Source organism: Rhineura floridana, chromosome 7 (genome assembly GCF_030035675.1).
Source record: "Rhineura floridana isolate rRhiFlo1 chromosome 7, rRhiFlo1.hap2, whole genome shotgun sequence".
In the NCBI taxonomy this organism is placed as follows: Eukaryota; Metazoa; Chordata; class Lepidosauria; order Squamata; family Rhineuridae; genus Rhineura; species Rhineura floridana.
This window is the reverse complement of record NC_084486.1, coordinates 67156579-67228667: the sequence shown is the minus strand read 5'-3', so window position 1 is coordinate 67228667 and position 72089 is coordinate 67156579.

Sequence of the window (72089 nt, the reverse complement as noted above, 5' to 3'; positions counted from 1 at the left end):
CTCTTTCAGACCTGAATGAAGACACAAGAGTATAACGGAGTATATGGGCTACAGCTCTGGCCCCATCTGCACTACACATTTAAAGCACTATGATATATCTGTAAACAGCCATGGCTTCCGCAAAGAATCCTGGGAACTTCAGTTTGTTAAGGGTAATCAGGGTTGTTAGGAGACCCCCTCATAGGCCTAAAATATCCAGAATTCCCTGGGAAGACGGTTTGATTGTTAAACCACTCTGGAAAGGGTTGGTTTGTGTGTGTGTATTTGGAGGAATAGGGGTCTCTTAGCAACTCTCAGCACCCTTAACAAACTGTAACTCCCAGGATTCTTTGGGGGAAGCCATGACTGTGTAAACTGATATGATGATGCTTTAAATGTATGGTGCAGATGGGCTTTTTATCTGCGATCAGATCCTAATTCAGCTGAACATGTATAACTTTGGTGCAGGCACCATACAACTAGAGGTAACTGGCAAGAAAACCTCCTCAGCAGTCTTTCATATGGGCTCAAGGCCCCCCAGTTGCTGGTCCAAGCCTTTCAATTATCAACATAAAAGCAAGGAGGAAGGGGCCAAATTGCTCTCTCCTGAACACTGGGGAGCAGGCATTGTGGTGTGGTGGGTGGCATTGTGCTTTGATAAAAGAAACTTGGGTTCAGATTTGTGTCTGTTCAGTTATTCAGCTAATTGAAAACCTAACCTATTCCACTGGGGTCCTATGGAGAAAAGGATATATTGATCACATCCACGCCATACATTTAAAGCACACGTCTTTCCCCAAAGAATTCTGGGAAGTATTGTTTACCCCACTACAGAGCTATAGGTCCCAGCACCCTTTACAATCTACAGTTCTCAGGATTGTTTTGGGAAGCCATGTGCTTCTGATCTGTTTTAAATATATGGTATGGATGCAGCCATTTGCGATATGGATGTATTACGATGTAGGATGGGTCCTTGAAACAGAGCCAGAGAAAAGACAAAATTGAACTACGTATTTCTAAGTACAATGAGAGGCTTAGGGCTGCAATCAGAACCATGCTGAGAGCTGCATTGTATTGTCACATCCATACCATACATTTAAACCAGACCAGAAGCACAAGGCTTTCCCCAAAGTATCCTGGGAACTGTGGTATACCCCTCACAGAACTACAGTTCCCAGGATTCTTTGGGGGAAGTCATGTGCTTTATATGCTGTGAATGTGACTTATGTCATCTCATCCACCATACAAAGTGTATTATTGTGATATATTTTCAACACAACCTGTACGAGGCTTACAGGATTTTCTTCTAGCTATCACTGTAAAACAATTGTCTATAGACAGTTTAATCCTTAGACAATTTGCTGGAACAACACTGTCAAGCTTTTTGAGAGTTGTTCTGGTTATCATATGTAAAGTTTTATAGCCCAGGTCCAGTGCTCACAATGTTATTTGGTTCATTGTCCATCTATTTTATGAGCAATGACTTTACCCTTTAAGTTTCCCATATAATGCTTTGGAAGATTATGCATACCTTTTATTAGCCTGCACATACCTTTGATTAGCCTGCACTGTGGTGGCTAAAATCATGGAAAACCAATACACATCTATACAGAAAAGTGCCCCTATACATAGTTTGACACAAATGCAATTCGAAAGTGGTTTTTTTTTGTCTGTTAATGTCCAGTTAACATTTTCCTGTAGATAGTCAGGAGAGATTGGTAGAAAAAGTAATGCCATGTGCTGCATATAAGCCTTTGAAAGGATACAGTTCCTGAAAGACTGGGAAGCGAAGCAGTGTGGGCTACCTGCACGTGCAGCCATTGGCCTCCCCATCTTTGAATCAGAGTTGCAAGACTGAGTTGCCTGCACTGCTTTCCTGATTTCCCCCTCCCCCTAGAGCTGCTATTGGTGTTTGGGAGCAAAAACAAATATGGGAAGGAACAGAGGAAGCTGTCTTGTGTTGAATCAGATAATTGTAGAATATGCCTTCCATCCTATGGCGGCATTTGCCTTAAACAATTGTGGGAGATCCCATCACAGATTTCCCAGCCATGATTACATCTAGAGCCTTCTCTGTCATGGGCCCTAGACTACGGAAAGGCCTTCCCTGTGAGGTAAGATCAGCCCCCTCTCTTCCCATTTTTAGACGGCTGCTTAAGAACCCGTCTTTTTAGTCAAGCATTTGGTTAATTTTTTACCCCTTTGTACTAATGTTTTTAAGGTTTTCAATGGACCTGTTTATGTATGGTTCTCTGTATGTTTTGTATTTTTAAATTTCTATATGGTTTTATGTATGCTTTGTACTTTTAAATCTATGTAATCTGCCTCAGGACCTGCATTGCGGGTGAAAGGTGGACACCAAAAACAAATTTAGTAGTAGTAGTAGTAGTAGACTACAGTGGCAGAGATACTGTCTAGAAATACAACTGAATGACAGTAGTGCAGGATTTGGGGAAGTACAGTTCCATTTTCCAACGTTTAGAGGCACACAAAATGAAAAACAATTTTCCTCTGATTCTCATTGGTGTATACATTTATTTGTTTGTTTGAACTAGGCCCTTTAGGGTCACAAAGGAAAATCAACACTGAAGCAAAGGCAGCATGTCTGATCTATGAATAAAAGCAAATCACGCCATCCACCCTCCAGGCTCCTTCGCATTATGCTTTATGAGATCAGCAAGCTCCTGAATTCGTTAAGGTGATATGAAACATTATTATGTGGAGACATGTTGCAATTGTTTTCTTTCATTCAGTGCACTACTGTATTCATTATTTTACAAAAGTAAATGGCTTTTTTTTCCACTGCCAGAGAATGGCAGATGCAGGAGTTCATTGTTCGGCAAATAAGGATGAGAGGTTAAGAGTGGCAAACTGCATTTTGCTCTTCACTTTTTATCTTTCGGCTTTAATTAATAAGACCCTCTGCTGTTTGTGCCAGCTTTGAACAGATGATTGAGCTCAGCGGCACTTGAGAGCTGATATGCAGCCAGTTCTACTTCAATTCCTACTTGAAGAATAAAATTGTTCAGTGTACTATGGATATAATTGGTTCCAGTTGTAAGTCATATTATGTAATCTCTGGGTACAGGCAGAAAAGTCATCAGCAGATCAAAGAGAGAGAAAATGACTCCTATAACAATAAGAGTGTTGCTATTAGATCGTTGTAAACCATGACATGCAGCATCATGGCTACAATTTCATCCGAGCCATTTACTGTATCTTGTGGTTTTGAAGAAAAAAAAAGTTTGAAACAAGTCAACCTCTGATGACATTGGCCCATAAAATATTCTCATTATTGACCCACTAAGACCATAGATTATCTTACTAAATCAAAAACAACATGGAGTCTTGTAGTCCTTTAAAGACTAACAAATTATTATGGCATAAACTTTTATGGTCCCACTTGATCAGATGTACAAACTGTTATGCTGAGTTACAGCTTCTCTCGCTCCCTCCCTCGCTCCCTCCCTTTTACAATTCCCACCTCCAACCATGTGTGTATATATCTCTTCTCTATCTACCTACCTGTAACTCAGGATAATACTTTGTACACCTGATGAAGTGAGTGGTAGTCAATGAAAACCTATGCCATGATAAACATGTTAGCTTTTAAGATGCTACAAAACTCTATATTGTTTTTACTGCAACAGAATAACGTGCCTAACTCTGTAGAAACTGCTACTGAATTAGTGCTTCCACTAAGTGATTTAGGCTGCATTCCTACATACATTTATCTGGGAGTCTCACTGAGCTCAGTGGGACTGACTTCTGAATAGATGTGCATACGATTGTGCCAGTGGGGTGCATTTTCTCATTTAAATGTTCCTGCAGCCACATGAAATTTTGCATAAGCTTCATAAAGGGCTGAAACAGCTTATACTCCCTGTCTATCCAATCCTTCCCTAGAATTGTCCTTGTACAGTACAGCAAAGCTGTAAGCAAAGCCAGACAGATGGGGTGGTAGTGGTAGCAATGTTTAAGAACTGGTTTTGCTGTACTGGCACTAGTACTTGCTGCCTGTTTATGTCATGGCATGTCTCTGCTGTTCAAAAAACAGCTATGTAATAATGGAGATTAACAGGGACACATCTCTTTACAGCATCCTATGGCTCACTGGATCAACAGAAGCTATCCGCATAATCCTACGGTGCTCATGTTTCATAGTTAGGGTGAATATAATGGTGGTTTGGCAATTTATTTATTTATTATTTGATTTATATCCCACCCTTCCTTCCAGCAGGAGCTCAGGGCAGCAATTAACTGAAACTACACCATTACCACAGTGTTACAGAATTACCACAGGCCTAACCACAAGTGCCAAAGACACTTGAAGAGAGACACTGCTTACAAGTGCCTGTACGCTAATGCTAGGAGCCTCCGAACCAAGATGGGAGAACTGGAGTGCTTGGTCTTAGAGGAGAGCATTGATATAGTGAGCATAACGGAGACCTGGTGGAATGGAGAAAACCAGTGGGATACGGTTATCCCTGGATATAAACTATATCGGAAGGACAGGGAAGGACGTATTGGTGGCGGAGTCGCTCTATACGTGAAAGAAGGCATTGAATCCAGCAAGCTCAAAACCCCAAAAGAGGCGGACTCCTCCACAGAATCGTTGTGGGTGGTGATACCGTGCCCCAGGAGGGACTTAATACTGGGAACGATCTATCGTCCCCCTGATCAAAATGCTCAGGGAGACCTTGAGATGAGATATGAAATTGAGGAAGCATCCAAACTAGGAAATGTGGTAGTAATGGGTGACTTCAACTACCCGGACATAGACTGGCTGCATATGTGTTCCAGTCATGACAAAGAAGCAAAGTTTCTAGATATTCTAAATGACTATTTCCTAGACCAGTTGGTCATGGAACCGACCAGAGGGACAGCAACCCTGGACTTAATCCTCAGTGGGGACCGGGACCTGGTGCGAGATGTAAGTGTTGTTGAACCGATTGGAAGCAGTGACCACAGTGCTATTAAATTAAACATACATGTAAATGGCCAATTGCCAAGAAAATCCAACACGGTCACATTTGACTTCAAAAGAGGAAACTTCACAAAAATGAGGGGATTGGTAAAAAGAAAGCTGAAAAACAAAGTCCAGAGGGCCACATCACTCGAAAATGCTTGGAAGTTGTTTAAAAACACTATATTAGAAGCTCAACTGGAGTGCATACCGCAGATCAGAAAAGGTACCGCCAGGGCCAAGAAGATGCCAGCATGGTTAACGAGCAAAGTCAAGGAAGCTCTTAGAGGCAAAAAGTCTTCCTTCAGAAAATGGAAGTCTTGTCCGAATGAAGAAAATAAAAAAGAACACAAACTCTGGCAAAAGAAATGCAAGAAGACAATAAGGGATGCTAAAAAAGAATTTGAGGAGCACATTGCTAAGAACATAAAAACCAACAACAAAAAAATCTATAAATACATTCAAAGCAGGAGACCATCTAGGGAGACAATTGGACCCTTGGATGATAAGGGAGTCAAAGGTGTACTAAAGAACGATAAGGAGATTGCAGAGAAGCTAAATGAATTCTTTGCATCTGTCTTCACAGTGGAAGATATAGGGCAGATCCCTGAACCTGAACTAACATTTGCAGGAAGGGATTCTGAGGAACTGAGACAAATAGTGGTAACGAGAGAGGAAGTTCTAAGCTTAATGGACAACATAAAAACTGACAAATCACCGGGCCCGGATGGCATCCACCCGAGAGTTCTCAAAGAACTCAAAGGTGAAATTGCTGATCTGCTAACTAAAATATGTAACTTGTCCCTCGGGTCCTCCTCCGTGCCTGAGGACTGGAAAGTGGCAAATGTAACGCCAATCTTCAAAAAGGGATCCAGAGGGGATCCCGGAAATTACAGGCCAGTTAGCTTAACTTCTGTCCCTGGAAAACTGGTAGAAAGTATTATTAAAGCTAGATTAACTAAGCACATAGAAGAACAAGCCTTGCTGAAGCAGAGCCAGCACGGCTTCTGCAAGGGAAAGTCCTGTCTCAGTAACCTATTAGAATTCTTTGAGAGTGTCAACAAGCATATAGATAGAGGTGATCCAGTGGACATAGTGTACGTAGACTTTCAAAAAGCGTTTGACAAGGTACCTCACCAAAGACTTAGCAGTCATGGAATAAGAGGAGAGGTCCTCTTGTGGATAAGGAATTGGTTAAGAAGCAGAAAGCAGAGAGTAGGAATAAACGGACAGTTCTCCCAATGGAGGGCTGTAGAAAGTGGAGTCCCTCAAGGATCGGTATTGGGACCTGTACTTTTCAACTTGTTCATTAATGACCTAGAATTAGGAGTGAGCAGTGAAGTGGCCAAGTTTGCTGACGACACTAAATTGTTCAGGGTTGTTAAAACAAAAAGGGATTGCGAAGAGCTCCAAAAAGACCTCTCCAAACTGAGTGAATGGGCGGAAAAATGGCCAATGCAATTCAATATAAACAAGTGTAAAATTATGCATATTGGAGCAAAAAATCTGAATTTCACATATACGCTCATGGGGTCTGAACTGGCGGTGACCGACCAGGAGAGAGACCTCGGGGTTGTAGTGGACAGCACGATGAAAATGTCGACCCAGTGTGCGGCCTCCGTGAAAAAGGCAAATTCCATGCTAGCAATAATTAGGAAAGGTATTGAAAATAAAACAGCCGATATCATAATGCCGTTGTATAAATCTATGGTGCGGCCGCATTTGGAATACTGTGTACAGTTCTGGTCGCCTCATCTCAAAAAGGATATTATAGAGTTGGAAAAGGTTCAGAAGAGGGCAACCAGAATGATCAAAGGGATGGAGCGACTCCCTTACAAGGAAAGGTTGCAGCATTTGGGGCTTTTTAGTTTAGAGAAAAGGCGGGTCAGAGGAGACATGATAGAAGTGTATAAAATTATGCACGGCATTGAGAAAGTGGATAGAGAAAAGTTCTTTTCCCTCTCTCATAATACTAGAACTCGTGGACATTCAAAGAAGCTGAATGTTGGAAGATTCAGGACAGACAAAAGGAAGTACTTCTTTACTCAGCGCATAGTTAAACTATGGAATTTGCTCCCACAAGATGCAGTAATGGCCACCAGCTTGGATGGCTTTAAAAGAAGATTAGACAAATTCATGGAGGACAGGGCTATCAATGGCTACTAGCCATGATGGCTGTGCTCTGCCACCCTAGTCAGAGGCAGCATGCTTCTGAAAACCAGTTGCCGGAAGCCTCAGGAGGGGAGAGTGTTCTTGCACTCGGGTCCTGCTTGCGGGCTTCCCCCAGGCACCTGGTTGGCCACTGTGAGAACAGGATGCTGGACTGGATGGGCCACTGGCCTGATCCAGCAGGCTCTTCTTATGTTCTTATGTTCTTATTATACAAGGAAATATTATATTTAAAATAATTATTTACATCCTCCCCCCATTTCCAGATGCCAGCCAAATTTTGAGAGAACTTTGTCCCCCTATGGCTAGCTCTTGATGAAAAATGCAAACAGTCAGTATTCATTTGGGATGGGGGAGAATATCCGCTAAATCAGACTTAGTACCGGATTCCGACTGAATTCAACAGTATGCAATCTTTTCAGACCAGCAATGATTTCTTGTGGTGGACCACGGATTTAATTGGCATGGATTTTGTGACCACGGCTGCAATTGGCAATAATTTTTTTAAATTTCCCCCGTTTTATGTAATTATCTTCATAATCAAAGCTACTGCATTTGTAACTGTAGGTGTGATAACCATCACCATTTATCCATTATATATTACGGAACAAAAAGGTGTTATCGCCATACAATGCACAACATATTAGCTGCCTGGCCTGCTCTAAGCTATACATGTTCTCAATGTTAATTGTCAAATCATCCTGCAATTTCGTCTTTTTAAAACAAGACAGCTCAGAGCATTCTGAATCTCCATCTTCTTGTGCGGGAAATATTATTATGATGAGACTGACTTATGCTACCTGCCCCTTCCTGCGCCCCTCCCCACTTTTTCATTCTCCTGCCATTACACCATGACTGTAGACAGTACACCAGCCACACTGGGACAGGATTGCCTCACCCCCCCCCCGGCTTTTGAATCTGTACTGCTGATGTTCATGTGTGTGAACAAAAATAAAGGTGGTACTTGTGGTGGTGGTGATGCTGCTGCAGTGCTGCTGATGAACTAATTCAAGAATAGTGAATAGCGAAAGGGAGGGGAATCATTAAGCAGCACATCAGTTAGCCTGAAGCAAGATACAGACTCAAAGGCGATTATCTGCCTCATTTATATGTAAATATGAAAAAAAACGTGGAACACTGTGATCATTCACATAAGCATTTCTGCTAAAAAAATATGCATTTTCCCCAGCACCGAAGAAAACCACGTGGAACAGTTATCGTTTACATAAATTCACATTAACGACGGCACAAATTTTTCCGGTCAAAAAAAAAAAGCCCTGCTGATCAAATCACCAAAAACACACACACACAGCAGAATGAATCAGCAAGTGCCAGAGCAAACGGTCACAAAAAAAGGGTGGATCAGGATCGAACAACAGACTATTGGAATACAAGCAGATTGGAACTAGGCAGCCAACCCCATCCCTAGTATGCATCAGGATATTCTTTTGGAAATTTATACCCATTTCCCAGTCAAGAAATAGTTTCCTTGCACTGATTGGATCCACCCTTTCATCACCCTTCATTCACCCTTTCATTTTGCACTTGGCAAGCAAAGAAGAGCTAACTGCTGCTGTTTGCCAAACATGTGGAATATTCTTCAGCTTTTATGATATGTTACTGGCAGCTGAAGCCAGACCATAAGATCAGCCAGGGGCATTGCTAGACCCTTAAAAGATTCAGGCACAGGCTCAAGATGCATATTTGCAAATTAAGGTCAACTTTCAAAGGAAAGCTGCTGTATAAGTGAAGTTAAAAAAGAAAATTCATTTTTTTTAAAGAAGGTGGGAAAAGGCAGGAGATAGGGGGATGGTGCAAAAGACCCAGGGCTCAGGACCTCTGGGACACTTCCTAACAACACCCCTGAGGTCAGCTAACATAATTCAGCTGATCTGAATTGCATGAAAGAAAATGAAGAGTCTTCTCTGAGTCTGTGAACTTTACTCTCATGTAATAGAACTGGGGCTTGAAATTCATTTATCTGAATCACTATGTGCTTTTTAGAGTGGATGAACAGCCTGTATGTCCAAATTCCTTCCAGTGCAACTTGAATATACCTGTGTGTCTACACTAAGACATGAAGGTCATAGTCATCTACCTTCTAGAAGGTCTCATGTTATCATGTTGTCAAATTAATTCCTGTCCTTATCACAGCTTGCCTCAATAGCTAAAACTCTCCTCTGGCTGTTTACATTCCACATATAAACTGAACATTTTTCTTGTCTGTGTGATGGTTGTCTGGCTTTATGTTTCTAAATCAGCTGAGATTCAACACCTGAATAATTTGCTGAACAGTTGGCAGTCAAAAAAATAAAGAAACATATGAATGAAAGAAAAAAAATACCCAAAATTTTCTGTCTTTAAAAAGATCAAAGCTTATTCATAGCTTGTGTGTCACTGTTTGGGGATTAAGCCACTGTAGTCAAAATGCTTTCTGCTTAGCAAAATTTAATAAGTACATAGGCCAAAAAATATTTAATTTTTTAAAACATTTTTGTTAGGCCTTCTTCCCCCTCTTTCTTGAATATATTTGTGTGTATATAAGTATGTGTGTGTGTGTGTGTGTGTGTTATGAATTGCCTTCGTTTTCAGTGGCTTCCAGTGGCTGGCTGGCTTCCTTACTTATTTACTTGTGGTGAGGCAGAGGCACATTTTTTCACTGGTAGCACTGGTGTTATGGAATGCACTTCCTGCTGAAATTTGAGAGGCCTTGCCTGTATTGGTCTTCTGCTAGCTCTTGAAGACAAACCTGTTCATGCAGGCATTCCCTTGATCTCTTGACCCGAGTTGCTTGTTTTAATTGTTTGTTTTAATTGGGTTGTAATTATTGTTTATTGTAATTATGGTATATTTTAATAATGTTGTGTAATGAGATTTTATACTCTGTAAACTGCTTAGAAGCCTATCTGGCATTAAGCAGTATATTAATTAATAATTTTGTTTCTATCTTGATATCACAATTAGCCTCAAGATTGTTTACCAGGGCTGTGCACAGATGCCCATATCCACCGTGGCTTCAAATTGGCGGTGGGGGGGGGCATCAGAACGACCCACCCTGGGTCGACCTGGGGACCATCTACACCAGCTGAGAACCACTCCCAAATGAGTTCTGAAGGGCAGGACTCACATTTAATTAGAGTAAAAAAAAACCCCTAATTAAACTTAAGGCGGGGTGAGGGAAGAAGAGATTGTGTCATCTTCCCACTTCCTCCTGACTGAGAATGGGGGCAATTTATCCTTTGTGATGCTGTTTTACAAAAGCTTTCCTGCAAAACCTTTTGCAAAACAGCATCCCCCAGGATTGTTCCCCCAGCTCTTGCGGAGAGGGAATGATCCTTTTTCCTGCTGTTTTGCAAAGTAGGAAAGCCCTTTGCAAAATAACATTACAGGGGAGTGCGTCCCCCAAGATCTGACCCCCTGGCTCTTGTGCAGAGGGAGCAAGCTTTCACAATACTTTTGCAAAGTAGGAAAGGACTTTGCAAAACAGCATCCCACATGAAGGAGCAATCCTAGGAGATGCTGTTTTGCAAAGGGCTATCCTGCAGGAAAGCCTGTGCAAAACAACATGCCCCGGGTCATTCCCTCCCCTTTGCAAAACAGCATTGTGAAGGAGAGAGTGATCCTAGGGGATGCCATTTTGCAAACGGCTTTAAAGCCCCTTCCAAACAGCACCCACACCCCAGGGGATCACTGCCTCTGCTCATCAGGCAGGAAGGAGAACCACTGCTGCCTCTTCTTGCTGCCTGATGCTCCGCCCCCTGACAGCCCTGGCTCTGGATCATCAAATCCAACCTGTAGTAATCTGTGGCTGTTAGAATCTGACTCGGCCAAGGCCTGAAAACATCTGAATGGGCTCTATCATTTACAATAACAAGATTAAGACTATCACAGAAACAACAACAACAAAATAAACGCATCAGATAAAATAACAGCACTAACAAACGAATTAAAACACAAATAATCAGGAAAGGCACTTAAAAAAGATCTCAGATATTTTTAAAAGCCATGAAAGATAGGGAAGAACAGAACAGTCTTTGTCTGATAGCTGCAAAGCCATAGTAAGTAAGATACCTAGGCACACACATCTAGGGAAGGGGAGTTTCACAAGTTTGGGTCCCACCACCTGAAAGGCTTTTACTCTGATAGTCACTCTCTTATCCTCAGAAAATGGGTCCTACTGATCAGCTCCATTTAACATTATGTACCAGTTTTAGTTTGTAAATTCTCGTTTCATGATCGCCCTATGTATAATGCGGTAGAATAATCTAGCTGAGAATGTGGATAACTGAGGCAAGAACATTTCCCTCCAAGAAGGGTTACTACAACTTGTGCACCAACTGAAGCTGGTGAAAAGCACTATGTGTTATGGATGCCACTCAAAGCTGGATCTATGAGTACCTCCATGCTGCAAACATGATCTTTAAGAGGGAGTGGAAGCCCATCAGGAACAGGTTGAATACTTCTTTCCTGGATCAATAAACCACCAACATGAGCATTTCTGTCTTATTTGAATTGAACTTCAGATTATTTGGCCTCATTCAGCCCATTACTGATTTTAGACCAGTGGTAGCTAGCATGGTATCCTCCAGATGTTGTTGGACTCCAACTCCCATTAGCCCAAGCCAACATGGCCAATGGTCAGGGATGATGGAAGGTGGAGTCCAACCACATCTGAAGGGTACCATTTTGATGATTCCTCAGTTAAAGCAGTGCACACAGCAAGGAAAGGAAATAACACAACACCTCCTAATTTCATGTCATGTTCTAGTGCAATGAAGGAATGGACCTCGAGAGAAAGCATGGTTCCTGATCATGTGTGGAGAGACTTTATAAGTGTGTCATGTGTATTCCTGTAGGCTCTTTGTACGCAGTGATCTTGAATGGATGGATCGGGAACAGTGGACCTAACCTTCTCTACATGTAGACTGGTGCGGGAGTGGGAATCACACTGCTATCTCCACCTCCAAAGTTGTCATGCTCAACGTCTGCCCTCTGCGCATGCAGCTGAAGGTCTGAAAATGGGTGCCCAGTTCACCTATAGTTATAAATGTGTAGATGCTTTACACAGTTAGGAACCCCAATTATGCAGGGTTCCTGATCACATGGCGCTCCTATACATATGCAACTGTATGCACGTCAGCGACCCTTTTCAGACCTTCAACTCTGTGCGTCGGGGTTGGAAGCAAGGCCAGTGTCACAACCTTCCTCCACATATAGAGTGAACGTACAGGAAACAAGGTTTGAAAGGGACTGGTGTGAATTTTCAGCCCAGGATGTAGTGACTTCTAATGCCATATGGTTTTTTCAGGAAATGAATGTATAATTTCTTGTCCAGTATAGCCCTCTTCAGGCAATCTGCTAATGTGGGAATTCCACACGTGAGGATGGGTCCTGTGGGGATGAGTGTACTAGTTCCACCTCCTACCCTTGTCCCCACTGCCTTCTGTGGGTGAAGGGCACTTCTGAAGCAGGGAGCCTGCTTCTACTCGTGTAGGCTCTCTGCAGAATGTAGCTCCCAATTTCCCAAAGTTCTGCACTGCTCAGGGTACGTCCATGAATGCAGGAACCTCCCCACTTTAGACAGTTGCCTCTCAGCTCATGGAGGAAAATAGGGATGCAGATGGGGGAACTAGTGTGCTTGTCCCCATGGCTCTCTGATGTGTAGAATTCCCAAGTTAGAAGAATGCCTGAAGAGAGCTTGTGTCTCTTGAAGCTGAACGTGATGCCCAACCCTGGCAAATATCCATGTTGAAACTACTTCTGCACTCATGCATGTAATACCTCAATCGATTACTGTCCTTTGGCTGGTTAGAATAATATTCCTACTTTAATAAGCCTCTCATAAATGTTATATTACGATTTTCACAGAACAAAGGGAGACACAAGGTCAACTAGGAAAAAATAGTCTTTTCCCAGAATGCTGTTCTCTGATTGTAGCTGTCTGAGCTCTTTCAAGCAGACACATTTCATTGCTTACATTGGTATGGATCTGAGGGTTCTTTTATGGGTGTATAAAAGCAGTTTCTTCTTTTTGTTTTCTTAACCTGTGTGTAGAAAGCAAACCTGGGAGCTCTAGACTTTGAACGTCATTGAGCTCTGAACTTCAGATTTCTTAGGCATAATAAAGGAGTTTGCTATTTGAACTTTGAGCTTTTGCTGCAAGGTGCCTCACATCCTCTGAGCAGCTTTTACAATACATGCATTAGGTATGCCCTAACCACTCATCACTGCTCAGGTCTGTTAAAAGCTGACACCCTGAAGAGAAATGACAAATGCACAGCATTATAAGTTCTAATTTGGCAAGAATAAAGAATGGCGATGCAAGAATCTGACTTTGGGGGCAAAAACTGGCGAAAGAGTCTGAGATTCTCCTACCTCAGGGGAAACTAACTTGGTACTGGATATGGAAGACTGATGAGAAACCTGTTGCCCTCCAGATGTTGTTAGATGATGACTCCTATCCAGAGCTTGGAAAAGTTACTTTTTTGAACTACAACTCCCACCAGCCCAATCCAGTGGCCATGCTGGCTGGGGCGGATGGGAGTTGTAGTTTAAAAAGGTAACTTTTCCAAGCTCTGCTCCTGTCAGTCTAAAATATCTGGAGGGCACCAGATTGATGAACGCTGCCCTAGTTCATTTGGTGAGCTTGCACAGTGCCTTCAGTAGCAGAGTCCATTTAGTGAAGATATTTGTTTTGCTGATTCCTTTCATAGCTTTTTGGCTTTGTTTTAAATGAACAGTTCTGTGCAAAGCTTAGAAGTTTCCCTGGGAACCACAGGGATGAAAGCAATTGTTTGTACCTCTTTTAACAACTCCTGACTGGAAACAAATGACCATGTAGGGACATTTATTTATTTGCCTGTCACATTTGTAGCTTTGTTTCCTTTACTCCAAAGAGCTCAGTGCACATGAATCTGCTCTTGGTCTATCCACCCCGGTACTCTTGACTCCTCCTCTAGGATGCTCACCTTAATGCAATGAGGGGGTTTGAGATGTCGAAGAAGCTGAGAGCAATGCCGTCAGGAGTTTAGACCAAGAGATTAGACTCCTAGCAGGGGCACCCAAGGTGGAATGGTCAAAGCTGAGACACCAGACTAGAATGCATCCAGACTCTGAGGAAGGCAATGGTAAACCACCTCTGAATACCTCTTACCATGAAAACTCTACGAATAGACTATCCAAAATACAATATGAGATAGTGCTGGAAGATGAGTGCCAGGTCAGATGGCACTCATCGAGCTACTGGGGAAGAACAACGGACAAGTATGAGTAGCGCTGTGACTAATGATGCAACTTGGTAAAAACCAAAAGGAAGCCCGGAGGGTGATGTGCACAGATGCGAAAGGAGAGTCCGGAGTTGTACAACGTACACAATAGGAACATGGGATGTGAGAAGCATGAACCAGGGAAAGTTAGAAATTGTCAAGCACTGATATGGAACATATCAATATTACAATACTGGGTGTGAGTGAATTAAAATGGACAGGAATGGGACACTTTCAATCAGGCAACTACAAAATATTTTATGCAGGAAATGAGAAATTAAAAAGAAACAGGGTTACTCTAATAGTGAGAAACGATATAGCAAAAGCAATTAGAAGCTATAACGCAGGATTTGAGCAAGTGATATCAGTGAGATTTAACGGGAAACCTATCAACATAACCATCATACAATTGTATGCTTCAACAGCAAACACAGAAAAAGAGGAAATGGAGAAATTTTATGAAGAAGTACAGGAAAGAAATTGATCACACACCAAAACAGGATGCTCTGATAATCATGGGGGACTGGAATGTAAAAGTAGGGAACAGAGAAGAACTAGAAACTGTGGGAAAATGGGGTGTAGGAGATAGAAATGAAGCAGGAGAAAGACTTATTGAATTCTGTGAAGCCAATAATTTGTTTATTGCAAACACATTTTTTGAGCAAAGAAAAAGACATGCACATTACCAAATGGTCAATAAAGGAATCAAATCGACTATTTAATTGGAAGCAGAAGATGGAGGAGTTCCATACTTTCTGCAAAAATAAGACCGGCAGCAGACTGTGGTACAGATCATGAACTGGTAATATGGAAAATCAAAGTAAAGCTAAAGAAGAAGAACAAAGCAATCATAATGCCGAAATACAATCTAAATAACATCCCAGAAGAATATAAAGTTCAAATAAGGAATAGATTTGAGGCTTTAAACCTAGCTGATAGAGAACCAGAAGAACTATGAAGTCAGAGACATTATCAGAGAATGCAAAGAGACAATACCTTTAATTAAAAAGAGAGAAAGACCTCAATGGATGACTGACAAAACTCTTAATATGGTTAAAGACAGAAGGAAAGCAAAAGCTAAATGCAATAATACAGTGACAAGTACATATGGACAAAGAGAACTACTACAATAATTATTGTACAGAAATAGGATAATAAAAAGGCAGAACAAGAGCCCTATTCCAAAAGATTAGAGAAATCAAAGGGAATTTTTTTATTTATTCGACTTATTAGTCGCTTATCTGGCTGAATTGTCAGCCACTCTAAGCGACGTACAAAGCAGAACATGCAAACATCAAAACATTAAGAGACTAACAATAAAAACTAACAACGGAAAAGCTAAAAAAACAGGAACAGCAAACCAAAAACATTCATCTTCCTGGTAAAGGACAGTCCCCAAACAAATGTCGCTAAGAGCAGGGGTGGGGGGCAAGGCAGGTGGAAATGCTTGCCCCTTGAAGGTCCCAGCACAGTCTCATCCCTGCAGCAGCACGACTCAGCCTGCAGCTCCTCCTGATAAGGCCCAGGCAGAGGGGTGGGGCAAGGCAGGTGGAAATGCTTGCCCCTTGATGGTCCCAGCACAGTCTCATCCCTGCAGCAGCATGACTCAAATTCAAACCAAGAGTAGGAATGTTGAATTATCAACAGGGGAACACACTGACTGACCGAGATAAAATGAAAGGAAGATGGAAGCAATACATTGAAGAATTATATAAAAGAGATGCAAGCATGACATATTCATTCATGAAGGAACTGTATTGCGGAGGACCAGAAATTTTAGCATGTGAGGTGGAAGCTGCTCTTAAAATACTTGGAAGAAACAAATCACCAAGACCAATGGAGACTGAATGTGTCCAAATTTTGACAAAAAATTGGCAACAAATATGGAAAATAAAACAGTGGCCCACAGACTGGAATAACTCAATATACATCCCAAGTCCAAAGAAGGTGACCCCAGGGAATGCAGAAATTATCAAACTATTGCCTTAATATCCCATGCAAGTAAAGTAATGCTCAAGATTTTACAGCAAAGTCTCTTACCATATATGGAGCAAGAAATGCCAGATATGCAAGCTGGATTTAGAAAGGGAAGGGTACTAGATATCATATCGCAAACATACATTGGATAATGGAATGGACCAAGGAATTTCAGAAGAAAATCACCCTGTGCTTTATAGATTACAGCAGTGGTTCCCAACCTTTATGAGCATGGGACCCCCTTTATAAGCTGAATTTTTTTTGTGACCCCCTCCCCCCAGGGAGGCAGGCTGGCTGCTAGGAAGGAAGGGGGAAAGCAGCCTTTCTTTGCAGGCTTGCTTCTTTTTGCTTCACAAAACCCCCTCTCCTCTCATTCTAAGTAAGGGTGTTGCCAGTAGCGGCAGTGCAAGGAGACGGGAATCAGTGATAGCAATCCCCTTTCTTCCTGGTAGCCCCACCCTCAGCCTCCTTTGGCATCTACCATGTATTTTATAGGCAGATGCCTGCCCTTAGTATGCCTGAAAGACGCTCTGGCACTTCAGCAAAAGGCCTCCCCTCTCGTTTGGAGCAAGGGGGAGGTGTCATCTGTAGCACCAGTGGAAAGCAGACAGTGTCGACGGAGTGAAGACTTTTTTTAAAAAATTAATAAATAATTCATTCCTTTACTGTTCACGCCCCCCTCTGGATTACTTCGCGGCCCCCCTGGGGGTCCCGGCCTCCAGGTTGGGAACCACTGGATTACAGCAAAGCCTTTGACTGTGTAGATCATGAAAAACTATGGGATGCTTTAAAAGAAATGGGGTTGCCACAGCATCTGATTGTCCTGATGCACAACCTATACTCTGTAAGGACAGAATATGGAGAAACCGGTTGGTTCTCCATCAGAAAGGGTGTGAGACGGGTGTATTTTATCACCCTTTTTGTTTAATTTATATGCAGAACATATCATACGGAAAGCAGGTTTGGGTCAAGATGGAGGTGTGAAAATTGGTGGGAGAAATATCAATAATTTAAGATATGCAGATGATACCATACTACTAGCAGAAACTAGTAATGATCTGAAACGAATGCTGATGAAAGTTAAAGAGGAAAGCACAAAAACAGGACTACAGCTGAATATCAGGAAGACTAAAGTAATGACAACAGAAGATTTATGTAACTTCAAAGTTGACAATGAGGTCACTGAACTTGTCAAGGATTATCAATACCTTGCCACAGTCATTAACCAAAAGGGAAACAATAGTCAAGAAATCAGAAGGCGGCTAGGACTCGGGAGGGCAGCTATGAGAGAACTAGCAAAGATCCTCAAATGCAAAGATGTATCACTGAACACCAAAGTCAGGATCATTCAGACCGTGCTATTCCTGATCTGTATGTATGGATGTGAAAGTTGGACAGTGAAAAAAGTGGGTAAGAGAAAAATCAACTTGTTTGAAATGTGGTGTTGGAGGGGGCTTTGTGCATACCATGGATAGCAAAAAAGACAAATAATTGAGTGTTGGGGGAAAATGGAAATGGACTGCCTTCAAGTCGATTCCGACTTATGGTGACCCTATGATTAGAGTTTTCATGGTAAGCAGTATTCAGAGGGGGTTTACCATTGCCACCCTTTGAGGCTGAGAGGCAGTGACTGACCCAAGGTCACCCAGTGGGCTTCATGGCTATGCGGGGATTCGAACTCTGGTCTCCCAGGTTGTAGTCCAGCACCGTAACCACTACACTATCATTAGTCACTAAAATGATGAAACTGAGGTTCTCATACTTTGGACACATATTGAGAAGACATGATTCACTCGAAAAGACAGTAACGCTGGGAGAAACAGAAGGGAGTAGAAAAAGAGAAAGACCAAACAAGAGATGGATTGACTGGCAGTTCTCTTGTGCCTCAAGGCAGAGGGTTTCTTCCCTCTGCTACATGAGATCCTTTTACTAGAGATGCTGGCAACAAAACCCTGAACACCCCCTTTCCTGCATTCTTATTTATTTATTTCATTTATATCCCACAGTTTCTCCAAGGAGCTCAAGGTGGTGTGCATGGTTCTTCCCCCTCATTTAATTCCCACAACAACTCTGTGAGGTAGGTTAGGCTGAGAGGCAGTGACTGGCTCAAGGTCACCCAGTACGCTTCATGCCTGAGTGGAGATTCGGCCCCTGGTCTCCCAGGTCCTACTCCAAAACCCTAATCACTGCACCACACTGGCTCTCCATTGTAATTCCCACATGTGTGGGATGGGCCATAACTCAGTGGCAGAGGGCATATTTTGCCTTCAGAATGCCCCAGGCTCAGTCCTCAGCATCTCCAGACAAGGCTGGAGAAGTCTCCTGTCTGACACCCTGAACAACAGTGCAGACGGTACTGAAGTTGATGGTCGAAGGGTATAACACAGCTTCCTGTGTTCTTGCAATGGTGCTTGAAAACTACAGTGTAGAAATGGGCAGGCAGCAGTGTGTTACCATAGCAACTTCACAGCACTCTAGTTCATCATGAGTCACAATGACCTGGCCCCTGATTGACTGCTTGAACATAGAGGAGGAGGCATCAGCAACTCTGGCAGCACTGGAGGCGGCAATTTTACCTATCAGACAGCAGCTGCTTTTTCCAGTGCTGTGTGTGTCCTCATCTTCCCTTTATTCTTCCTCTCCATGTCAAAAAGAGGCCAGTAGGTGACAAAAATGGAAATTGTGGGGTGGGGGTGCAGTGAGCCTTGATGAGTCAAGGGTAGGGATCCTAAGCATTCAAAGCATGTATTTGAGCAACGTCCAGGCTTCTTGTTTTCCCATTTTATCCTCACAGCATAAAGGTTAGTTATGCTGAGAAATACAGTGAGTGGTCCATGGCCACCCAGCGAACTTAGTGGCTGAGCCGCAGATTTAAATTTACATCTGACTGATCCTAGTCAATACCCAGCAGCTCTACAATACTACACTGACTCGCACAGTATACAACATATAGGATACAGTGGTTGATGGTGAAGCATTTGTGGTTGAATGAACTAAGTAACTGAAAGACCAGGAACAGCTAAGCAGTGGAGTTATACTGTGCTCCATTCATTCATTTACACACTCCTTCACTTTTGGCATGTATTAGCCACCTTTCCAATTAAAAATCACCCAGGCTGATATTCAAAATATAAAGTTTACAACATAAATTAAACATAAAGCCATGCAGTAGAAGCAACGCAACAACAATTTTTTGGCTTTTAATCTTCCTATGTACAATATGCTCAAAGGCAACGTTGTAAAGAATTAACAGGCATGCCCAAAGGCCAAAATTGGAGATGGCCACAGCAGACTAAACTGGATCCATCTGTCCATGGGATACTCTGCTAGAGAAAGGGGTGGAGATGATTTTCATTGATCCCATTTGCCCTTACGGCCCCTTTTTGCATCTCTAAAAATTGCTGTGGAGGGTCCCAGGACCCTCTGGAACAACATGGAAGGTGGTGCTGGGGGGGAGCTGCTTGGAGAACTGGCAAAAATTGCCTCCATTCCCTTCCACCAGAGTCCAGCTAGATCGGTGAATGGAAGGGAACCTTCTGTTTATGAAAGGGCAAGTCTGGATCAAACCCAGAGTATATAATTAGAAATGGCAAATCCTGAGGATTACTGAAAAGCAGAAAGAATATTTATTTATTTATTTATTTCATTAAACTTATAGACCGCCCCATAGCTGAAGCTCTCTGGGCGGTTTACAAGAACAAGAACAGCATCAGAAATACAATATACATATGACAATATAAAACATTAAAATTTAAAAATGTTAAAATTAAAACAGTTCCAACATATTGTGGAAGCCATGAGCCTTGTCAGTGAGTAGGGATGGAAAGATCTGTCAATTTCGGTTCTCTCAGTTTCTCACTTTTCTAATGTTAAATTCAGTCCTCTACATTTCTGCACCAATCTGCGATTTGTTTTAAAAAAAAACTCATGAAAATTCTCTAACATTTTAGTGTGAATTTCTTCAAATAAACACATTTTTGTAGGCAGTTTTGACAAAGGTACACATTTTTGCAAGGCACTTCTCATCATTTCATGCTTTTTTGCATGTTATTTTCACTCATATATTATTTTTTATGCACACTTTCCCCTAATATATGCATTTTTGTAAATATTGTTTAGTTGGCAAACTGCATCTCAAAATTCTAATAAATGCAGATTTCGAAGGATGGCTGTGATCTGTTCTCATATTGTTTTGGAAAGTGCGAATTTGATAAATTCTGACTGAAATGCAAACTGAATTGAAATTCTCACCCATCCTTATCAGTGAGGATCTATAATTATAAAGCTGGGTTGCTCAGTTAGACTTAGGTTTCTCCTCTTTTTATGGACAGATTCTATGTGTCTGAATAGCAACTCTATAATAGGGCAGAAATGAAAAGACGTGCTTTCCTAATGCTGTTCTGTGCCTTTAAATCTTTAAAAGGCAAAATGCCTTTATTCATTTAAAAGGCACCAATTCTAACTAGGCCAGATCACTTGCGCCAGGTTTTTAGTAAATACAGAATAAAGCAACAACTTGTCTATTTTTTTAAAAAACTCCAAAGAGGTGAGACATTGACCTCTCATGAAACCTCCCGTTTTCTTTTCTTTCCTCTACTCCTCCCCACAATCTCTCCAAAATTTCTCTTCATATTTTACAATGACAGTCTTGATTGGTCAGTGGTCCACATATGGTTTACTTGAATGATGGTTAACGATAGGTCCTATGGTTTATGAGTTGAGAATGGGAAGTGGGTTTTAATTGACACAAGCAACAATGACTTTGGATGACCAATGAAAGGACTACTCTTTTATATATATATTTTACCATTTTTTTTACAAATCAAACTATTGCTTTCTGGCTAGGGGAACTTTGATTAATAAAACTATCAATAACTTTGAGGAAATGGTCCTCTTATTGGTCTTCCATATTCAGTGTTGCTTGTGTCAACTAAAACCCACCTCACGTTCTCAATTATTTACCAAAGCGCTCTAATCCAAAATCATTTCAGTTTTTAATTTTTATGAATTTGCCACATCATCAGTGTAGCATGCCAAGGAAGGAGATGGGGGAATGTGAATAAATAAATAAATGAAAAGCTAATAAATGTCTTATGTCACTGTTCTGCTGTTTTAATAATTCTGTCGTGTGGAATTGCATTTTATTTTATTGTAAGCAGCATACGATATTGTCACAAAAGCTGTTTCTCTTTATATTTCGTTATCTTTGAAGAGATGAATCTTTTCATTCTATCTTCCTGTAGGAGCCCCTGATTTATATTTTCAGTGATTATATGTTTTGTGCATGTGGAGCTGTAATTATTATTGTTAATCTGGTTAGAATTTTGGTTCTCTCTAGGCAATCTGCTTCTTTGTAAGACTTTTGAATGGTTGATTATTCCATAACAAAATGGAATTCCAAAAATATGAGCAGTAACTCAACAAGTTGTGGGGTAGAGAAGAAAAGTTTCCACAAATGTATGCTTACTTTTTTCCTCACTATGTGGGCAGATTGTTTTCCTCTCACTATATATAACAAATTAGGGTCTTAATACTAATGATATGAGACTCCTCTTCCCTCAGCTTGTATCTGGGCACAGACCACAGGGTTTCTTTGTGAATAACAATAATGATAATAATATAATACACCACCCCACAATTCTAAATTATCTTATAATGTTTTGGCAATGCTGTAGTGTACTGTAGAATTGGAAGGGAGGCAATGTGTTGCCTAAGAAACTGCATAATGCTTCTGTTCATTATGTGTCACAATGCCCTGGACCCTGATTGGCTTGTTGTTCATGTGTCACTATGCCCTGGACCCTGATTGGTTGCTTGAACATAAAGGAGGAGGAATCAGTAGCTCTAGTGGCACTGAAGGTGGCAGTCTCACTCTCAAGACAGAGGTGGCTGCTGTCTTTGAGCAGGTCCCTGTTCCCCTGCACATCATCTATTCCTCTCCAGTCCTCCTCTGCATGTGGAAGTAGAACCTGATGCTGGCAAGTGACAGCAGGGGAAGCCACTAGAAGTGGGAATTGTGGAGGTCTGTAGTGGGACTTGTTTGCTGATTCAAAGGTTGAGAAGCGCCCTCCATCATATAATTGGAATCCTGATAGCTTAATGACAATGATAATTTCTCACTGAGACCAAAGCCCTGTTCAGAACATGTAGAGTACACTACCCCACTCCCAGTGCCCCTATTCCCACCAGTTTCACTTAACATTCTTGCATTGAGTGGGAGGGTCTGAAGGTGGAATCCTCCTACACTAGGCTGAATGCACGTATAATTCTCTGCATGAAGAGGAACCTTGATTGTTCAGGGTTCCAAATTCCATGAGGATTCTGAGCACATTCAGCAGCATACGAAGATTCCTTCTTCAGGCCGTCTTGCTCAATGTGTGTGAAGGAGCATTGGGCCCCACACACTCCTCCACACATTAGAAGTGGATACCTGAACAGGAATTAATAAAAAGTTAAAACAACTAAGACATGAGCAGACACCAGATGCTACCCTTGTTCATGTGGTCTGATGAATTGTGACCACACAGGTGCAAAAGCAGAACATTAGCTTGAAGTATGTCTTGCTATTATTTATGCAGTAAGAGTTTCAGGGTGAGGGTAAAATTTGTAAAAAAAAAGTTATTACCAGAGATAGAAATTTATATTATCTGACTGCTTGCAATTTTCATGGGCACCACTATCTAATATTCCACAGGTTTGGCTTTGTCAAATAGTTCTCAGTTTCTCTCCCTGGGCAGTATCCATAGGCTTGTATTTAATTTCCAAGAAACCAAGAATGAATTGTATGTTCTTTGATTGAAGTCACCAGTACATATCATCCAGTGTTACCCTATTAACTGGGAGAGAACATTATATCTCCTATTAACTAGGCAGGCTCTATACTCTACTGAAGTAACTTAATTGCAGAACCCAGAGCAGCAAGGTCTCCCACAAAAGACTCTTCCTATTCTGTTTATCGGAGAAGAGGACAGGTATCAGTTAAAAGACAGGAAATAGAGGGTGGAAATAAGCAGGGATTGTCTCAGTGTCACCTTGTCCATGCCATCAGATTACATCAACTGAACCCCCCTCAACAAGCTTTAATAAGCCAAGAAGGGCAAGGGTCGAGAGGACATGTTGCTGGACGCATCATTGCAAGCACCTAGTCCACATCATCAGGTCGCATCAACTGAAACCATTCCCAAGATGTTGCAGAAGATGTTGCACTGGACACTTCAATGGAGACTACAGAAGATGCGGATGGGGCATTGTGACGCCCTTCCCTGGCTCTCCCTGTCAGGTTCCTACCTGCTTGTGGCTATTGCCTTTCACTAGGCACCACCAGGGACTCCACCAGTCCGGACTGTCCTTTTTTATGGTTTCTCTCTCCGCTCTAGCACAGATCTCACTAGATCCCCCTGCTAGGCAGCACCACCAGTCACGTTCTATAACCAATGTTCCCAGAGACCTTGCCTGAGTCTGTCTCTATCCGGTTACATTTGTGACTGCATGCTTATGCTGTTCCCAACCCCCTTGTATCAATGTAGATAACTCATATAACTCGGGGTTGCTCTGGATACTTGTAATGTTATTATTCTCCTCTTCACCGCTGCCACCATTTGTTACTGTTGCCCTTCAGCCTTGGTAATTACCTTACCCTCCCTTCTGGTCTGTGAAACCCCAGCCAAGGATCAGGCCTTTGGTAAACCAAAATAGTATTTATTAAATAACAGAAATAACAAGATTACTTTTCTAATGGTACTTAAGCATATGGTTTCATCTATTCCTGTGATACTTGACTTATCATTAACTAGAACTCCCACTCCCTCTTTCTCCACACTCTCCTGACATCCACCACCTAACACCCACCTCCAAACACCACCAAAACAACCCAAAAACACCTCTCAAACACCTCCCAGATTCAACTGTCATTCTTCCATTTATACTCTCAGCCATTCAAATGCTCAGCCAATCATCCAGCATTCTACTGCTCATCTACTCCCCCCTCCTCTTTCATTCCACTTACCATGTATCTTCTATACAAACAGCACTTACCATATTTACATTAATACAGGAACATCACATTCCCCCCCCTTAAAAATAACGGCAAAGTATTATTCCTGCTCTAGGATTCATACGTCGCGTTAACAATAAAACCAAGTCTTTATGGGGAAAATGTCTTTTTTGTTCCTACGTTTGCGTCACGTCACTGCAGTCCCGGCCACTTGCCTTGAAAGTCCATCGGCCAATACATTGTCCTTGCCTTTGATGAACTTGAAGTCCACTTGATAGTCTTGTAGAGCCCAGGACCACCTCTGCAGCATAGTGTTATGATTTTTCATAGTCTGTAACCATAACAAGGCCCGATGATCTGTCGTCACTGTAAATCTTCGTCCCCACACGTATGGGCGCAACTTGCTCAGTCCCCACACAACCGCTAGGCACTCCATTTGGACCAACGAATAATTCTTCTCCCTCGATGTTAGCTTGCGACTAAGATACACCACCGGATGTCTGGTGCCTCCTCTCTCCTGCATCAAGACGACTCCCAGCACGAGGTCCGACGCATCCGTAGCCATGATGAATGGTTGCTCATAGTCTGGTGCTATTAATATGGGTCCTTGGCACAAGGCTTGCTTCAGAAGATCAAAAGCCTTTTGACATTTATCCATCCATACCACACGCTCAGCACACTTTTTCTTTGTCAGCTCATGCAAGGGGGTTGTGATTTCCCCAAAATCTTTCACAAACTTTCAGTAAAATCCAGCCACTCCTAAAAATGCCCTAACTTGCTTCTTTGTTAAGGGGATAGGCCATGATTGTATTGCCTCAACTTTGCTCCATAAGGGGGTTATTTTCCCACTCCCCACCTTATGTCCTAAATAGATTCCTTCATTCTTTTCTTAATGCCTCTAATACTGCCGTCAGGTGTTGGACATGCTCAGGCACCGACTTGCTGAAAATGGCCACGTCATCTATATAGGCTGTGATGTTCCTGTATTAATGTATTAATGTATATATGGTAAGTACTGTTTGTATAGAAGATATGTGGTAAGTGGAGTGAAAGAGGAGGGGGGAGTAAATGAGCAGTAGAATGCTGGATGATTGGCTGAGTGTTTGAATGGCTGAGAGTATAAATGGAAGGATGACAGTTGAATCTAGGGGGTGGACATTAGTGGGGGTTTTGAGAGGAGATTGTGTGGAGAGTTGGTGGATGTGAGGAGAGTGTGGAGTTCGGATTAATACTAAGACAAGTATCACAGGAATAGATGAAACCATATGCTTATGTGCCTTTATAAAGTAATCTTGTTATTTCTAATATTTAATAAACACTATTTTGGTTTACCGGAGGCCTGATCCTTGGCTGGGGAATATACAGACCAGAGGGGAGGGCAAGGTACTTACCAAGGCTGAAGAGAAACTGTAACAATTGGTGGCAGCGGTGAAGGGAAGAATATAACACCACAAGTATCCAGAGCAACCCAGAATTATATACATTCATATAAAGATCAAAGGGATTGGGGACAGCTTAAGCACGCAGTCACAGAGGTAACCTGATTGAGAGAGACTCAGGCAGAGTCTCTGGGAATACTGGTTATAGGACGTGACTGGTGGTGCTGCCTAGCAGAGGGATCTGGTGAGCTCTGTGCTAGAGCGGAGAGAGAAACCATAAAAAAGGACAGTCCGGACTGGTGGAGTCCCTGGTGGTGCCTAGTGACAGGCAGTAGCCACGAGCAGGTAGGAACCTGACAGGGAGAGCCAGGGAAGGGCGTCACATAGGCCACTGCAAAATCTGACATGCCTCGCAACACAGTATTAATTAGCCTCTGAAACGAACTTGGTGAGTTCCTTAGTCCCATGGGTAAAGTCACAAACTCATATAACCCATCTGGTGTACTGAAGGCAGTTTTGGCTCTGGATTGCTCGTCTAGTTCCATCTGCCAAAATCCTTTACAGAGGTCTATCGTAGAGATAATGGTTGCTGCCCCCAACAACTCTAACATTGCATCCACCCTAGGCATAGGATACGCATCTGGGACAGTAATTTTATTGATTAAATGATAATCAATGCAAAATCTTGTGGTTCCATCTTTTTTCGGAACCAGCACAATACTTGAGGCCCAGGGACTGATGGATTCCCTGATCACTCCTAGTTCTAGCATATCTTCGACCTCCTTTTTAATTTCACTCAAAACTTTCCCATTCACACGGTACGGAACAGATCTGATTGGGGCATGATTTCCAGTATCAATGGAATGTCTGGCTATACTGGTTCGGCCAGGTTTATTGCTAAAGAGATCTCCATAGTTTTTCAAAACTCTCAGAATCTCTTCCTTTACTTCTTATTTCACCTCCTCCGACCATTCCAATTGATCTACCCCTCCTTTGTCTTTGCTTTCCTGTACCAAATCTGGAAGTTCAGGCCCACTTCCCTCAGGGAATAAGGTAACTTGCAACACCTTTGCATCCCTGGTATGATAAGGTTTCAACATATTTACATGAACCACTTTGTGTTTGTTTAATTGGTCTGTGGTAATTACATACGTCACTGTGTCAAGCTTTTCCCTTATGGTATATGGTCCCTCCCAGTTAGCCTGTAATTTATCGTGTTTCCTGGGTATGAATGCCATAACCATATCTCCCACATCATATACACATTCCCTGGCTGTTCTGTCATACCAGTAACTTTGCTTCTCCTGAGCTTGACTCAAATTCTTTTGCACAACTTCCATCACTGATGTTAATTTGCTGCGGAAGTCTAATACAAAATCAACTACAGATGTTTTGTACTCTCCCAGGGTTCCTTCCCATGAATTTTTTAACAGTTCCAAAGGTCCCCTCACTTTTCTAGTGAACATGAGTTCAAAGGGTGAGAAGCCTGTTGGCTCCTGAGGGACTTCTCTGTACGCGAATAAGAAACACCCCAAACGTTCATCCCAGTCTTGTGGGTGATCTTGAACATAACTTCTGATCATGCTCTTCAGAACCCCATTGAATCTCTCAGTCAATCCATTAGTGGCTGGATGGTAAGTGGTTGCCTTTAAATGTTTTAGACCACAACACTTCCACATACATTGCATCACTTCTCCCATGAATACACTGCCTTGATCCGTCAGCACTTCATGAGGGAAACCCAGCCTCATAAAGATTTTTAACAAAGCCTCTGCCACTACAGGGGCTTCTACGGATCTTAATGCTTCAGCGTCTGGGTACCTGGTGGCAAAATCCACCACCACCACTAGATATTTCTTGCCATGCCTTGTGGGTTTGGAAAAAGGGCCCACCAAATCTATTCCCACTCTATAAAAGGGTTGTCCAATTATAGGAAGGGGCTTTAAGGGTGCCTTAGTCTTTACTCCACTTTTCCCTACCTTTTGGCATATACTACAAGATAAACAATATTGTTTTACATCTTTAGAGATATTTGGCCAAAAATAGTGTGCAGCCAATCTCCTCTTGGTCTTTATTCCCAGATGTCCTGTACATGGGACATCGTGGGCTACCTCTAGCAATCTGGTTCTGTATTTGCTAGGTACTATCAATTGCTTCACTGGTTCGCATTCATTCTCTCTCTCAGCAGGCATCCACAGTCTATATAAAATCCCATTCTCACAGACAATTTGATTCCTCAGTTTGTCAGTAAAGGGAATCTTTTGTGTCAGGGCTTGGTCCTTTATTTGCTTCAAACTTGTATCTTTGTCCAGCTCTTCCCTGAACTGCTCTGCCTCTTCACTAGAGACCATTTGATACAGTTTGTCTCTTTCAGCAGGCCTGCCAAGGGTTGCTATGGTGACCTTAGGCTCGATAACAGGTTCCACCCTGTTTTCTTCAGCCCCTTTTAACATGGCTTCTGTTTCTCTGCCAAGTTGTCGCCTGGTTACCACATATATTTTTCCTTGTGCCCCCATTACATCTCTTCCCAGTATCACTGGTTCTTGTTGTTGGGCATTAATACCTACTCTATATTTTTCCTCTCTGCCTCTCCACTGTATGTTTACTAGGGCCATGGGCAAGCTTTCTGGTCCACCCCTCACTCCTTGGATAGTCACCGTTTCCTGAGGTAATATTTCCTCAGATTTTATTAAATCTGGCCTCAGTAACGTCTGAGCGGCACCAGTATCAAGCAATGCCCAATAATTTGCCCCTTGAACACCCACTTCCTCTCTTAGACTCGTATCAAAGTATTTTACTTCTGTCCAGTTTATCTGGCAGAACTGAACCTTTTTCGTTTCCAGTTCTTTTGATTCTGTTTTCACTGCCCTTCCCTGAGCAGGATTACCAATGGGGTTGGCAACCTCACATTGAAAACGTAGGTGCCCCGGTCTACCACATTTATAGCATAATTTCTGCTCCATTTTAGGGTACACAGATCCACTCTGGGGTGTCCTGTGCCCTTCAGATTTTACTGGAGGACTCACTTGCTGTGGTACCACATCCTTTCTGCCACCATTATATGGTCTGGGTTTAAACTCTCTTGATGTTTTCCCCACCCAGCCAGTTCTGTTGGAGGCAAAGTGATCTGCCATCTCTGCAGCCTCCTGCACTGATGTAGGAGAACGGTCTTTGACAAGGAGCCTTATTTCTGGTGGTAACTGATGGAATAATTGATCCAGTATCATGAGGCTTTTCACCTCTTCCACTGACTGAGCTTTGGCACTGCTCATCCACTTTCCAAATATATCCATCAACTTTGCTCCCAGTTCAACAAAAGACCTCCCTGCTTGGATCTGACAGTTTCGGAATAACTTTCTAAAATAGTCAGGTCCCAGTCTGAATCTTTTGTATACTGCCTCTTTATACTCGGCATATGTGACGGGCCTGTCTGAGGGGAAATATTGGTATACCTCTGCCAATTCCCCTTTGATCAGGTTTGATAAATATTGCATATATTTATCCTCCGGTAGCCCCCACATTTGAGCTGCCTTCTCAAAGGTGCTGAGGTAAATTTGTGGATCTTGTCCAGGCTCAAACATTGCAAAATCTTTTGGTGTCACCTTTATTTTGGTTTCATTTCTGTCCTTCCTTGTTTCATCAGAATGAAACTTCTCTCTTTCAAACTTTAACTTTTCCACCTGTATTTCAGCATCCACTCTCATTCTCTCAAATTCCAACTCCCTCTGCTTTTCTTTCACATCCGCCTCCCTCCTCAATCTCTCAATTGTATGTTTATTGTTACAGTCAAGGACCCGAAGTGAACACATAAAAAGATTTTACAGAAACAGCAAAATAAAATTCAGAATTACATTCATTAAAAAGAAGCACGAATTGATTGGGCTGCATAAATAAATTTAGCGGTTTGAATGGTGAAGTCTTTATCCGAACCGGACAACAGTATGACTATCATTTCGTTAGGAGAAAGATTTTTAAATTTCTGGTTCATCAGGATGGGTTTGTGGAATTTAGATCGAATATGAGTATATAGCACACAGTCCAACAAGGAGTGACAGAGAGTTTCAGCCACTTCTGAACCACAGGGGCAAATACGCTGTTCATAAGGAATGTGATGAAATCTTCCTTCCATAATTGCTGAGTTTAGAACATTAAATCTGGCTTTTGAAAAAGCCAGACGTAATTTAAGAAAAGTGATCATATAAAAGTAGGAAGCAGGTTTACCAGATGGAAAAGTTAAATTTAAATAAATGGGGGAGCAGATTTTTGTGGCACAGGCAGTTGAGTTTTGTAAATCAGCATCATTGAGCCGAGAGCGAATTAAGGAGGTTACTGCATTTGGGGCCTGTGTAGCCAAGTAATCTGTGGATAAACCTATTTTCGTTAGTTTTGCTTCAATTTTATTAAGCCAGGAAGATGGATATGGATCATCCCAAAAATGAGCTATAAGGCCTTGAGGGGGAGTTAAAGATATTTTCGCCCAGTACCTGGTAGTCATAGTCCACGCCCAACAGTCCAAGGAGGACAGACCACATTCTAGTCCTAAAGCCGCAGAGGGAACGCAACGGGGCAGGGCTAAAAGGCTGCGAAGAAAACTGGAAAGCGTGGATTCAACCGAAGGACCGAAATAGTGGATCTAGATGGGGACACCATAAAGGAGTTGGGGAACAATCTTGTATAAAAATAACTTAATAAGTGCTGGAACAAATCGACCCCCTTTAAAATAAAAGTAACGGAGTAAGCTCTTTGTGGAATATCTTGCCTTCATTACTGCTGCTCTTACGTGTGTGGTCCAACTTAAGGAGGAATGAAAAGTTATGCCCAAATACCTGTAACTGGCGACTTGTGCTATTTGGTGACCATTTATTGACCAAACAGGTAGGGATTTTTTATTAGAAAAAACTAAGATTTTTGTTTTTTCAAAGTTTATGACTAATTGGTTGTTATTGCAGTAAGACATAAACGCCTTAAACATATGAGTTAGGCCAATTTTTGAAAAGGACAAGAGCACGGCGTCGTCCGCATAAAGCAGTAAAGGGCATCGTTCGGAGGCAATTTTGGGGATGTGAAAGTCCTGGGATAAACAGTGCTCTTTCAGATCATTTAAGTATATGTTAAAGAGAAGGGGAGCCAGGACACAGCCTTTCCTCACCCCTATGAACGTAAGAATAGGGTTTGACAGCCCACCATCTTTGCCACAGCAGACCCGGAGGGAGGTATTTTGATGTAGTTTGTAGATCAGAAAAAGGAGTCTCTTATCGATAGAGGATTGTGAAAGTTTAAACCAAAGTTTGTCCCATGGGATGGAGTCAAATGCAGCCCTTAGGTCAATAAAGGCAGCATGTAGACCTGTGCTGTTGTATTTATTATATTTCTCAGCAAGATGCTGTAAAATTAAGCAGTGGTCCAGTGTGGAGCAATCCTTACGAAACCCTGCTTGTTCTGATCCCAAAATATTTTGCTCATCGAGCCAGGACTGAAGTTTTATTTTCAAGTAGAGTGCATACAATTTACCAATGGTAGATAGGAGGCTGATGGGACGGTAGTTAGCAGGGTCATGTTTATCTCCTTTTTTGAAAATAGGTATAATAATAGCCTCTTGCCAGGAGGGAGGGAAGTGGCCCGATTGGTTAAAGCTGGAAAACAGATTAGCTAATAAAGGGGCCCACCAGTTTAAGTTATTTTGTAAAAGTTCAGCGGGGATGTTATCTGGGCCTGGGGCTTTTCCTTTCTTAAGGCCTATAATCAATTCCCTAATATGGGCTTGGTCGACAGGCGGCCAGTCCAGAAGGAGGAGAGGGTCAAGAGTCGGGGAATTTATTGAAGTGGTGGGATATTTGTTTTGGTATAGCGATATGAAATAATTTTCCCAGACATGGGGGGAGATAGAATACAAGGCTAGGGGTTGGGTTTTAAAGGCCTTAGTGATAATGCCCCAAAATTTCTCAGAATTGTTTTGTCTGGATGCGTCAATAAGGTTATTCCATTCCTCTTTAGTTGCTTGGTTTTTTTTAGAGACAAGGGTCATCTTATAAAGTCTCTTGATGGAAAAGTATTCAGGGGGGAGATGGGCCAGGTGTTGTTGCCGGTAATTGTAGTAAATGCACCTTAAGCGTAGTTTTAGGGCTAAACAGTCTTGGTCAAACCATTTAGGGCAATTTAGGTTAGTGGGTTTGTAGTTAAGTGAACAGGGAGATAGTAAAGAACATAGCATAGAAGATAGGGAATTGTATTTGAGAAGAATCTCATCGGGAGAGTTCGAGTTCATCATCAGGGAGCGCAGGGCTTCGGTACTTGGAGAGAGCAAAAACTTTTCTAGACATGTGGCTAGGGAAAGTGACCAAACAGGTCGTTTGTGGTGGGAAGAAAATTTATCTGAGAAGTTGTATTTATGGGCTAGACTGATTCCTCCTGGTATAGTACATGACAGATTTAAGGGAAGGTGATCACTATTTAATTTCGTTCCAATAGAGCATTCATCAATCATGTATATGAAGTTTTGGGAAATTAAAGCATAATCGATTGTGCTAGAGCCATGATTGGAAATATAGGTGTACTCTGCCCAATCGTCAATACTCTTAAGACCATTTAGAATGATCATATGATGTGTAGCTACAAAACGGGCTAGATTAATTCCCCCGTAATTAATCATTGTATCTTTCGAATTCCTTTCATATGGAAAGGCCAGAGGATCACATTCTTCACCTCGCCAAAGTTTTGATGAAAGTAAATCGTTATTATTAGAGCCAATTCTTGCATTGAGATCTCCCATAATAATCATTTTCGCATAGGGGTAGGAGATCTCAAAATTCACAATATACTGGTCAATTAGATCCCAACTGTGGTCTATGGAGGCCAAATCTTTGACTGGAGGAATGTATACATTAATAAGTATGATAGAGTAAGCATCTGTTTCCAGGAGTAAAGAGAGCGCAAAAGGGGCAAGAGATTGTAAAGGTTGGATTTTGATGTTAAGAGAGGATGAGATAAGGGTCAGTAAGCCCCCTTTCGCTCTGCCGCTAGAAGAGGGTATAGCAGGAAGATTAAAGGAGGAATAACCGTTTATATCAGGTGCATATGTAACCCAAGTCTCCTGCAACATGACAATATCAAAGTTAGAAAGATATAAAAACCATTCTGGGTCTGCTACTTTTGATTTCCAGCCCTCAATATTCCAAGAGATTAATTGTAGACGGTTGGTTGGGTTATGGGACCGCACAAGGTCGGCTGGGGGAGCATCGTTAGGAGGAGAAGGATGTTGTCAATTGAGATCAGCGATTAAGTCTAACGAACCATTGCCATCATTATAAATAGCTCCATTTTTTAATGGCATTTGTGTTTTGAGATAGACTCTGTTTGAGGGGGAGGAGAGTTCCTTAGGTTAGTAGCAGCATAGAGATGTTCCGCAGGCAGTTTGGAGTTCGTGTAACTCGGTCCTTCAAAGTGGCAAGAAGTATTAGCTGGGTAATCCATAATGTTCTTATCGATGGTGTGCTGAGATGGTTGCTCATTAAGCGCAAGATTATCTGAAGGGGAGTTGGATATAGAAGACATCTGTAAACGAGAAATCAGTCGTCGGAATCTGTCTATGAGGGATAGTCTGTCCATTTCAGACATAGTTAGGTATAGGTCAACCAATTGACTCTCCTCAAAGTCCAGTTCCTGGAAAGACGTCATTTGGAGTTGGGCAGGGGCCGTTTGCTCCTGGGAGTTGGATGGCCGTGCCAAGGTGTCATCTGTGGGCATAGATGCAGAGGAAGTGCTTGTGGTAGCTTCTGATACAGAAGTGCTGCTAAAACTAGTTTGCGAAGACAGATCGATTAGAGGAGCTGGCGGCGAAGTGTTGATGTAGTATCTCTGAACTGTAATGCCAAACTTAGTCAGATAATTCCTTATTCGGAGGATTTGGTTCGTCCTATTCCGCGAGTGGCATGTTATAATCAGTCTCGATTCATAAGAGGATTGGGCTAAGATTTTCATAGATCTAATGAAGTTCATTCGTCTAGGAGCCACCATTGATTTACTAAAACAAGTGTCCAAAAAAGAGATACTAGGAAGCGGTGGTCTGGTGGCATTGCGATTGCCTTTGTAAGAGATCACCAGTTTGTCCGATTGTAATAGTAAAGTCCAAGAAGATACAGGGGATCTAGAGTAACCCTCCAACAAAGAAGAGCAGTTGCACAAGGCTTGAGGGTTATTTGTTTGAGCCGTGGCTTGTATATTTTCTAAGCTGCAATAAGCTGAGACTGAGTGAGGAGTATCAGAAATAGAGACATTGTCCTTTCTGCGTTTTCCTTTATTGCGACGGTTGGAAGCTGGCTTTGTTTTTTTTGGCTCAAGCAGTTTAAACAAGGGTTTGTAGTTTAGTTTGTTGGAAAAGTTAGTCTTTTGGTTTTTTATATTTTTAGATTTTTTGGAGGGTTTAGTTGGTTTAGTTGGTTTTGGTGGTTGCTTAATTTCCCTCGGGATCTTATTCATGTCATCTTGAAGCCCTGGTGAGGATTGTTGAGTGGAAGATAAAAGAGACCGAACAGACCGAGCAACTGTATTAAGTAACTGGTTAGTTGCTAAAATATAGTCTTTAATAAGTTTTATTTCATCAAGCAGTGAAGAATCCAACTTCCATTCTGTAGAGGTTTTGCTTTTGTCTTTATGAACAGCAGGTGGCGATGTCGAGTCATTGAAGGGTTGGTATGAATCAATTATAAGAAGAGATGAGGGAAACGTTTCTTTAGCCAGCGATGGGTTTAATGAGTTGTTAAAACCTGCGTCTTGAAGCTCTTCTGCAAGATTCTTAGATGCAGAGAGATCCAAGGAGAAGTTGGTGAAGAGTTGACGGTCGAGAGACCACTCATGTAGCACAGCTCTCGGAGTGGGTGAGAATACATTTGATGTAGATATGTTTGGTGCAAGACTCGGTTTAGTTGTGGGAGCAAAAAAGCTTGAGATTTTAGTTTGAATGAGACATTTTGGAGAAGCAGCAAAAATGCTTTGGCTAGTACCTCTCGATGGCATTGTCGAGGAGAATGTATGCAGGGGATAAAGCAACGAAAGTCTAGTGTCTATTCTAATTTGACTGTAAAGTTTAAGAACACTGTTTCTTGTGTCAGTAAAACAGTAAAAACAGTATAACAATAAAGGAACGGTCAGCAATAAAACAGAGAGGGCTGTCAGGAATGGCGTCTGAGACACGAAAGAGCAATCTGAGCTGGAGGTGTCGTAATTGAGAAGTCTAAAAATAAAATAGTTTGTCTGATCTTTCCGCAACAGTTAGACAGCCTGCAACCTATACGGGTCTCTCGTGGGTTGTAAAAGTTAAGTAAAAGATAGAATCAAAACCAGATAAGCAACAATTCAGGGACGAGAAAATAATGCGTCCTACCGGAACCAGAACCGGAAGCCAATCCAATCTCTCAATTTCCAACTCCCGCTGCTTTTCTTTCTCATCCGCCTCCCTCCTCAATCTCTCAATTTCCAACTCCCGTTGCTTTTCTTTCTCATCCGCTTCAAAGACCCTCTGCTTGTCTTTTTCCTCAGCCTCCCTCCTCAATCTCTCAGTTTCCAACTCCTGCTGTTTTTCCTTCTCTGCACCTTCCATCCTCAATCTCTCAGTTTCCAACTCACGTTCCCATCTTAACTTCTCTCTCAAATACTCTATATAAGCGGGATTGCTTGAATACCCTTCTGGGGTCTCTTCCCTGACAGGTTGTTTTTGCTGGACAGTTGTAAAAGCTAATAGTGCTACCCGCAATTCATCTACCCCTTTACCCTCGTGAGGTAAATTGTATGTTATGCACTTCTCCACCAGCTCCTCTCTTTTCATCTTTATATATTCAGCCATGGTGTTGGAGTTCACTCACTCTTTGCCACACACTCTTTGCCAGTCACTCTCACAAGTAATCTTTATTTGTTATTTCTGTTTGCCACACCACTGTTAGGGACTCTCTTTTGTCCATATCCCACCGCTACAGCCACCACCTGTGATGCCCTTCCCTGGCTCTCCCTGTCAGGTTCCTACCTGCTTGTGGCTACTGCCTTTCACTAGGCACCACCAGGGACTCCACCAGTCCGGACTGTCCTTTTTTATGGTTTCTCTCTCCGCTCTAGCACAGATCTCACTAGATCCCCCTGCTAGGCAGCACCACCAGTCACGTTCTATAACCAATGTTCCCAGAGACCTTGCCTGAGTCTGTCTCTATCCGGTTACATTTGTGACTGCATGCTTATGCTGTTCCCAACCCCCTTGTATCAATGTAGATAACTCATATAACTCGGGGTTGTTCTGGATACTTGTAATGTTATTATTCTCCTCTTCACCGCTGCCACCATTTGTTACTGTTGCCCTTCAGCCTTGGTAATTACCTTACCCTCCCTTCTGGTCTGTGAAACCCCAGCCAAGGATCAGGCCTTTGGTAAACCAAAATAGTATTTATTAAATAACAGAAATAACAAGATTACTTTTCTAATGGTACTTAAGCATATGGTTTCATCTATTCCTGTGATACTTGACTTATCATTAACTAGAACTCCCACTCCCTCTTTCTCCACACTCTCCTGACATCCACCACCTAACACCCACCTCCAAACACCACCAAAACAACCCAAAAACACCTCTCAAACACCTCCCAGATTCAACTGTCATTCTTCCATTTATACTCTCAGCCATTCAAACGCTCAGCCAATCATCCAGCATTCTACTGCTCATCTACTCCCCCCTCCTCTTTCATTCCACTTACCATGTATCTTCTATACAAACAGCACTTACCATATTTACATTAATACAGGAATATCACAGGCATCAAGATTGCGACAGAGGTGAGCAACTTTACCCTCAAAGTGCCTTGCAAACAATTCACAGTGGGCCTCCGAAGGGTCTAAAACTCCATTTCCTGGAGTTGATGTCAACAGACCCCTGTCAATATGAAAAAGCTCCACTGGATGGATACTTGAAGATGCGATAGAGGCAGAGAAGTGCATCTTCACTGCCATACATTAGGCACAATTATGTTTTACTGATGGCCAATCAACCTCACAGCACATCTTTTACTACCTGTGCTCCAGCCGTCATACAGCATGTTTCATTGCCCTTAGTTCACTGGTGTACCAAGGTGCAAACCCAGCTCCACAATGCCAATACTCAGGGGCAACTGTGTTAAAAGCCTTACACATCTCCTTGTTCAACAGCGTGACAAGGGCTTCAACAGGGTCACCTGCTCTATCTATTAGAAATTCCCCCAGGGTGTTCAGGAATACAATGGATTCCATTAGTCTCCGGGGATGGACCATCTTAATCTGTCCACCACCCATGCAGGGGAGGATTGGAGCCCTAAGTCTAAACTTCACCAGCAAGTGGTCTGACATCCACCCCCCTCCATCTCCAGACCATCTCTTCCTCCATCTGGAGCAAAAATCAATTTGAGGGTGTACCCTACCCTATGTGTCAGACCTGTGACAACTTGAGATAACGCCATGGTCATCATGGAGGTCATGAAGTCCCGAGCTGGAACACAAGAGGCAGTCTCAGCATGGACATTGAAATCACCCAGGACTATCATTCTGGGCTTCTTCCACAGCCGAGACAGCCTTCGCCAGCATGGTCAGAGAAGGTGCTGGGCAACAGGATGGGTGGTAAACCAGCAGCAACCCTAGTTTTCTGTCTCCTTGGCCCGCACCAGGTGCAGAACCTCACAGCTAGTTCCAAGACAGAGTAGTTTCCTGTTAACAGAGATAGAAGTTCTGTAGACCACAGCAACTCCTCCCCCCTATCTTTGCAGCCTGTGGCGGAGTTGCACCGAGTATCCAGGTGGGCAAAGCTGGGTCAGATAACTACCCCCAGTTCACCCACCCAGGCCTCAGTAATACATGCCATATTGGTACCATCATCCATCATCAAATCATGGATGAGTGTGGTCTTATTCTGTACCGATCTGGCATTAAACAGGCCCATGGGCACAGCAGACGAGCCACGAAGAACCAGTCTATGAGAGGAGTGGGAGTGAGGAACAAGGTGGAGATAGCCTTGCCCTTGACTTCTATGGTAGCTCATCACCTCTCCATGGCTATACCTCCCTTCTACCCATGATCAGTGCAATTGGGGTGACATCACCCATGTCCCTCCTTTCCAAGACTCCTCCTGAACGCATGATATAGACACAAGAGACCAACAACAAAACCTACCAGAACCAATTACCCCAGTATACCTCTGAGAGAATTGGGAACAACCAGACCCACCCAACAACTTTCACACAGGGAACATCTACTCCCCCCCACGTCACACACTGAGGGAGGGCCAGCCTTCTGCCAGTTGCAGACTCTCACTCTGAAGTCATCTGGCGACTTTCTCCTGTCACACAGTTGACTGCACAGGCTCTCACCCTGCACAGGAACTACGCATGCATCATACACCCTCCCCAGTACCATCCTCTTGTAGATTGGTTTTAAAATAAAATAAAATGAGAAAATAAAAATAGAAGGGGGTAGCATCCTTGGGACTCAAAGGGCTCCCGAAGGGAAGGCTGCCAAAGGGTTGCCAGCCTTTTATTTATTTATTTATTTATTTATTGTTTGATTTATATTCCGCCCTTCCTCCCAGTAGGAGCCTAGGGCAGCAAACAAAAGCACCAAAACCACTTTAAAACATCATAAAAACAGACTTTAAAATATATTAAAACAAACATCTTTAAAAACATTTTTTTAAAAGCTTTAAAAACATCTTTAAAAAAGAGGTCTATCTTTTTTAAAAAAAGGTTTAAAAACATCATAAAAAGCAATTCCAACACATATGCAGACTAGTATAAGGTCTCAACTTAAAAGGCTTGTTGAAAGAGCAAGGTCTTCAGTAGGCACTGAAAAGATAACCGAGATGGCACCTGTCTAATATTTAAAGGAACAGAATTCCGAAGGGTAGGTGCCGCCACACTAAAGGTCTGTTTCCTATGTTGTGCAGAACATAATAATAATAATAATAAAATTTTATTTCTAAGCCGCCTATCTGGCCGAATTAACGGCCGCTCTAGGCGGCGTACATAATAGGATATTATGAACAGACCTCCTGATAAAATGGTATCTACAGGAGGCCCTCACCTGCAGAGCGTAGTATTTAAGGAGTAAGATTATCTTTCAGGTATCCTGGTCCCAAGCTATACAGGGCTTTGTACGCCAAAACTAGACCCTTGAACTTGGCCTGGTAGCAAATAGGTAGCCAGTGCAATTCTTTCAGCAGCGGGGTGACATGTTGGCGATACCCTGTCCCAGTGAGCAGTCTTGCTGCTGCATTTTGCACCAGCTGCAACTTCCGGACCAGCCTCAATGGTAGCCCCACATAGAACACATAACAATAAATAAATAAATAAATCCAGCCTGGAGGTTACCAGTGCATGGACGACAGTGGTCAGGCTATCCCAGTCAAGAAACGGCCACAGCTGTCTTACCAGTTGAAGCTGGTAAAAGGCACTCCTAGCCACTGAGGTCACCTGGACCTCTAGCAACAAAGATGGATCCAAGAGCACTCCCAGACTATGCACCTCCTCCTTCAGAGGGAGTTTGACCCCATCCAAAGTAGGCAACTGACTAATTATCTGAACACGGGTACCCGCAACCCACAGCGTCTCCATCTTGCTAGGATTCAGTCTCAGTTAATTGGCCCTCATCCAACCCACCACCGAGTCCAGACAGCGGTCCAAGGTTGCATGGCCTCTCCTGATTCAGATGTTACACAGAAATAGAGCTGGGTATCATCAGCGTACTGCTGACACCTTGCCCCAAATCTCCTGATGACCACTCCCAAGGGCTTCATATAGATGTTAAACAATATGGGGTACAAGATGGTACCCTGTGGCACCCCACAGCACAACTGCCAGGGGGCCGAAAGACAATCACCCAATGCTATTCTCTGAAAACGACCTTGGAGATTATCAGAAACACTGTAAAACAGTGCCTCCAATACCCATCTCACCAAGTTGGCCCAGAAGGATACCATGATCAGTGGTATCAAAAGCCGCTGAGAGATCAAGTAAGAATAACAGGATCACACTCCCCTTGTCCTTCTCCCAATAAAGGTCATCCATCAGGGCGACCAAGGCCAATTCAGTCCCATAACCAGGCCTGAACCCAGACTGGAATGGGTCAAGACAATCTGTTTCATCCAAGAGTACTTGCAATTGTTGCGTCACAACCCTCTCAGTCACCTTCCCTAAGAAGTAGGGAAGTAGAAGTACTTGTCACAAACCAATGAGTCCAGGGTGGGCTTTTTCAGGAGGTGTCACATGACCACCTCTTTCAGGGTGGCTGAAACCACTCCCTCCCACAATGATGCATTGACTACACCTCATATCCACTTGGTCAACCCCCTATGGCAAGCTTTAATAAGCCAAGAAGGGCAAGGGTCGAGAGGACATATTACTGGCTGCATCATCGCAAGCACCTAGTCCACATCATCAGGCTGCATCAACTGAAACCATTCCCAAGAGGTGCAGCAGACCTTGCACTGGACACTTCACTGGGGACTACAATAGATGTGGATGGGGCATCAAGATTGCTATGGAGGCGAGCACCTTTGCCCTCAAAGTGCCTTGCAAACAATTCACAGTGGGCCTCCACAGAGTCTAAAACTCTATTTCCTGGAGTTGATATCAACAGATACCTGACAATATGGAAAAGCTCCACTGGATGCCCACTTGAGGATGAGATGGTGGCAGAGAAGTGGGGCTTCTTCGCCGCCCTCACTGCCGCACAGTAGGCAATGTTATGATGTTTTACTCATGCCCAATCAACCTCACAGCACGGCTTTTGCCACTTGCGCTGTAGCTGACATCCAGCCTGTTTCATTGCCCTTAGCTCACTGGTGTACCAAGGTACAAACTGGGCTCCACAATGCAGGAGAGAGCACTTGGGGCAACCATGTCAAGAGCTTGACACATGTCGCTGTTCCATAGCATGACAAGGGCTTCAACAGGGTCACCTGCTCTATCTACTGGGAACTCCCCCAAGGCATTCAGGAATCCTGTGGATTCCATTAGTCTCCGGGGGTGGACCATCTTAATCGGTCCACCACCCCTGCAGGGGAGGATTGGAGCCATAGTCTAAACTTCACCTGGAAGTGGTCTGACCATGACAATGGGGTGACATCCACCCCCCCCCAATCTCCAGACCACCTCTTCCGTCATCTGGAGCAAAAACTAAGTTGAGGGTATGCCCTGCCTTATGAGTCGGGCTAGTGAGAACTTGAGACAGCCTCATGGTCATCATGGAGCCTCAGCATGGACATTGAAATCACCCAGGACTATCATTTTGAACTCCTCCAATACCATAGCTGAGATGGCCTCCACCATCTCAGTCAGAGAAGCTGCTGGGCAGCATGGTGGACGATACACCATCAGCAACCTTAGTTTACTGTCTGCTTGGCCCAACACCGGGTGCAGAACCTCACAGCCAGCTCCAAGACAGAGTGGTTTCCTGGTGACAGAGATGGAAGTTCTGTAGACCACAGCAACTCCTCCCCCCTTTCCCTACAGCCTGTGTTGGAGTTGCACTGAGTATCCAGGTGGGCAGAGCTGGGTCAGATCAACTCCTCCCACCTCACCCACCCAGGTCCTAGTAATGCACACCAAATCTTCACCTTCATCCACAACCAAATCATGGATGAGTGTGGTCTTATTGGCTACCGATCTGGCATTAAACAACAACACACACAGGCCAGTGGGCACAGCAGATGAATATTAGGCAGGCACCATCTTTTCTATCTTTTTGGTGCCTTTTGAAGACTTTCCTCTTTCAACAAGCCTTTTAGGTTGAGACCTATCCCAGTCTGCATCTGTGTTAGAATTGCTCAATATGTTTTTTAATAATGTTTTTAACCCTTTTTTAAAGTTGATTTTTTAAAAATGTTTTTAATGCTGTTTTGTTTTAATGTATTTTGAGATCTGTTTTTATGATGTTTTAAAGTGTTTTTAGCGCTTTGTTTGCCGCCCTGGGCTCCTGCTGGGAGGAAGGGCGGGATACAAATTAAATAATAAATAAATAAATAAACAAACAAGGAACCCATCCATGGGAGGAGTGGAAGTGAGGAACAAGGCGTAGATAGCCTTGCCCTCGTCTTCTATGGTAGTTCACCACCTCTCCACGGCTATACTTGCCTCTACCCGTGATCATTGCAATTGAGGGGGGGGCATCACCCATGTTCCTCATTACTAAAACTCCTTCTAAACACCTGCTATGGACCCAACAAGAGCCCACCAATAAAACCTACCTGAACCAGTTATCCCAGTAGGTCTGTGAGAGAACTGGGAACAGCCAGACCCTCTCAATATCTTTCACACAGGGCACATCTACTCCCCCCTGGCTCACACCCAGGGAGGGCCAGCCATCTGCCAGTTGCAGACTCTCAATCTGAAGGCATCTGATGACTTTCTCCTGTCATTCAGTTCACTGCACAGGCTCTTGCCCTGCCTGGGAACTACATATGTGCCATATGCCCTCCCCACTACCAGTCTAGAATGGTTAAAAAAAATAGAAAAAAATAGAACAGGTAGGGCCCTTGCCCTCAGGACTCCCCAAGGGGCGACCCCCTTTGATGTCATCTCTTCGATGGCGACCTTGCCAGCAGCTGACTTGCCGCACAAGGGCAGCTGGGCTTTATGCCCTCTGTCCCAGCCAGGAGCTAATGCAAGAGGCTGCAAGGTTAAGTGCAGCCTCTCTCTGGAGTCTGGGTCAGGCAGGGGGTCCCAGTCCTTGCAGCACTTACTGGGGACATCAGCTGTCTCAAGAGCAGCAACTCAGACGAGGGAGCAAGCAAGCACCCAGATGCTCAGATACGCACTCCCAGGGCAGGTCTTCTCCAATCACCAAGTGCTGATGCAAGAGGCTGCAAGACTGACTGCAGCCTCTCCCTGGATTCAGGTTCAGGGGGTTCTCAGTCCTTACAGCACTCACCAGTCTTCTCCAGTCCCCCAGTGCTGTAGCTGTTACATGGAATCAAGAGTAACGAGGCAGTGAAGTTTCTAATAGTATCAATTTTTTCAGGATGGTAAAATCCCAAACTGGTTGTAAGGAGTTCTTTTCAACTAGGTGATGGGGCAAGAGAATGTCAGATAAGATTCAGTGTAAGTCTATGCAAAAGGATATTGCATACTGAAACAAAAAATGAAATCCCAGTTAAAAGGGTGTAACCTCCTAGTAGCACTGGGAACTTTCACTTAGTGTGCTACCACCACGGAAACGGACCAATTCAGTGTTAGGTGAAATATTAGAAAAAGAGATTAAGAATAAGGCAGTACATAGAAATGCCATTATGTAAATCTATAGCATCTTTTTATTTGGGATACTGTATACCACACTGTTTTGGTTTTGGTTTTAGCTTAAAAAGATAACCAAGGAAGGATATGATAAAGGCTTATAAAATTATGAAGAAAGTGAAGAGAATGAATATTTATTCTCTGCCTCAACATATTTAGAATTTGAGATTATTCACTAAAACTGACTGGGAGAAGGTTTAGGAGAAATAAAATGAAGTACTTCTTCCGACAGCACATAACTGACTAATAGAATTCAGTGCTGCAAGATGCTATGACCCATAACTCAGATAGCTTTAAAAAAAGGGTAAGAGAAATGCATGGAGGGCATCAATGGTATTTTCCAGAAAGTAAAATAATTGAGCATTAATATTCAGAAGCAGTGTACTTCCAGGTACAATATATTTTGGGGTGGGGGGAAGTGATAGGGGATGTTTGTTTCCATCATGCTCTGCTTATGATCTTTTCAGGAGAATCTGGTTGGTCACTGTTGAATATGGTGTATTTGTTTATCTGAACCTTTGATCTGAGTGACCTCTTACAGTTCTTATCCCATGACTCACCATGTGAAATATTACATATGCCCATATATCTTCTGGGTCTCAGAAGATACAAGGGATATGTAATATTGTTTTATATGCAGAGAGGGCATATAAAAACTTGATGTTGCCAAAAAAAAGTGAGAATGACAAACCTAAATGTTATCTATCTCTCTGTCTGGGTTTTCACCCATATCAACTATGTTAATACTAACAGGGGAAAATGAATAATTTTCTTTTTATTGCAAATAAAAATGTAAATTAATGTTAATTACTCTGCATGTATATGATTCAGTCTGCCAACACTGAAAATGCAAGGGCAATAATGTACCCTTGCTTGGCCATTAATGAAACAATTATAGCATGCTTAAGTATCTTTAGGAAATATGAAAAATAGCAATGAGCAAATGTTTCTTTGCTTCTGGAAAAACAGATACTCAAATAGTTCACAGCACATTACAGAAGATAAGAGAGCTGTTGGTCTGATAGCAGCAGGAAAAACTCATTGCACAAAATGTAGCAAGTTTGGACTACCACATCAGCCAGCTCTGCCCAAATTATATAATGCAATCGTCTTCTAGAGGCTGATGGAGCTGGAGATATTCAGGTGATGTTCCAGAATGCAATGCGAAGGCTACTTGTGCTCCAGAATTCACTGGCAATTCCATAAATCTGTTACTAGTATCAGATATTGTGTAGGTTTTAAACAAAGACAATATTTTTCAAACACTGATACCGGTGTGTGTAAGTGATGGCTGGTGCTCATTGAGGCTGGTAGGGTGGAAGGCAGAGGAACCAACAGTAAGTAGAGCCAATGACAGGCAGAGCCAACTAATTCAAGATTTGCCTCCATCCTCCTCCCTGCTGAGCTCTGCAAAATGGCAATGCTGAGACTAAGGAGGAGAAAGCTGTCAGACAGTGCCACCCCCTGGACAAGAAGTAAGAAAGAAGGCAGGCAGGTGGGTGCTTGTTGGGGGCAGGCTGTGGCTAGTGGGACAGTGCCCCATTTCCCTTAATGGATCAGCCTCCACTGTGTGTGTGTGTGTGTGTGAGAGAGAGAGAGAGAGAGAGAGAGAGAATCCTCTGGGTTATATTCAACATAGTGTTAAGTTGCTTGTCCCCCTTAAATCTGTTCTTGAGTTTTCCCTAACCCTCCACAGCAGATTTGTGGAAGATTTGGGACGCCCTCAGGAGAAGGGAGGGGGGAATCCTGTTATGCTAGTGGCAATCCTTGCATGCACACAACTATTTAGTTGAATACCGCACTCTGGTTTTAATTTTTGTCATTTTTAGCTGCCCAATGTGCACTTTGTAAGAGCAACATACAAAATCTGTAGAAGTCAGCCTTGTGAGTATTCATAGTAGGAAAAAGAAATACACACTTAAAACACAAGCATGAATAGGGCTATGTGTAGATAGTCTGACCACTGTGAAAATTCATAGGTATGAATTTAGTGAACTTAACTTTGATATTGGCATACAACAATGCTAGCAGAGACTTGTACAGATGAGAGAAACATCTGTGTTTACACAAGACAATAAAAATATCCAAGGCCATGAACACTCTGGGAAGCATTAGCTACTAGCAGAGGTTTTCATTTCATTTCATTTTAAATATGTATGCTGCCTTTCTGCACTGCTGTACTCAAGGTAGTTTACAACCAATAGAAATGACAGAATATGCAACTTGATGTTGCCAAAACATGTTGTTGGTAGTTTCCTGACTCCTAACTGAGCAGAGCAGAGGGAGCTGTGTCATTGGTCCACAGTAGCCTTTCCCAACCTTTGGTTCCCCAGATACTGCTGAACTACAACTCCCATCAGCCCCAGCCAACATGGCCAATGGTCAGGAATGATGGTAGTTGTAGACCAGCAACATCTGGGGACCCAAAGGTTGGGAATTGCTGGTCCAGAGGATATACAAATGAGCCAGCTGTCAGAGAGCAAGTGAACACAGTGAGCATATAGGGATTGCTAACAGGAGTTTGGCAGAGGAGGTGTAGGGAGGAAAAGACAGACAAATACAAAGAGGGCTCTGAAGCTATGTGTTCTGACAGTGTTATGAAGGGCTTCTTAGCAGCTTGATTGGAAGGGGCATGGCCTGATAACTGCTGAGTGCAACTAGGCGTAGCTGTGTGTGCTGAGAGTTTTCATTCTGTTTCCTGACTCCTAACTGAGCAGAGGGAGCTGTGTCAGCTGGTCCAGAGGATATACAAGCAAGCCAGCTCTCAGACAGTGAGTGAACAGGGAGAGCTGACAGAAGTTTGGCAGAGGACTTTGGTGTGGGAGGTCCCTAAAAATCTGTTTCCCTTCTATGGCGCACCACATACCAGTGGGATTTTCCTATTTACCCTGAAGGAGGACAGGACAAAGCAAAGGTCATTCCAATACAAGGAGAAAGAAACAAAACGCAGTAGAGACTATGGACAGAAAGGACACTCTAGTAGTGGTGACCTGCAGGTTGTATGCAATGTTTGTTTTCTTGCTTAAAAACAATATGGTGTACAATGCAACAAGTGACAGCTGGTGGTGCTGTTGAAAGAAAAAGTGAGGGGCCTGGAACAGCAGGTGGCCACACTGAAGAGTATAAGAGAAAATGAAGAGTTTTTAGAAACAAAAACAGCAAAGAGAAATACAGGAGGTGGAAGAACAGCAGTATGTTGAAGCAGAAGAGGAGACTGTTGTGGAGAGCAACAACAAAGTGGAGGAAACTCCCTGGAAAAGGGTGACAGAAGACCTAGAAGACACCCTTCATCAGTAGAACTATGGAACCACTTCCAGGCACTTGAGGATGAGACTGGAGGACAGCCTGCAGGGGGGGAATGACAGGAGACCCCATGCAACAGTGAGCGAGGGGCTGAAGCTCAGTCAAGTAGAGGCAATGAAACCATGCCCCATGACAAGAAGAAAAGAGTAGTAGTAACTGGAGACTCCATACTGTGTGGGATTGAAACCCAAGTGTGCCAAGAAGACTCACCAGGTGCTCTGTCTCCCTAGAGCAGCCTTTCCCAACTAGTGTGCCTCCAGTTGTTGTTGGACCACAACTCCCATTAGCCTCAGCCAGCATTGCCAATGGTCAAGAAAGATGGGAGTTGTGGTCCAACAACATCTGGAGGCACACTGGTTGGGAAAGGCTGCCCTAGAGGATGGATTAGAGGTGTGATGGAAAGGTTGCCATTGCTCACAAATCCCGCTGACAGATAACACTTTCTTCTCACCCATGTGGGAACAAATAATACTGCCAAGCAGAGCCACAAAGAAATCATATCAGACTTTGAAGCTCTGGGAAGGAAACTCAAGGACTTTGGGGCTGTGATGTCCCTGTATATATATGACTGTAAATATGGTAAGTGTGGGTTTATTAAAGTGTATATGGTAAGTGGACTGAGTGAGGGGGGAGTACATGGGCTAGAATGCTGGATAATGTTGTATTATGATTGGCTGAGAGTTTGAGTGTCTGAAGGTATAAATGAGAGAATGACAGTTGAGCGTGAGTTCTGTTGGTGGGAGTTCTGAGGGAGGCTGTTGGTTGGTTTTGTGGGTTGGATTGGATTAGGCTGGTAGTGAGGCAGGTTATTGATGGCTAGAAACATAAAGAGTAACACATCTGATGAAACCATACGCTTGTTAAACTATACCTTTAAGTAATCTTGTTATTCCTGTGTATATAAATAAATATTTATTGGTTTACCTAACGCCTGATCCTTGGCTGGGTTTACACAGACCAGAAGGATGGGCAGGGCATATACCAGGGTTGGGAAACAGTATCAATGGTGGCAGCGGTGAAGAGATAGTGTAACATCATCAGGTATCCAGAGCAACCCAGGGCTGTATTCTTTATAGGCACAAAGATACAGGGGGGTTGTGGCCTGCAAGTGCACCCAGACACAAAGTAGCAATAAGCCAGGAGGAGACTAAGGCACAGTCTCAAGGCAATATTGTTTTACAGGGAGTGTCTGGAGGTGCTGCCTAGCAGTGGGATCTTGAGAGATCTTTGCTAGAGCCGGTGAGAACCATTTAAAGACCAGGACCCTGAGGTGGGACCGTGACAAGGCAGTGACCACAGGCTGGATCCTAGCAGGTGGCACCTGAGGTGGGATCCTGACAGGGAGGGTCCTGACAAGTGGTGGCTGTAGCGGTGGGATATGGACAAGAGAGAGTCCCAAAAAAGAAAGTGGTGGTGTGACTGTGAAGGGAATAAGTAATAAAGATAACTTGTGAGTGTTTGGTAAAGTGTGTGAGCTCTGAGAAACATGGCTGAGTTCTTGAAAATGAAGAGAGGAGCTGGTGGAAAAATGTATGGCTTTTCATTTACCTCATGAGGGTAAAGGGTAGATGAATTGTGGGTAGCACTAATCAGCGGTGTCACTAGGGGTGTGTGTGTGTGGGGGTGCGGACCACACCGGGGTGACACCATCAAAGGGGGTGACACCCAGAGCCGCCCCTAGGCACTGGGAAGAGAAACTGGGCTGCGGTGGGTTTTTTCCTCTATCTTCAGCTCTGCAACAGCCATCTCGCCAGCCACTTCCCTCTTGGGGAATCTCCCACTCTTCGGCTGCAGAGCAGTTCCCCCCCCATCCTGCCTGGCCTGCTCGCTCATCAGCTGTGAATTTTAGGCGGGAGGTTTGAATCCCCTGCCTGCTCTTGGGCTGCATGCCTGAGTGGCTTCCCAGGCAGTATGGGGGGAAAACTGCTCTGCAGCAGCCAAAGAGCAGGAGATTCAAACCTCCAGCCCTCCAGCCCAGGCAAGCGCTGCCTCTGTAAACCCGCTGCATGTGCCAGTGGCGTACCAAGGGGGGGTTGGGGTGCAGTCAATCAGGGGGTGCAAGATGGAGTAGGGTTACCCGGTATCCAATTTGCAGCTGGAGTTTCTGGTTTTGGGGGGTCCCCTCCGGGTCTCCAGCTAATTTACCTTAATCTCCGGTCTCTCAGCTTCAATTTAACCCCCCCCCAAGTTTCTAGGTTGTCTGGTTCCCGAGATATACACCAAAACGTCAGCCCCCCCCGCAACTGTTTAATCTGTTTTTTAACCAATCTGTATAGCAGCTTTTAGCCAGAGCTTGGAAAAGTTTCTTTTTTAAACTACAGCTCCCATCAGCCCCAGCCAGCATGACCACTGGATTGGGCTGATGGGAGTTATAGTTCAAAAAAATAACTTTTCCAAGCTCTGGCCTCTAATCCTGCCCTTTCATGATTATAGCCAATAAGGGGAGCCAGGCTTGTGATTTGTTGACCCAGGCAGTGCTTAGGCTTCATTACAACGTCAAAATGGTGGTTTTGAGGTCTTCAGTTTGAGTAAATAAGAATATGGGTTAAAGTGTTTTTTCTGTTGTGTGTAGCATGCAGTCAGACCCTGGGCTGTTGGAGAGGGCAGTGCTTTGAAAACCTTTCCAATATGAAAGCTTTAATCCAATACTTGCTTTTCTAGGAGTAAAGGAATGCTGATCCCATGTACCTGGAGTAAACCCCATTGAATTCATTAGGACTTACTTTTGAGTAGACATGGTTAGGATTGTGCTGTAAATTAATGGGACTTCTGAGTAAACATGACAAAGAATTGTGTTTGTGTTGTAAATCTTTCCCTCCTCCTCCAATCCTATTTTTAAAACAATTAGGCAGTTCTGCAATGACCAACTGGTTTGACAATAAACTATTATGTGGGGTGTATTTTTACAAGTGTGTGTGTGTGTGTGTGTATGTGTGTATGGAGTCTTTCCAACAACCCTTTTTATTGTGCAGGGATATTCTATCATGCCACATGGAGTGCATAAAAATTAATCCCATGTATGCTGTCTTGAGTGGGATGCCACTCTGCTTGATAAATACAGGGTCCTCAGTATAAGGGACTATGAAACGTTGAGCTGCTTTCCAGCTATTCTTTGGGTAGGCTTCAAAGCACATCTGTTAGGTTTCAAAATATGGAATGTTCCAGACTGTTCCCTTTTATTTATTTATTTAATTGGAATGTTTCTATTCTGCTATATAGCCAAAAGGCTTACAAAGAGACTTACAAAAGAGTTTCAGAATAAATATATTCAAATCCGGTACTGGGAACAGAAACAACATGGTGCCCCTATGGTGGAAGGATTGTTTGAGTGCATTTTCTGCCCTCATCCTCATCTACTTAGGCAGCAGAGCCCACAGATTACCTCTGAACATGGGGCTAAACAGCTGGAACCTGCTCAACCCATGATAGATGGAAGCCTTCACAAAGTGATTTCTTGTAGTGTGTAGGGACATGTTTTTCAGCTTTTCTTTTAATCCTGATTTTCAACCCATGTTATATGTAGAAACTGATTTGGCTGTTGTGACCAAAAAATATTTATTTATTTATTTATTTATTTATTTATTAAATTTATATACCGCCCGACTAGCAATAGCTCTCTGGGCGGTGAACATAAAATAGTATAAAAATACAATGAATAACAAAATAATATTAAAATACAATCAACAATACAATAAACATTTTTAAAATTAGATCAATGTAACTTAAAATGCTTCAGAGAATAGGAAGGTTTTGACCTGGCGCCGGAAGGAAAGCAGAGTCGGCGCCAGGCGTACTTCCTCAGGGAGACTGTTCCATAGTTCGGGGGCCACCACTGAGAAGGCCCTAGATCTTGTCATCACCCTCCGGGCCTCCCTGTGAGTTGGAACCCGGAGGAGGGCCTTCGTAGCAGAACGTAGTGCACGGGCCGGTTCATATCGGAAGAGGCGTTCCGCAAGGTATCGTGGTCCCGCACCGTATAAGGCTTTATAGGTTAATACCAACACTTTGAATCTAGCCCGGAAACATATTGGCAACCAGTGCAAGCTGGCCAGAACAGGTGTTATATGCTCGGACCGCTTGGTCCTTGTCAGCAATCTGGCCGCCGCATTTTGCACTAGTTGTAGCTTCCGAACTGTCTTCAAAGGTAGCCCTACGTAAAGCGCATTACAGTAATCCAAACGTGAGGTTACCAGAGCATGTACCACTGATGTAAGGTCCTCTTTACTCAAATAGGGACGTAGCTGGGCTACCAACCGAAGTTGGTAAAACGCATTCCTAACCACCGAGGCTACTTGAGCCTCAAGTGAGAGGGAAGAGTCTAAAAAGACTCCCAGACTACGAACCCGGTCCTTTAGGGGGAGTGTAACCCCGTCCAGGACAGGGTATATATCCACCATCCGATCAGAGAACCCGTCCACCAACAGCATCTCAGTCTTGTCTGGATTGAGCTTCAGTTTGTTAACTCTCATCCAGTCCATTGTCGAGGCCAGGCAACGGTTCAGCAAATCGACAGCCTCACCTGAAGAAGATGAAAAGGAGAAGTAGAGCTGCGTGTCATCAGCATACTGATGACAACGCACTCCAAAACTCCTGATGACCTCTCCCAACGGCTTCATGTAGATATTAAAAAGCAGGGGGGACAAAACTGACCCCTGCGGGACCCCATATTGGAGAGCCCGCGGTGTCGAGCAATGTTCCCCAAGCACTACCTTCTGGAGACGACCCGCCAAGTAGGAGCGGAACCACTGCCAAGCAGTACCTCCAACTCCCAACTCCGCGAGCCTCTCCAGAAGGATACCATGGTCGATGGTATCAAAAGCCGCTGAGAGATCAAGGAGAATCAACAGAGTTACACTCCCTCTGTCTCTTTCCCGACATAGGTCATCGTACAGGGCGACCAAGGCTGTCTCAGTGCCAAAACCGGGCCTAAAACCCGATTGAAATGGATCTAGATAATCAGTTTCATCCAATAGCGCCTGGAGCTGGCCAGCAACCACCCGTTCCAAGACCTTGCCCAGGAATGGAACATTCGCCACTGGCCTGTAGCTGTTAAAATTGTCTGGGTCCAAGGAAGGCTTTTTCAGGAGTGGTCTCACCACTGCCTCTTTCAGACAGCCCGGGACCACTCCCTCTCGTAAAGAGGCATTTATCACTTCCTTGGCCCAGCTACCTGTTCCATTCCTGCTAGTTTTTATCAGCCAGGAGGGGCAAGGATCCAGTACCGAAGTGGTTGCACGTACCTGTCCAAGCACCTTGTCCACGTCCTCGAGTTGAACCAACTGAAGCTCATCCAACAAAACAGGACAAGACTGTGCTCCGGACACCTCACTAGGATCTACTGCTATAACTTGAGAGTCTAGGTCCCGGCGGATACATGAGATCTTATTCTGGAAGTGATCGGCAAACTGATTACAGCGGGCCTCCGATGATTCCACCCTGTCCGGAGGGTTTGAATGGAGAAGCCCCCGGACAACTCGAAAGAGCTCCGCTGGGCGGCAAAGAGATGATTTAATAGTGGCAGCAAAATGATGTTTTTTAGCTGCCTTCACTGCTCCTACATAGAGCTTAGTCGAAGCACTAACCAGCGCATAATTGTATCCGTCGGGAGTTCGTCTCCATTTCCGCTCAAGCCTCCTCCTATCTTGCTTCATCGCTCTCAGCTCCGGAGTATACCATGGAGCTGTATGAGCTCTACACAGGAGAGGGCGTGCAGGAGCGATCATGTTTACAGCCCGGGTCATCTCCGTATTCCACAGAGCGACCAGGGCTTCAGCAGGAGCGCCAGTCCTATCAGCCGGAAAATCCCCCAGAGCCCTTTGAAAACCTTCAGGATCCATTAGTCTCCGGGGGCGGACCATTTTAATAAGTCCCCCACCCTTGCAGAGGGAAGAGGTTACTGAAAGTCTAAACTTCAGCAAGCAGTGGTCTGTCCATGACAAAGGGAGTGTTGTAAAACTCCCCACATCCAGATCACTTTCCCCATGCTCAGTAGCAAAAACAAGGTCTAGAGTGTGCCCCGATACATGTGTTGGACCACTAACATATTGAGACAGCCCCATGGCTGTCATGGAAGCCATGAAGTCCTGAGCCGCGCCAGACAAAGTGGTCTCGGCATGAATGTTGAAATCCCCCAGTACTATTAGTCTGGGGGACCTCAACAATATATCCGAGACCACTTCCGCCAGCTCAGTTAGGGAAGCCATTGGGCAGCAAGGTGGGCGGTACACCAAAAGGATTCCCAGCCTGTCCCTCTGGCCCAACACAAGGTGCAAACACTCCAGGCCAGTAACTGAATGAACATGGTGCTTGGTGAGTGAGATGGAACTCTTATAGACGACAGCAACCCCACCTCCCCGACCCTCAGATCTACCATGATGCTGGACCAGGTACCCCGGTGGGCAGAGCTGAGAGAGACCAACTCCTCCCTGCTCACCCACCCAGGTCTCGGTTATACATGCCAGATCGGCTGCCTCATCCACAATCAAATCGTGGACGAGGGAGGTTTTATTATATACCGATCTGGCATTTAATAACAGCAACTGGAGATCTGAGAGTTGGCTGATAGGACTACCAACGACCTTGCGGGTGTGGGAAGGACCGGAACAAGGCACAGCCACAACATGTCTGGACCGCGTTCCCCTTACCTGGCACGTCCTTCTCACAGCGCCATACCTTCCTTTGCCCGTCACTACGGCAATTGGGGCCCCCTCAAGTCTCCCCGCCTGATGGATAAAACTCTCTCTGAAGCACATAATACAACTAAAATATACAACAATTAAATGTATAAAAACAGCTATATATACAGCCATATATACAGCATATAAACAAACATACATTCATATAATCAGGCACCCATTCATCTCAAATTGCATCAACACACCAACAAAAAGTAAAGAAAAAGAAAAAGAAAGGAGCAGCACAGCAGCAAGAGCAGCAGCCTCTCCTTCCCTTGGGGCGATGCTTTCTTTCTCCTGCAGGGCCTGGGTCTCCCAGGCCACCTCAGCCAGCCGGCTTATGTATCCCTCCAAAGAGGGACAGGTGGTAAGAATCAGTCCTGGCTGGCTGGGTACCTGGGGCCTGGTCCTGCCAGGCAGAAGTCCCTCTGGGAAGGGTGGTGGAGGTGGTGGTCCCGCAGCAGCAGCAGCACAGCAGCAGCAGCCTCTCCTTCCCTTGGGGCGATGCTTTCTTTCTCCTGCAGGGCCTGGGTCTCCCAGGCCAACTCAGCCAGCCGGCTTATGTATCCCTCCAAAGAGGGACAGGTGGTAAGAATCAGTCCTGGCTGGCTGGGTACCTGGGGCCTGGTCCTGCCAGGCAGAAGTCCCTCTGGGAAGGGTGGTGGAGGTGGTGGTCCCGCAGCAGCAGCAGCACAGCAGCAGCAGCCTCTCCTTCCCTTGGGGCGATGCTTTCTTTCTCCTGCAGGGCCTGGGTCTCCCAGGCCACCTCAGCCAGCCGGCTTATGTATCCCTCCAAAGAGGGACAGGTGGTAAGAATCGGTCCTGGCTGGCTGGGTACCTGGGGCCTGGTCCTGCCAGGCAGAAGTCCCTCTGGGAAGGGTGGTGGAGGTGGTGGTCCCGCAGCAGCAGCAGCACAGCAGCAGCAGCCTCTCCTTCCCTTGGGGCGATGCTTTCTTTCTCCTGCAGGGCCTGGGTCTCCCAGGCCACCTCAGCCAGCCGGCTTATGTATCCCTCCAAAGAGGGACAGGTGGTAAGAATCAGTCCTGGCTGGCTGGGTACCTGGGGCCTGGTCCTGCCAGGCAGAAGTCCCTCTGGGAAGGGTGGTGGAGGTGGTGGTCCCGCAGCAGCAGCAGCACAGCAGCAGCAGCCTCTCCTTCCCTTGGGGCGATGCTTTCTTTCTCCTGCAGGGCCTGGGTCTCTTAAACTGACAGTGAAGAGCGCCAGTGTCAAGACGCCTTGGTTACTTCAATGCATGAATAGCATAGTCCTGGATGACTGGACACCGTGAGGGCTATCCTTCCAGTATGTACTACCAATCAACCCCAGACCCCTGGTACATCATACCATGTGTGTGTGTGGAATAGAGGACCTGATCTAATCACAAGGGGCACAGGGTGCAAGGAAGTTACTAGACCCTTTCAAGTGGTTCTTTGGGTGTACAAAAGAGATCAGAGGTTTTTGGGAGATATAAATTGTTTTGGCCTTTTTCTATTTATTATTTTATTTATTCAATTTATTTATATACTGCATTTTCCACAAATACATATGTGCTCAAAGCGGTTCACACAAACAAACAAATGCTGCAGGACGACAATAGACAATAAAAAGTACAATCACTACAACATTATACACACACACACACGCACACACACATCAAAGTATAAATGTGCATAAAGCTCAACAATAAAGCCAAAGCAAAAATATTTAAAAACCAATCCCCAAGCTGATCCAAAAATCTCTGCTATCCCCCTGACCCTTATGGCTCAACCCAAAGGGCCAGAAAGTCTTCTGAAAGAAGCTGTGCTTGAAGGCTTCCAGGGCTGGAGGGTTGTGCCAGTGCTAAAGGTGGCCAGGTAGGGCCCTGGCTGAGGGCCCCTTGAGCCACGGGGGCCCCTTGATAGGGTGGGGGAGGAGTAGCGCTCCCCTTCCGTGATCCATTCTTTCTTTGCTGCTTCTACCCATCGATGGGATGTGTTAATTGACCATACTGGAGTGTCAGTGAAAAGGCTATCAACAACACGCTGGAGTGCTCATCATGCTGCAGTTAAGCCAGTTAAAGAAAAGTTCGATAAGTTTGTGGCGGCGATTGAAGCTCTTTGTGATCCGCATGAAAATTTGGACACAAGAGGTGCAGCACAAGGTCTTTTGCCTGCTGTCTGTGATTTCACTTTTCTGTGCTACCTGTACTTCTGGTGTGATGTACTTCAGGAAGTTAATCTTACACAGCAGTACCTGCAGACTAAGGGCTTAACTCTCGACAAGGTGGTGACAAAGCTAGAGGCACTAAGACTTTTTCTGCACGAGGAGTGCAGTCACCTAGTGGAGCATGCAATTGAACAGGCGCTTTTAAAATCAGACGAATATGGAATTGCAGTAGAGAGAAGAGCCAGGTTCAGGAAGAGGATGGCAGGGGAGCAAGCAAGCGATGCTGGATTCACTCTGCAAGAAGAAAATAAGAGGGTGATGCTTGAGTGCATTGATCTCTTTCATTCTGAACTCCAGATCAGATCAAGAGCCATCAGGGAAGTAGCAGCCATGTTTGAAGCTGTTGAAGCGAAGAGTCTCATATCTGCCACTGAAGAAGAGTTAAAGGTGTCCATTCCAAAATTGACCACTTTCTATGATGAGGTATCCGAGAGTGCGCGTTTAATAGAAATACCAAGGCTGAGAAGGCACCTGAAAGCAGCAGAGATTGATCTGGAAGAAGCCAAAGATTGGGAAATATTAGACGTTTTGACATTCATAGCTGAATGGAACTTCGTAGAATCTCTCCCAACCCTTTTACTAAACCTAAAATTATTTCTGACGATTTGTGTATCTGTGGCTTCATGTGAGAGGAGCTTTTCAAAGCTGAAACTTATAAATAACTATTTGCGATCTACCATGGGACAGTCAAGGCTTTCCGATCTTGCAATATTATAAATTGAAAGTGAGTTGGCGAAAGGCATTGATTTTGATGAAGTGATTCACAAGTTCGCAGCTTTGAAGGCCAGGAAAGGAAAGTTCTGATTTAGTCAAGATGTTCACTAAGTGCTGAAATGCTTGTGTATTTGTTCCTGTTTATTTTTTTGGTATTATTTCATTTATGTGTATATTTCCATATGCATTTGTCTACAACTTCTACATTATTTGGGCCGTTATTGATTATGCAAACCTAATCCATTAATGTATCTCATGTAACGGTAAAGTTTAATGTTAAAATGAACATAATTTTGATGTAGTTCTTAAAAGTTTTTACTTCGAATTCTATTGTTTTCTTACTGAATTTTCACTTTAACCACGTGAAACTATGTATAAATGTAAATACATTTAGGCTGTGCGTATGATATTGTAATTTAAAGGTGTAATTTTAATTTTGCTAGTTGTTTATGTCACTACTATTGCCATTACATTCAGTGATATACGGGAATTACGATTTATGAGTAACATTAGTACAAAAAGCATTACTAAGGATTCTGTATGGTCTGGTACGGGAAGAGGTCCATGGGGGTGACACCATGAGTTACCGCACTGGGTGACACCAACCCTAGTGACGCCACTGGCACTAATCTCTTATACATCGGTCCAAACCCAAGAGCCTGTGAGAGAAGAGACCCAGAAGGGTGCTCAAGTAATCCTGCCTATGTGGAGTATTTAAGAGAGAAGTTAAGATGGGAACGTGAGGAAAAAGATAAGGATAGAGAGATTGAGATGGTGAAAGTGAGAATGGAGGCTGAAAGATTTAAAATGGAGGCTGAAAGATTTAAAATGGAGGTGGAGGTGAAAGATAAGCAACGAGTCTTTGAGGCTGAGGATAAGGAGAAGCAATGGGTCTTGGAGGCTGAAAGATTGAGAATGGAGACTGAGATAGAAGTGGAAAGGTTAAAATTAGAAAGAGAGAAAATTCATTCTGAGGAGACAAGAAAAGGGAGAGATGAAGCAAAAATAAAAGTTACTCCTAAAGATTTTGCTGTGTATGAGCCTGGACAGGATCCACAAATTTACCTCACAACATTTGAAAAGGCAGCTCAGATGTGGGGGCTACCTGAAGATAAATATATGCAGTATTTATCAAACTTAATTAAAGGGGAATTGGCTGAGGTGTTTCAATATTTCCCCTCAGACAGGCGAGTGACATATGCTGAATTTAAAGAAGCAGTGTTCAAAAGATTTAGGTTGGGGCCTGATTATTTTAGAAAACTGTTCAGAAATTGCCAGATATAGACAGGGAGGCCTTTTGTGGAGTTGGGGGCAAAATTGATGGATATATTTGAGAAATGGATGACAAATGTGAAAGCTCAGTCTGTGGAAGAGGTGAAAAGCCTCATGATATTAGACCAGTTATACCATCAATTGCCACCAGAAATTAGGTTGCTGGTTAAAGATAGTTTCCCTAAGTCTGTGCAGAAAGCAGCGGAGCTGGCAGATCATTTTACCTCAAACCAAACTGGTTGGATGGGAAAAACGCAAAGAGATTTTAAAACAAGACCAAATACTTATGGCAGAAGGGATGTGGCACCACAGAGAGTAAATCCTCTAGTAAAAACAGAAGGACACAAGACACCTCAAGTTGGGTCTGTGTATCCTAAAATGGAGGAGAAAATCTGTTTTAGATGTGGTAGGCCAGGACATCTACGTTTTCAATGTGAAGTTACAAACCCCATCAGTAATCCTGTTCAAGGGAGAACAGTGAAAAATGATCTGAGAGAAGGGGAAACTAAAAATACAATTCTGTCAAATAAGCTGGTCAAATGTGCAGGATTCTGACTCAAGCTTAAGAGAAGAAGTGTGTGTGCAAGGGGCGAAATATTGGGCTTTACTGGACACTGGTGCTGCTCAGACCTTGTTGAGGCCAGATTTGGTGAAAGCTGAGGAAATGTTACCTCAGAAAAAACTAGTTATCCAAGGTGTGAGAGGTGAGCCAGAGAGCATTCCCATGGCCTTAATAAAATTGAACTGGAGAGGAAAAGAGGAGTCTTATAAAGTGGGTATCAATACCCAACAACATGTACCCATAATATTGGGCAGAGACATAATGGGATCACAGGGACAGATTTATGTTGTGACACGGCAACAGCTTGGCAAAGCTGCAGAAGCCATTTTATCTGACGCTGAACAGAACAGGGTTGTGCCTGTAACTGAGCCTGAGGTCGCCATAGGAACCCCTAGTGAGCCTGGAGAGAATTTGTTACAAAGTATGAATGTGTTATGTAATGCAGAGGCACAGCTGTTCAGGGATGAGTTGGAAATAGACCACAGTTTAAAACCGATAAAGGAGCAAGCACTACCACAAAGAATCCCTTTTACAGACAGCCTGAGGGATCAAACAGTGTGGGAGAATGGGGTGCTGTATAGATTGTGGTTACCAAAAGGGAGAGATGCAAATTGTGAACCAGTCAAACAATTAGTTGTGCCTAGCAAATTCAGATCCAGATTGCTAGTTATGGCACATGATATACCTTGTTCAGGACATCTTGGTATAAAAAAGACAAAGAAGAGGCTAACTGTTCATTATTATTGTCCGAACATTGCTAAAGATGTCAACCAGTACTGTTCCTCATGTACTATTTGTCAGAAAGTGGGGAAAAGTGGGGTGAAAACAAAAGCTCCATTGAAACCCCTTCCTATAATAGGACAGCCTTTTTATAGAGTGGGGATTGACATAGTGGGTCCTTTCTCTAAACCCTCAAGGCAAGGCCGGAGATACATATTAGCTTTGGTAGATTTTGCCACAAGGTACCCGGATGCTGAGGCTCTAAGATCAGTAGAAGCCCCAGTAGTGGCAGAGGCTTTGCTGAAGATCTTTATGAGGCTGGGTTTTCCCCATGAGGTCCTGACTGATCAAGGCAGTGTGTTTATGGGTAAAGTTATGCAGTGCATGTGGAAGTATTGTGGGTTGAAACATCTGAAAACCACCACATATAATCCAGCAACCAATGGGTTAACAGAAAGATTTAATGGGGTGCTGAAAGTGATGATAAAAAGTTATATACAAGATCACCCTCAGGATTGGGATGAACGCTTGGGGTGTTTTTTATTTGCTTATCGAGAAGTACCACAAGAATCGACTGGGTTCTCGCCTTTTGAATTGATGTATGCAAGGAAAGTGAGGGGTCCTTTGGAGTTATTACGGAATTTGTGGGAAGGGTGCTGGTGGAATATAAAACATCTGTGGTTGATTATGTGCTAGACTTCCGCAACAAGCTTGAAACTATGATGAAAGTAGTACAAAAGAATATGAGCCAAGCTCAACAGAAACAAAGCTATAGATATGACAGGACAGCAAGAGAGTGTTGTGATGCGTCCTTCCCTGGCTCTCCCTGTCAGGTTCCTACCTGCTCGTGGTTACTGCCTGTCTCTAGGCACCACCAGGGACTCCACCAGTCCGGACCGCACTCTCTTATGGTTTACCTATCCGCTCTAGCACACATCTCAACAGATCCCCCTGCTAGGCAACCACCAGTAACGTCCCAATACTAGTATTCCCAGAGACTCTGAATACTGGTATTGTTATTCTCTTCACCGCTGTCACCATTTGTTACAGTTCCCCTTCAGCCTTGGTCATTACCTTACCCTCCCTTCTGGTCTGTGAAACTCCAGCCAAGGATCAGGCCTTTGGTAAACCAAATTAAGTATTTATTAAAGATAACAAAGCTAACAAGATTAACAAGATTTCTTCTTAAGGCACATAAGCATATGGTTTTACTCAATACTAATCCGAACTCCACCCCCCTCCTTCTTCACTCTCTCCTGGCAAACAACTCTCTCAAACCCCACCAAGCAATCCACTCTTTCTCTTCTCCCCCCCTATTCCACTCTCACTCTTCCTTTTATACATTCAGCCATTTTAAACACTCAGCCAATCATCTCGCATTCTACTGCCCATTCACTCCCCCTCTTTCACTCCACTTACCATGTATCTTCTAAAACAACAACACTTACCATATATACATTAATATAGGAACATCACATTCCCCCCCCCTTAAACAACAGCAGAGTATTATTCCTGTTCCAGGATTTATACGTCGCGTTAACAAATAAAAGTCTCTATGGGGAAAATGTCTTTCTTTGTTCCTCTGTCTGGTGACGTCACTGCAGTCCCAGCCACTTGCCTGGAAAGTCCATCGGCCAGTACATTGTCCTTGCCTTTGATGAACTGGAAGTCCACTTGATAGTCCTGTAGGGCCCAGGACCACCCCTGCAGCATAGTGTTATGGTTTTTCATAGTCTGCAACCGTAACAAGGCCCGATGATCCGTAGTCACTGTGAATCTTCGTCCCCACACGTATGGGCGCAACTTGTTCAGTCCCCACACGACCGCTAGGCACTCCTTCTGGACCGACGAATAATTCTTCTCCCTCGGCGTCAGCTTGCGACTCAGGTACGCCACTGGATGTCTGGTGCCTTCTCTCTCCTGCAGCAAGACGACTCCCAGCGCGAGGTCCGACGCATCTGTAGCCATGATGAATGGTTTCTCATAGTCTGGTGCTATTAATATGGGTCCTTGGCACAAGGCTTGCTTCAGTAGATCAAAAGCCTTCTGACATTCATCCGTCCATACCACACGCTCAGAACACTTCTTCTTTGTTAATTCATGCAAGGGGGTTGCTATTTCCCCAAAATTTCTCACAAACTTCCTATAAAATCCAGCCACACCCAGAAATGCCCTTACTTGTTTTTTGGTTAAGGGGATCGGCCACGCTTGTATTGCCTCCACCTTGCTCCATAAGGGGGTGATTTTCCCACTCCCCACCTTATGTCCTAAATAGATTACTTCCTTTAGTCCAAACTGGCATTTCTTAGCTTTTATTGAGGCCTGCTTTTCTTAAGGCCTCCAATACTGTTGTCAGGTGTTGGACATGCTCAGGCACCGACTTGCTAAAAATGGCCACGTCATCGATATAGGCCACTGCAAAATCTGACATGCTTCGCAACACAGTATTGATTAGCCTCTGAAATGAACTTGGTGAGTTCCTTAGTCCCACGGGTAAGGTCACAAACTCATATAACCCATCTGGTGTACTGAAGGCAGTTTTGGCTCTGGATTGCTCGTCTAGTTCCATTTGCCAAAATCCTTTACAGAGATCTAGTGTAGAGATAATGGTTGCTGCCCCCAATAACTCTAACATTGCGTCTACCCTAGGCATAGGATACGCATCTGGGACAGTAATTTTATTGATTAGCCGATAATCAATGCAAAACCTTGTCGTTCCATCTTTTTTCGGAACCAGCACAATACTTGAGGCCCAGGGACTGATGGATTCCCTGATCACTCCTAATTCCAGCATATCTTCCACCTCCTTTTTGATCTCATTCAAAACTTTCCCATTCACACGGTACGGAACAGATCTGATTGGGGCATGATCTCCAGTATCAATGGAATTTATAACTATACTGGTTCGGCCAGGTTTGTTGCTAAAGAGATTCTATAGGTTTTCAAAACTCTCAGAATCTCTTCTTTTACTTCCTCCTTCACCTCCTCTGACCATTCCACTTGATCTACCCCTCCTTTGTCTTTGCTTTCCTGTACCAAATCTGGAAGTTCAGGCCCACTTCCCTCAGGGAATAAGGTAACTTGCAACACCTTTGCATCCCTGGTATGATAAGGTTTCAACATAGTTACATGAACCACTTTGCTTTTGTTTAATTGGTCTGTGGTGATTACATATGTCACTGTGTCAAGCCTTTCTCTGATGGTATATGGTCCTTCCCAGTTAGCCTGTAATTTGTCATGTTTCCTGGGTATGAATGCCATAACCATATCTCCCACATCATACACACGTTCCCTGGCTGTTCTGTCATACCAGTAACTTTGCTTCTCCTGTGCATGACTCAAATTCTCTTTCACTACTTCCATCATTGATGTTAATTTATTGTGGAATTCCAATACAAAATCTACTACAGAAGTTTTGTACTCTCCCAGAGTTCCTTCCCATGAATTTTTTAGCAGTTCCAAAGGTCCCTTCACTTTTCTAGTGAACATGAGTTCAAAGGGTGAGAAGCCTGTTGACTCCTGAGGGACTTCTCTGTATGCAAATAAGAAGCATCCCAAACGTTCATCCCAGTCTTGTGGGTGATCTTGAACATAGCTTCTGATCATGCCCTTCAAAACTCCATTGAATCTCTCAGTTAGCCCATTAGTGGCGGGATGGTAAGTAGTGGTCTTTAGATGTTTTAGACCACAACATTTCCACATACATTGCATCACTTCTCCCATGAATACACTGCCTTGATCTGTCAGCACTTCATGAGGGAAAGCCAGCCTCATAAAGATTTTTAATAAAGCCTCTGCCACTACAGGGGCTTCTACAGATCTCAGTGCTTCTGCGTCTGGGTACCTGGTGGCAAAATCCACCACCACCACTAGATATTTCTTGCCATGCCTTGTGGGTTTGGAAAAAGGGCCCACCAAATCTATTCCCACTCTATAAAAGGGTTGTCCAATTATAGGAAGGGGCTTTAAGGGTGCCTTGGTCTTTACTCCACTCTTTCCCACCTTTTGGCATATTCCACAAGATAGACAATGTTGTTTTACATCCTTGGAGATATTTGGCCAATAATAATGTGCAGCCAATCTCCTCTTGGTCTTTTTTATTCCCAGATGTCCTGCACATGGGACATCGTGGGCTACCTCTAGCAATCTGGTTCTGTATTTGCTAGGTACTATCAATTGCTTCACTGGTTCACATTCATCCTTTCTCTCAGCAGGCATCCACAGTCTATATAAAATCCCATTCTCACACACAACTTGATTCCTCAGTTTGTCAGTGAAAGGAATCTGTTGGGTCAGAGCTTGTTCCTTTATCTGCTTCAGACTTATATCTTTATGCAGCTCTTCCCTGAATTGCTCTGCTTCTTCCCCAGAGACCACTTGATACAGTTTGTCTTCTTCAGCAGGCCTGCTAGTGGTTGCTATGGTGACCTGAGGCTGGTTAACAGATTCCACCCTGTTTGTTTCAGCCCCCCTTAATATGGCTTCTTTTTCTCTGCCAATTTGCTGTCTGGTCACTACATATATTTTCCCCTGTGCCCCCATAACATCTCTTCCCAGTATTACTGGTTCTTGTTGCTGGGCATTAATACCAACTTTATATTGGCCCTTTCGGCCTCTCCATTCCATTTTCACTAGGGCCACAGGCAAACTCTCTGGTTGACCTCTCACTCCTTGGATAGTCACAGTTTCCTGAGGTAATATTACCTCAGATTTTATTAAATCTGGCCTCAGTAATGTCTGAGCGGCACCAGTGTCAAGCAATGCCCAATAATTTGCCCCTTGTACACTCACTTCCTCTCTCAGACTTGAATCAAGGTCTGTTACTTCTGTCCAGTTTATCTGGCAAAACTGAACCTTTTTCGCTGTTTCTAAAGCCTTGGGCTCTGTTTTCAATGCCCTTGTCTGAGCAGGATTACTACTGGGGTTGGCAACCTCACATTGAAAACATAGGTGCCCCGGTCTACCACATTTGTAGCATAATTTCTCCTCACTTTTAGGGTACACAGATCCACTCTGGGGTGTCCTGTGCCCTTCAGATTTTAATGGAGCTCACTCACTGTGGTACCACATCCCTTCTGCCAGCACTATATGGTCTGGGTTTAAACTCTCTTGATGTTTTCCCCACCCAGCCAGTTCTATTGGAGGCAAAGTGATCCGCCATCTCTGCGGCCTCCTGCACAGATGTAGGGGAACGGTCTTTGACCAGGAGCTTTATTTCTGGTGGTAACTGATGGTATAATTGATCCAGTATCATGAGGCTTTTCACCTCTTCCACTGACTGAGCTTTGGCACTACTCATCCACTTTCCAAATATATCCATCAACTTTGCTCCCAGTTCCACAAAAGACCTCCCTGTCTGTATCTGGCAGTTTCTGAAAAGCTTTCTAAAATAATCAGGCCCCAGTCTGAATCTTTTAAACACTGCTTCTTTGAATTCAGCATAGGTGACGGGCCTGTCTGAGGGGAAATATTGGTATACCTCAGCCAATTCCCCTTTAATCAGGTTTGATAAATACTGCATGTATTTATCTTCAGGTAGCCCCCACAACTGAGCTGCTTTTTCAAAGGTGCTGAGGTAAATTTGAGGATCTTGACCAGGCTCATAGACAGCAAAGTCCTTTGGAGTAATTTTTATTTTTTCTCCATCTTTGTCTTTCCTTGTCTCCTCAGAGTGAAATTTCTCTCTATCAAATTTTAACTTTTCTACTTGTAATTCAGCATCCAATGCTCGTTGCTTCTCCCTCTCCTCAAACCCCAATCTCATTCTCTCAATTTCCAACTCCCTCTGTTTTTTCTTCTCTGCACCTTCCATCCTCAATCTCTCAGCTTCCATCTTCAATCTCTCAGCTTCCAACTCCCTCTGCTTGTCTTTTTCCTCAGCCTCCCATCTTAACTTCTCTCTCAAGTACTCTATATAAGCGGGATTGCTTAGATATCCTTCTGGGGTCTCTTCCCTGACAGGTTGTTTTTGCTGGGCAGTAGCAAATCCTATAAGTGCTACCCTCAATTCATCTACCCCTTTACCCTCGTGAGGTAAATGGAATGTTATGCACTTCTCCACCAGCTCCTCTCTTTTCATTTTTATGTATTCAGCCATGGTGTTTGAGTTCACTCACTCTTTGCCACACACTCTTTGCCAGTCACTCTCACAAGAAATCTTGTTTTGTTATTTCTGTTTGCCACACCACTGTTCTGGATTCTCTAGTATTCGTATCTGGATTCTCTGTTGTTCGTATCCCACTGCTACTGCCACCACATGTGATGCGTCCTTCCCTGGCTCTCCCTGTCAGGTTCCTACCTGCTCGTGGTTACTGCCTGTCTCTAGGCACCACCAGGGACTCCACCAGTCCGGACCGCACTCTCTTATGGTTTACCTATCCGCTCTAGCACACATCTCAACAGATCCCCCTGCTAGGCAACCACCAGTAACGTCCTAATACTAGTATTCCCAGAGACTCTGAATACTGGTATTGTTATTCTCTTCACCGCTGCCACCATTTGTTACAGTTCCCCTTCAGCCTTGGTCATTACCTTACCCTCCCTTCTGGTCTGTGAAACTCCAGCCAAGGATCAGGCCTTTGGTAAACCAAATTAAGTATTTATTAAAGATAACAAAGCTAACAAGATTAACAAGATTTCTTCTTAAGGCACATAAGCATATGGTTTTACTCAATACTAATCCGAACTCCACCCCCCTCCTTCTTCACTCTCTCCTGGCAAACAACTCTCTCAAACCCCACCAAGCAATCCACTCTTTCTCTTCTCCCCCCTATTCCACTCTCACTCTTCCTTTTATACATTCAGCCATTTTAAACACTCAGCCAATCATCTCGCATTCTACTGCCCATTCACTCCCCCTCTTTCACTCCACTTACCATGTATCTTCTAAAACAACAACACTTACCATATATACATTAATATAGGAACATCACAAGTGTGTCTATGAAGTGGGGGATATGGTCATGGCATTTATTCCCAGAAAACATGATAAACTGCAAGCCAGATGGGAGGGACCATTTGTTGTCAGTGAGAAATTAGACACATTGACTTATGTCATAACATCAGACAAACTGAAAAAACACAAGGTGGTACATGTGAACATGTTAAAACCCTATCACACCAGAGATGCAAAGGTTTTACAAGTCACATTGTTCCCTAAAGGGAGTGGTCCTGATTTGCCAGACTTGGTGCAAGAGAGCAAGGCAGAGGGTGGGTTAGATCAATTGGAGTGGTCAGAGGAGGTGGATGAAAAGGTCAAAGAAGAAATCCTGAGTGTTTTGATCAAACATGGGGAACTCTTTAGTACTAGAGCTGGTAGAACCAGTGTTGCAAAACATACTATAGACACTGGCAATCATCCTCCAATAAGATCTACCCCTTATCGAGTGAATGGAAGAGTGCTAGACGAAATCAGGAAGGAAATGAGGGAGATGCTAGAGCTGGGTGTGATTCGGGAATTGATTAGTCCCTGGGCCTTTAGAATAGTGTTGGTACCCAAAAAGGATGGGACCATCCGATTTCGTATAGACTTCAGAACTATCAATAAGATTACAGTACTGGATGCGTACCCCATGCCAAGGGTAGACACTATGTTGGAACTGTTGGGTGCAGCCAAAATCATTTCCACCATAGACCTGTGCAAAGGGTTTTGGCAAATGGAGTTGGATGAGCAGTCCTGATGCAAAACCACTTTTAACACACCTGATGGGCTGTATGAATTCACAGTTCTCGCCTTTGGTCTTCGGAACTCACCTGCCTCCTTCCAAAGGTTAATCAATACCATCCTAAGGGGCATGTCAGACTTTGCAGTAGCATATATTGATGACGTAGCTATATTCAGCTAGTTGGTGCCAGAACATCTACAACACTTAACAGCAGTGTTAGAGGCACTTAAAAAGGCTGGGTTAACTATCAAAGTTAAAAAGTGCCAATTTGGGTTACCCGAAGTAACATTCCTGGGACATTTTAGTCTGGTTTGGACCTGCATTTTGGGAGCTATACACACACAGTATTTAGGCACACTTCAGGGCAAAGCACTTGTTTTATCCCTAGCAAAAGATCCCCCTCCTGTCAGGGAGGCGTGTTTCATGGGACATGTGGGTGGCAGGTCCACACACTCAGATTCCCAAGGACGCATGTCATAACAGCGTACCCTGGATTTCAGGAAAGCAGATTTTTATAAACTCAAAGAATGGTAAGTAAGGTTCCATGGCAAGTGACACTAATGAGAAAAGGAGTCCAAGATGGGTGGGAGTTTCTAAAAAATGAATTCTAAAGGCACAATGGCAAACAATTCCAACAAGGAAAGAAAGGGGAACAACAGAAGAAGTAAATGTGGCTTCATAGAAAGCTTTAGAGATGACCTGAAAACAAAAAAAGGACACATACAGAAATGGAAGGAAGGCCAGGCCACAAAGGAAGAGTATAGACAGGTATCACGGAATTGCAGGTATGGCGTCAGGAAGGCTAAAGATGAGAATAAGCTGAGGTTAGAGGGAGAGGCCAAAAGCAACCAGAAAAAGCTTTCTTCAGGTACATCCATAGTAAAAACAGAGAAAGGAAATTGTGGTACAGCTACTCAATGAGGATGGCAAAATGATAAGAGATTGCAAAGTCTATGATCCACCTGGCAAACGTGAAGTTGAAGGGGCAAGATTGAAGCTTGAAATTGATAGACAAATGGTCAAGGAATACCTAATCACTTTGAATAAGTTCAGATCTCCAGGACCCAATGAACTGCATCCTAGAATATTGAAGGAACTGGCTGAAGAACATTCTGGTTGATGTTGACCTGTGACAGGGCCTTTGCAGTGGTCGTTTCCCATTTGTGGAATGCCCTTCCTGATGAGGAGCATCTGTCTACATCATTATTGACATTTAGGAGGAATTTGAAGACATTCCTGTTTACCCAGGCATCTGATGGCTGAAGGAGACTGTCAGGGCCGGCTTCAGGAATGCAGGGGCCCTTGGGCATTAGCCTGCCCCGGGCCCCTCTGCTTCCCTTCTGCAATCCTGTGGATCACAAGATGAGCTTTCGAACCGCCCGCCGTCCCCCGCCATCCCCAGCGCTTCACCTACCTTTCTCTGCTGTTTGCGCAGGGTTGCCATCAATAAAGATGGCGGCCGAGGTTTCTGTAAGGGACTGAAGCCTTTGCTGCCATCTTGGTTGATGGCATGCAGCGCACGCATTGCTGCCATCAACCAAGATGGCGGCAGAGGCTTCAGTCCCTTATGGAAACCTCGGCTGCCATCTTTATTGATGGCAACCCTGCGCGAACAGCAGGGAAAGGTAGGTGAAGCACGGGGAATGGCGGGCAGCTTGGAAGCTCTTCTTGTGATCCATGGGATCACAGAAGGGGAGCGGAGGGCCCCTCAGGGGCCCCACAGGGGCTCCTAGAGCTGCAGGGGCCTTGGGCTAGTGCCCAACCTGGCCACTCTTTGTAACCGGCCCTGGAGACTGTTCTTGGCAACCCAGAGCAGTGGATTAAACAATGTTTTTAAATGTAAATTGCTTTTAGAATGTTTTTAACTGTTTTTAGAAGGGTTTTTTTAATTAAATTTTTTGTTGATGTGTTTGTTAATTCAACAACAACAACAACAACAGTATGTCCTTAGGAAGAGTATTTTCAACAAACTTCTTTCGAGAATGTGTCCAATTTTTCACATGCATCAACAGGCAGGACAACCCAACTGTCAATCACTTGATGTCATAATGATGTCAGATGTCAATCACTTGATGTCATAATGATGTCATTTCCTTCACATAACAAATCTGATATCTATCCATTGTAGTATTTGATGCAGATAAATCCAGTTTAGCTTTCTGTTTTTTCCCCACAGATTGCCATTAAATACAGAAATGACAGGCTGCTGAACCTGGAAAATGATTTCTTTTATATTAGTTAACACAAGACTGTATAAATACGGCAAACAAATTTAATAAAGGATGCACTCCAGATGGTGAAAGGTAGGCGCTTATAAATTCAGAGCATTCCTCATTAGAATTGCAATACCTTGGCGAGATTCAGACTGACACTTTGGGGAATTTGTGGATGAGATGCTTTACAATCTGCTGTGAACCATAATATTCAGTGAATTTATTGTCAGAGGAAATACATAACAACAAATAAAAAAACCCCAGCTTCCGATTAATTGCTGTCAGAAGCTGGCATTGTTATGTATTTATTACATTTGTTTTTGACCTGCTGATCCTTGTTTCACAAAGACTATTTAAAATACCTGAGGAAAACCAAGATATTGTGCTGATCACTTTGTATCTAATTTCTTTCTAGATTGTTACAGACAATTTGTTGGCACTATGATTCTTTGAAAGGCTTTGCATCAATCATATTATATACATTATTTTCTCCCTCATTGAAAGAAAATTCAATGTGAAATTACCTATTTAAAAACATATCAAGTTATTATTTTTTCTGCCCAGCAGTGGCATGGCGAGGTTAGGGGGGAAGAGAAGTGGCAGCAGTGCTGGTGCTCACTGGGATGGAGCTGGAGCAGGGCAAGGAGGAGGCAGCGAGATAGGGGAAGCTCCAGTTCTGTGGGGTTAGTGTCCCATAGGTGCCCCTACAGGATGCTGCTGTTGCCAACCTAGGGATCCTCCAACCTTGTTGCTGTCTCACAAAACCCCATCTTCATTCTGGCAAGACAGCACCACCACCACTGGAGGGAGGGCGCTGTTGTCATGCTGCTCCCCTCATGGGTTGCTTCTGCCCTTGAATCCACATCATGTTCTTTTTTTATTGCTAAACCAAATTTAATTGATGTGCATCTTCCTTAGCCAGGTGCCCTCCACATCAGATCCAGCCAGCACAGCCACATTTGGAGGTTGAGGAAGGCTGGATTAGTGTCATACGATCTAATGTGCTGACAGTCTCAAAGTGTCCTGCTTCAGGTGGTGCAATAACACAGCAGCTAAGGATTACCAAGAATCAGTCTTGGGAGCACAGTCTGAAGTCCAAACACAGGGTAGTCCAGTGAACAGCTAGAGTAGTCTGGGAATATGCAAGTCTGGAGCTAGCGCACAGACATAATCCTTGCACTCTGTGTCTAGAACAGAAGGCTTTTAAGCCTGATGTTTCAGAGCCTCACCTAGAGCACAGCTGCAGGCCATCAGTATTACATGGGGAATTGGTCTGTTTCAGATTTAATTTAATTATTAATGCTGTACCTACCCTGCCCTTCCTCACAAATGAGCCCAGCAAGATATGGTAGGGATCAGAGCCGTCCAAAGCAGATCTTTTTTAACAGGAGTCTGATAGTTTCAACCAGGGGTCACCTTTCTGGACCAGAGGGCACATTTCAAAGTTTGAGAGAGTGCTGGGAGCACCAGTCACAAAATAGCTATCCTGGGGGTGTGGCATAACACAAATTGGCTGACACAGGGTGGCATGGCCTAACACAATATTAGAGAGTAGTCATAGTGAAGCGTTTCCCATAATTGTATTTCCATACTAGAAAAAGCTTGACCTCTTTATTTATTTATTTATTTATTATACTTGTATACCACCCCATAGCCAAAGCTCTCTGGGCGGTTTACAGTAACCAAAAACAAATACAATTTAAGATACATCTTTTAAAAAACAATTTAAAACACCATTTAAAAATTTAAATAAAACAATATAAAACACATGCTAAAATGCCTGGGAGAAGAGCAAAGTCTTGCCCTGGCTCTGAAAAGACAACAGTGTTGGCGCCAGGTGCACCTCATCAGGGGTTTTGCCTGCCATACTGCTGTTAAAGGCACAAGAACCCTGTTTTTCCCCAGTGCCAACCCAAAACCCCAACCTAAGCTGTCTTCCTGTACCCACTTATCTGGAAGTAAGTCTCATTAAACACAAAAAGTCTTTCTTCTAGCAGATATGTATACCACTGTACTGTAATTTAACTATACAGTGAACTCTTAATGAGTACCTGGTCTTTAGCTCCTGCAAAGTAGAAAACATGCCTAATCCTCTTTGCAAAGTTTTCACATTTCCCTCTGTGTGTTTGTGTGTGTATCCTTTAACATTCACCAGAGCTTTTTGTGTAGTAGTATTTGCAGAAAATAATTTCTAGGCACTACTTGTTCTCAGGTTAACTAACCCAGCACAGGAAAGATGCAGCCTGGTTGCTACATAAAAGGAAGGACAAACTGTCAAGATTCCAAGGACAGGGTGGGGTGGGTGAAACAGAAGCAGGAATAGGGAGCACTAAAGGGAAGGCAAAACAGCAGCTCTTTAGGATCCCAGGGATATCTATTGCCTGGTGTCCAAACAACTCACTTATCAGTCATAGCTCTGACTTCACTGACTGGCTAAACACACTGACAAGCAGGAGCAGCCAGGCTGGCTCACTTCATATGAATCACTTAGAAGGGTACCTGCACATTTTGCTCCATAACTTACCTTCAAGGAGGGCGAGAGACTTCCTTTTTTAAAACTGAAAACTTCTGGGCTACCTTCTGGGGGCACCCTTAAAGTCCTTTGCTGGTGTCATGGCATCCATGGGCTATGGGTTGGTGACTCCTGATTTGGACAGTATATTCTGCTTGTACATTGACCTGTGGATGCCCTGGACTGGAGCGGGCCAATGAAATACTCCAGGCATGTGCAAACTGCAGCATGAGTGCACTTGCAAACATCACATAATCACACAATATCTTCTTGAGTATGCTATGCCGAGAAAAGGTAGACTTCATCTTGTCAATGACAGATGTAGGTGTTTTATCCTGAAGGTGCAAAACCTCTGGGTATTTGAAAAAATAATCCGTAAGTATAAGATATGAATGCCCACAAAACACAAAAATATCAGCTACAACTTTAAGCAAAGGCAACTCTTGGATGGCATGATAAATCATGGGCTGTTTGTGGTTGTTGAGCTGGAACTGTTGGAACAGACCATAGTCACCAATCCATCCTGCAATGTGGGCAGTCATGTTGGGCCAATACAGCACCAGACGGGCATGTGCTTTGGTACACTGAGCATCTTGATGTGGGGAATGCTGCAATCATAGTACTTCTTCTCAGGCTCCATGAGGAGCAATGATCCTGTGATCCACCAGGAACAAGCCATTCTCAATCCTCAATGTGATCTTTCAGTGACCAGTAAGGGTGCAGCACAGGCTTTTATCCACACAGCCATTCATTTCAGACCTCGTAGCTCTGGGTCAGCATACAGTCTTGTAGATGCTAAAGCAGCTGTGGATTTAGTGACCTAGTGTCTATCAGACAGTAGACCACTTTGTCTTCAGATAGAGTTTGGGACAAATTGGGCATAGAGGTGGAAACTGCTCATGAGAGAGTGTTGGCAACAAGCATGTCCTTGCCCTTAGTGAACACAATGTGTAACGATGATGACATTAAATTTATATCCTGCTCTTCCTCCCAGAAGGACCCCAGGGTGGCAAACAAGTGACTAAAACATCTATAAAACATCTTAAAAACAAAACATCTTTAAAATAAAACACCTTAAAAGATCTTTAAAAACATCTTAAAAACAATTCCAGTGCAGATGCAGACTGGGGTAAGTGCTCTACTTAAAAAGCTTGTTGTAAGAGGAAGGTTAGTATGTGCTGAAAAGACAACAGAGACAGTGCCTGTTTAATATTTAAGGGGAGGGAATTCCAAA